Below are 58,692 nucleotides of genomic sequence, written 5' to 3'. Positions count from 1 at the left end.
GAAAGCTGTCGGTGCGAAGGGTACCGCGTTTGCTCACTCCGGACAACGAGCGCAACCGTGAGACCACTTCAGAGCAGTGTTTGACGCTGTTTAAGCGCAATCCGAAGACATTTCTGCGTCGTTTTGTGCCCGTCGACAAAACATGGATCCACTGGTACACACCAGAGACCAAGAAACAGTCGAAACAGTGGACTTCACCCGGCGAACGTGCTCCGAAGAAGGCGAAGACTGTCCTATCGGCCGGAAAGGCGATGGCAACCATTTTCTGGGACTCGCAAGGTGTGATCTACATCGACTACCTGGAGAAGAGCAAAACGGTCGCAGGGCTGTACTATGCCGAATTATTGGGCCGATTCGCACCGAATTGCAGAAAAGACGGTCAAATTTGGTGAAGAAAAAAATGCTCTTCCATCATGACAACGCACCGGCTCACACCTCCGCCCTCGCCACGGCCAACCTGGTCGAATTGGGCTACGAACTGCTGCCCCATCCACCGCATTCTCTAGATTTGGCCCCGTGCGACTTCTTTTTGTTTCCAAACTTGAAAAAGTCACTCGCCGGGCAGAAATTTGAGTCGAACGAGGAGGCCATCGCCGCCACAGAAGCCTACTTTGCAGACCTCGAGAAAAAGTATTTTTCAGATGGGTTAAAGAAGTAGGACCGTCGCTGGGTAGTGTATCGAACTAAAAGGGGACTATATTGAAAAATAAATCGCCACTTCAACAAAATTTTCGTTTTTCTTTTGTAGGCTAAGTACTTATCGGACCACCCTCGCATATGTCATTTTGAAAATGGATGTTAAGTAGCTTTTGCGAAATGTTCAATAAATTTATTTAAGCTGAATCTTATCTTTTATGTGGTTTGATCGTGTCGCTATCGACCAAATCAAAATGTCTGATTGGGGGTTTTTCTATCAGCCCCTGCCCTGTCTATTCTCTTTCCCTTGTCTTTATTTCGCTATTTTATCTTGTACCTATTCTGGAACGCTTAGTCCTCAACCTCTAATCCTGCACTTTACAGATTCCCTCTTTAACCACATCCTGCTCAGTGAAGAGAAGGCGCAGTTTGTCCAACCTATTTGATAAACCAGCCTCAAACAGAAGCGTCATAGCTGGTACGGGAACAAATGTCACCCTCCGAACGAACCCACAAATGCACGGCGATCCGACAATGCCGCCGAAAAAGTTTCAAATATAAAATACAGGAAACTGAATGGGCCTACCTAATAAGACATGAGGGCCCAACAGGTTAGCAACCCTATATTTTTCTGGCCATCTCAAGAAGGCTCGCTTCGGGCGGGCTCGAAGCAGTTCGTGTACCGAGAATTCCGTTGCACCAATTAGGGCTATTGCTCCTACGGGCGGCGAAAAGGGAGAGAAGGTTATCTAACTGCGTTGCTTTAGCTTGGCCAGGGTGAAAGTCCTATCTGCCCCCCTCCTCGTGCTTGACGTATTTCGGCTTCACGACCGCGGGTTCAAGGACGAAACTCGTGGAACTGCTTCCAGATGCACTAAAACATCCAGCACTTGGAAGTTTTTTTGTTTTGTTTACGAGTTTTGAAAGCATACAATGTGTCTTTGGTACGTAGCCCGGGCATGGATGCAGATCAGTAGAAAAACAAGAGCGGCAGATCGTAATCGCTCATACTTGCGGCCGGATCCCGAATCGCATGCACAAGACAGAGAGCCATCACCCTTCTCCAAGATGTATGTGGCGTCGTGGAAAGAAAAGACAGCGGTGACCAAGGTTCAGTTGTGCGCGTTTTCCCCTCTCCCCCCACGTAACGCATGTAGACCTTGGCGTGCTTTTAAAGGCCACATGATAGAGTAGTTAAGGTAGGATAACCAGTTTATTTTAGGATTCGTTTTGATGAAGTGCTCGCTCCTTGCCTATATAAACCGTTTCAAGACTATGGCCAGGTTTGATTTCGACCGCGTCATTCGGTTTCTGATGGCCCTCGACGGGAGTCTCGAACATCATTTGTGGATGTGGTTTGTTTTCAAGACTGTAACATTTTTGACATTCGTTATCAGTGCATTGATCACTATTGGGGCTGTTGTTTTGTACTTGCGCTGGAAACGGATACATAGGCACTTCGGAAATGTCCCTGGGACCGAAGATGACTGGCCTTTCGTGCGGACCGTGTTGACCCATATTCACCTCAAAAGGAGATCGAAAAATGACTCTATTGACTACAACGTCTGTGAGTACATACATTTTTGTTCTATAATAGTACTAGCCTCTGTTCGTTTTCCCGGGCAAAAATATAGCCGTTTACAAAACTCTCAAAAACTCTTCCTTGTCATCAACAAAACATTGTGCTAACTGAATTAAAAAAAAAAAAAAAAAAAAAAAAACACTGAAACCTTTGAAGATTTCCGTTATTTGTCTGTTGCAGCCGTAACTTTTAAATAGTGAAGTATAACTTTTGCGCTCCTCAATGGACTTGCCAGTCATATGTTCTGTTATGAATTTTCGACTCCAGCAGCGCGAATGTTTTATGGCAGATGTCCATTTTAAGATGCGTAGCGATTCTCGGAACGCAATTGAAGGAACGGATACGAGCTTTGCGAATACACTGGGTGCGTGAAGTAAACTATTCAAACTTATTTGGTCCACTATTTCAATGAGTAACAATTGAGCTCGCAGTGATCTGTTATCCGAAAGCTCAATATTGTGTAATTTAACTCATGTGTATCCTTTCAACATATAACAAAAGCAAAAAAAAAAACAAAAACGCTTGGGCAGTTGAAAACAGTTTTTCGTAATACCAATTTTTTTTCACAAATTTCCTCCGCAGCCGTTTGCTTACACTTAGGTGACAGGGAGCAATTTTTAGCTGCCACAAAAGAATTAGCTTGCTTTGATAACGATTTTAAAGCAAGTCGGAACTTGGAATTACGAACGATACATTCGGTTAAAAGAACACGAAAATGGTTTCAAAGGTGCTCTAGAAACAACATATTTTCATGCCGAATCCCAGAAGTTCTCGTAGCTTGCCTCCATTCTGCTTTTTGGAGGGTAGGGTGATCAAGCCTACTTAGGCTTCTTACTACATATCCGAGACCTCTAGGGAGGTTCGTCTCCTGAAGCAGGCTCACTTCTTTCGACGGATTTTTTTTTCGTCAATGAGTACTTTGTTTTTGTCGACCAGCCTTATTGTGTTTCTTCATCAAAACCCACATTTTTACAAAACGTTCTGACTGTCCTTCTCAGTGTTCTTAGCCCGAAAATAATTTAAGGGACAAGAAGTTGAGACGGGTTTTGTGGAGTGCTGGTTCATTATACATGTAAAATATGATTTATAATTTAATTATAGTGGGGAAAAGCAGGCAAGTTTGTCCCTTTGAACCAAGGAGTGCTGTAGTGTGCGTTATACACTTGAATAAAACTCCAAGTTGGCATTCAGCTATTGATCTACGCAAGTTGTGTTCTTTTTTTTCAGTGCGATTAAGTGACGCCCTTAATAGAGAAATTCCCACATCTGACACACACACACACAAAATATCCTACATTTTTTTATCTATTGTTGGCAAACTTACTTAGTTTTTGGAGGCAGTGTGAATCCAGTAAAAGTCCGTTCCATATTGCAACCTGTAAGTTTTTTTTTTCGATTTGTTTCCTTAGGCACTACTCATGGACAGCTTAAGAAACATAAGACGTGGCCACGATTCCCGAGCTTCTTATTAACGTTCGACAGCCAATAGGATTGCAGCATCATCCGATAAGGATGCTGATGAACCAATCATAGACTAGCAAAGCGTGAAAATGTTAAACCACGACCGGCATTTTGCCATGCAGGTACGAAAGAGATGTTCCGTTATGTTGCCGACTTTGATCGACCAGCATGAGTGAAAGGATGATTAGGTTCATTTTACAGTGCACTTTGAGCGCTTTATTTTTCTTATTCAGCTGGCAGTAAACTTTTTGTTTAAAATGACATCTCTTTTAATTAACATCTCTTTGTTTTGTCTCTTCTAGTGTTCTTTGAGTATATCGTAGCAGGTTCATGGAGAATGAGGAGGCATCCATTCTTCAGGACGTACATGGGGGACGCTCCTTACGTCATCATTCACAAGGCTGAAGCTGCAGAGGTGAGATTATAAGACATCCTCGCGCTTTTTTTTGTTATTTATGTTGCTTTATATTTTGATTTCCAATAAGATAGCCGTTTTCGCTAATTGCTTTAGCGCTTATATGTTTGGAAAGTTTTTTTTTAATGTTGAATCATGGCTCTTCCGCAGGCTGTTCTGAACAACTCTACCATGGTTAACAAATCAGCAGAATATCGACTGCTGAATCCATGGCTTGGAACTGGCCTCTTGACGAGGTACCTATTTTGCATAATTATAACATAATTAGTTTCATTATCAGAAAAGTTGAAACAGAAAAATTCCATTGTTCACATCCGTCACCGTTAGTGGCTCTTTTTTCGCCAAAGAAGAGCGGATGAAAATTTAAAAACAAGTTTCATATATTAAACATGACGTCTTGATTGTATTCATTTAACATTTTTTTTTGTTTTATGCTGGTTTTAGAAATGAGAGCAACACGCAAACAAGAAAAATGTGCCCCTTCATATCAGTTTTGATCTTTTGTGAAGAATATTCCAAATATTACCTGTTCAAGTATCTTATTTTTGGAATTGAGCGAATATTATGAGCATTTTTTTAAAGTTTATGCAGCAATTTACAAAGTATAGTACCTTTGTGCTTTTTACTTCGCATACAACCAAGGGCAAAATAACAAATATAACACAAGCAGACACTGTTTCATAATAAGGTCGGGTCACATCTGCGCGCGACACACCTTTCTACTAAGGAAATAGTATTGTTGTTCATGTGGATAGTGCAAATTTTTCTTAGAACATTTCATGAGGACACCAGAGGGAGGAGAGCACAGCAGCCTGCCTCAGACACGAAAAAACTCATATACAGAGCAAGCTTTATTTTTCAGTTCTTGATTCCGTGAGAATTATATGCTAAGGTCAGGTTTGCATCTCGAACTGTAATTTAATTCAACTTTTCCTGTACTGCAAGGGATGAATGCATATTAGTACAAGAACTATAGTATATTGGCTGTTTTGTTTGTTCAAGCGACCTTATTTCACTCGGTTGTCGCCTCACAAACAGTTTTGCTCCGGCAGCTCAGGAAGCAAGTGGAGGGTCAGACGGAAGATGCTGACGCCGGCGTTCCACTTTAGAATCCTGGAAGACTTATTGCCAGTAATCAACGAGCACTCTGTGATTTTCCAAGATGTCCTCAGCGAAATCGCTGAAAAGGAGGAAGTCATTGACATTGCGCCTCTTGTTGCACGCTGCACACTGGACGTCATTTGTGGTATGTGATATATCATTTTCGATAGTAAGAGGTTTCGGAGTGGTTTAATTTTTTTTTATTTTAAGAGATGCCGAGACATTAGATTTGTGTAATAATCATAATCTAGGCCAAATGAAAATCAGCGCTATAATTGTGCAGGGGATATCACTGAGTCCGAAAAAAACAAAACAACAACAACATTCCAGAAATTGAAAGCGATTGCCAGAACAATCAACTTAAATAAACTTTGATGCTTTGTTCGGCGCATGACTTCTCCCTCACGACATAATGTGAGAGTAGACATTACGATAAGCTGCAATGAGATGGAAAGTAGATGCCTAACTAAAAGTGCCAACTGCGAATAGCAATTATTTATTTGCGAGATAGAGAAAAAGACTTTAGAAAATAGATGCTTCTCTTTGTAACGGGGTTTTGTTAGAAGTAACACCGGGACAAAGAAAACCCATTAAAATGTCAGTACTGATAATTCTTTACAGCTGTTGGTAATCAAATTTTATGCCATGAATAGTTCGCGGAAGGGTCTGGGGATGACTGCAAAACTCGAGGAAACGTTTTGGGATGTAAAATGAATATAAGATTCCGTTAAATTTAATCTGATCTCGCTTCACTAATAAATCCCAATGAGGCTCTTTTATCAATTTATGGTTAGCATCATGATCCACAGGCTTTCAACTTACATGAAAAAATAGCTAATCAGGTAGGAGTTGCGTTCGGCCGAAAACTTTCTACACAGAAAGAAGTGAATAAAAATTCACGACGTTTTGATTTTCAATTTATAATTAATAACATAAACTTCTTTGAATCTTGTAGAGACAGCCATGGGAACAAAAATAAACGCTCTTCGTTGCAGTGATTCCAAGTACGTTTTAGCGGTCAAAAGGTAAGGGGAGTCAACCCGTCGCATCCAGTAGATAAGGTAAGATGTAAAAGCACAAGGTCATGTCAAGATATGTAAGATAAATACATCTAAACAATGTGAGCGGTCGAAACGGTCTCTAGATGATAATTATCCGTTGAACTTAATGGGCTAGCAGAGACGTGTGTATTCTAATCTTTCCGTGGCAACGGAGAACCATTCAAAATGAGCTGTCAAGCCAGAACAGAAATGACCGAAGGAATAACTAATGCAGGCATAATTATCTCTCGGAAAACGTAAACTAAACGTTTGAAACAGCGAAAACTAGACGTAGAGATGCGCAAATATTAAATGCCTGTTCTTACTCGGGCACTATTATTTTTGGTTTAGTCCTTTATCGCGGGACTTCTGGCATGTTCAGGATTTCTATTCTAGCTCCTGACGCTTTGTAGATATCAGGAAACCGGCGAAGTTTTGTTTTAGCTTTGTTTGTAGATGTATGTGCAACAGCCTGGCACGATCCTTCATTCAAGGCTGTTGTACAGCGTATATCACGCGTTCAATGCACTGTAATGTCCCGCGTTGTCCTAATTTCTTAACTATGCTCACACATTTCATTTTTTTTTTTCATTATTGGACAATCGAGAGAACTAATTCAGCCTCCTTCATGATTTCATATTACGTATTTCTCTGCTGATTTACTTCGAAGCATGATTTCGTAACAAACTTTGTTTTTGATCGTTGAAATTTTCTCAAATAGTGCTTTGCATCCCAGTGAAGGCATGAATTATATTTTATTGATTTTATAAGGCATCTATGCATGTAGGTGGTAGATAAGTCTAGGCTAAACCTTTCACTTTCCACGACTGCTTAAGGGGCGATGATTTTACGACAGTTAAAATCACAAAAAGGAAAGTTTATTTGTGATTGTATTGCTACTTTTAGGAATTCTGATTACAAGCTGGAGCTTTCCTATGCGTTGTTATGTCTGGCGCGACAATAATTCTTCAAAATACTAGGTAACGTTGCTTGAGGTCATATGTTATGTTGGCGAAGCCAGTCTTCTGAATACGACGAGGTGGATACGACAAGGAGTGATACCTTTAACATCTTGTATTATTTGTAAACACCGTGATTGTGAGGAACTACGTCTTTCCCTGAGCACTAAGCGCTAAACTCGAAACATGGTATACTGAAAGAAAAAATTCTGTCCTCTGTTTCTATAACCATGTGAATAAAGATCAGGCTCTTCATCGAGTTATAGCTGAGTAGGAGTTACTGTGATACTTGAAGCGCGTATCCGACCAGTCTGTTTACCGAATCCCCAAAAGCGGTCCTTGAAATCCACCTTATGACGTCATGAAAGTGTCATGCTATCGCGATCCTGCTGGCGGTTGCAGCATCATAGGTGGATGCGGCGCACACCTGTTCTGCTGCAAGTCGCTCTGCAGCAAGCCAGTTGGCGGGAATCAAAGCAGAAAAGAGAGGAGATGCCACTGTGATAGCGACCGTTGCGTTCGCTCGCCTTTTTCGCCAGCCTTTTCACCACCAACTGCCAGGACCGCGACATCTGACATGGCACACCGGCTCTTGAGACGTAATTTGTTGCGAAATCTGGATTATTTTGAATACGTGGACGAGATAGGACGTTAGACACAACAGCCAAAGACGCGCTCAAGGCATCGTAGTGTCACGGTTTTATTGTCTGCAGGAGAACTTTTGAGACGCGAAAGATTATTTGGGAAGTTCAGAAACTCTTTTTTTTTTTTTTATAGACAGCGCTTCCTTGGTCGAGTTTCTTTTTTCAGAATCGTCTGACAATCCTCAAAAAACTTTGTCCTATTCTTAAAAAAAAAAAAAAAAAAAACTTTGCACCTGCCGTACGCCTTTTGCACCCTCTTCCCCAGGCATGCCCCCATGTTGGGCCGCCGACGGAAGAACAAAAGGACAAAGCGTTTTGTCTAAACGAAATGTGGCACAACGCCGGTCTTCAGGTTGAGTCAGAGGTTGAGGGTGGCATTGCTGTTCACCATAACCCTGCCCAGGCACAATCTTCCATTGCTGACTACGATTAGGCCTGCTTTCCCGCTTCGATTTAAGGGCCAATAATAATGTTTTGATTCGATGCAAACTATAACAAAATTCTACATCAGCTGAAAACACTACAAGAAAACACCTAGGAAAGTAATCATTTTATGATTGGTAGCATTACATTCCACTTCCTGTTTCAGGCTCGGCGAATTGTTTCTGTCACGGGCTGCAAAGCCTTGGTTGTGGCCGGACATCATTTACAACCTCACCTTGGAGGCGGCGGAGTTCAAAGTGTGCCTCGACATTCTCCACTCTTTCACCCGAAAGGTGCGATTTTTTTTATTCCCATGTTTGCAAAAGATTCCTGTAGAGTGCAATTTATCCTTCAAGGAATCATCCTATGAGGGGAGTGTTCAGATAAGAACGGTCATAGGGGTGGCAGGCCTATTTTTTTTTTCAACTACAGTTTTATGAGTTACAAAAACATGTCCGCAGGAAAGAACGGACGTTACCTTTGCAAAATCCTTTATTGTTTTCCTAAGAAGAAATCGCGCCTGAGATGTAAATATAGTTACTTATAAAGCACGCCAACTGGTCTACTGGAACTAAAATAATTTATTTTATATCAGCTTATATTTAAAGTAAAATGAAACAACAAACTTGACCTCTTGCGTAACTCTTTCATATTTAGGCACTTTTCGACGATTTTCACATCATAAGTTAAAGTTTTTAAGCTCAAACGTTTTGTGCAGAATGTTTATGCTTTGATCACTTGAAAAAAATATCGCTCGATTTTTAGTGATTTTTTTTGCAATGCATTTGGATCTTTTTTTTATATCAAAAAGGTCAAAATTGTGCAATATTAGTTTGGCAACATTTAAAAAAAAAATCTTAGATATCTTTTTTTTTTAATTTTTATGAACTTTCAAGAACGGGTAAATTAAAGTCTGCAAAAAACATGCCGCATTATAGTTTTAATTTAGAAAAAAAATCGTTTAGTTAGGTTTATGTTACAGTCAATAACCGGGAGTTTCTGTCTCAACCACGAACCGAGCAGCGCGTCCACAGTGGCCATACTTTGCTGCATTATTTCCCAGGCACCATTAAAAAAAAAAAGAAAAAAAAAGTGGGCTTTTTTTTTTTTATTGATGTGGCTGATATTACATATCGAATCTGAACTTTGCGGCACGTTCGGTCCTTCGGGGGTTGTACTTCGTTGATAGCACTGCCCTGTGGTACCATCCAAGGGTACTTCTCTAATGTGGGTAGTCTGCTGACAATAGTTCGATTAAATTCTGTCAACATCAGCATCCTCCGTTTCGAATTATTATGTACGGTAGTGGACGTTACTGGCTATCTCAATCAAATCAGCGTATCGATGGACGACGCGTCACTGCGCCAATCTCGAAAATCACGTGAGGGTCACACGGCATTGGATTGCCAGCTTGTATGGCTCGTAGCGCCCTCTATGGTCTAGAGTAAGCTAAAACAAAATAAAGGAACGGACGACGCTAGGGAATCTTACGCCTCGACCGATGGCAAAACAAAAACAAGATTTGTTAAAAAAAAAGCAAATAATTGGGAAAGCTAGCTAGGTAGCGTCATTGGACTGATGTCGCACTGCTGCTCGAGGAATGCTTCTGGCGTTTGTAACACCACTGCTCATCGAGAAATGTTTACATTACGCTAAAATGCTTCGTGTAGACTAAAAAAAAAAAATTGGCTCCGCGCAGAAGGGTTGTATATTTCTTTCATCAATCATATTAGCGGCATGGGAATAGATACCGATAGAATAAAACATTAGTGGAAGTTCGCGGACAATCGCTGAATGTGCCATGTTGACCACACCGTCGGTGCCCGTAAATTCGAGTAACCCTGTTCATGGTTTACGGCTTTTTGTGTCCAAAGATGTTTTTTTATGCGAAAAAATTTTGGAATTTTTTATACCGTAAATTGGGCGGTGACACCTACAAATATAAAGGGATTTAAAAATGTCTCCCGTTTACCAGCCCTTTAATCTTCCCTGAAATCACCCAACACCATGATGCTGGGTTATTTCAGTCTTGCGCTGCTTAGCGTAAACATCAGCAGGTGTGCAGTGGCGTTACAAACACCGGAGGCATCACTCGCACGTCTGCGCAACACTGGTCTAATGGCGCTACCCATCTACCCAGCTTCCCACTTCCTTTTTTTTTGAGACAATTTGTTTTCGTTTTACCTTCGCTTGAGGCATAAGATTTCTTAACGTCGCCTGTTCCTATACTCGCACTTCCTACACTGCGCTTTCAAGTAGGCAGTGGCTACTTGTCCAACGTCGCTCTCGTTGTCAGATGTCTTGACCTGTTGCGTGTTATCAGAGACAATTAAAAACCGAATGGTGTGCCCCTTTTCTTCGACATTTTTATCCTCACTTTGGAGTCATTCCCTGTAAGGGGAATTAGGAAAAAATTAAGATGCGCTCGCCTTCCAAATGTCTAATGTCCTGGGAGCGGGACACTGAACTCCCAAAAACAATTTGCATGCCCTGAGAGGACACGCTACATCCCCGAGTAAACTTTTCAAGAAACAAAACTCGTGTGTAATATCCACGTCGTCAGGCTGATTCCTGGGATTCCGCAGCATGATTCTACATCTGGAGTGGACGTCTCAAAATAGAGGCATGTTCTCAAAATGGCTTCTACTCAAAACGAGTTTTGTGATGTAAATATTGCAATAAAAGAATTCTTTTGTTTACGCGATAGCGTTAAGGAGTCTGTGCCTCAAAAATGCCGGCGTCGGCGTCGGTGGCGTTGTGACGAGAAAAAACTTGATTGGTCGATCGCGTATGACGTCACAGCCAAGTGATCTCGCGCAGGAATTTCAAACAGCCCTCAACGCTCACATGGAACGTGACGCCGCGCGTAAAATGAAAGTGATTAAAACATGGCATGTAATGCGGATCAAAGGTCGCCACATGTTTCAAGTCATTTCGCTTTGTAAAGTAATTAATTTGCCTTAAAGATATTAAAAAAAATTTAGGCTCGATTCGAATTTACGATTTTTCGGTTGCGAGCCTGGCATGCTACTGACTTGGCCATGCAGAGACGCTTCCTTCAACTTTTTTTATTATTATTTTTTTTTGGGGGGGGGGGGGGGAGGGGGTTGTTTTGTGGCATATACGTCTTCTACTTATGCACTTAAAACATGTTTTCGATTCGAGCAAAACTCCACGTGTATCCCCTGAAGTAAACTGATAGACGTGTTGCGCTGCGAAGTTCTGCAGAACAAACGCGTGACCAAGAATTGAAAGGAAAAGGATGAATTGCATTGAGATGAGGAGAAACACAACGAACACGAATGGGCGCAGACTAACAACTGTTTATTCTTTTCTTTTTTCACCTTTTCAATGCATGAATTTGCCCATGCGTGAGTTAGGAAAAGAACGAAAGCTATGAAATAATGATGAATGTCTTCATGAAGATGTGTAAACTTTCGATTTTTGCGATGTTTTTTTGTTTTTTTTCTTTTTCTCAGAAACGTTTGGTTTTTGTGGTGTGAGAGGGGACTTTGAAGCTGGTGCTGGTGTCCGCCTCGTTATGCTGTGTAGTGTCTCAGGAGTTCAATTTTCTTTTCCTCCTGTGCAATGGATGGGTCACTGACTCACGTGCCGTGCTTCCCTGATGCCATGTGGAAGGCTTCAATGATTTCGCGCTTATTTCTATTCTTCGATCTCTCCATGAGTGATGTATTTCCACATAGCGGTTCGCAGCTGCATCTTGCGCAATGCGCTGCTAAGTGGCCAAGTGCTTGCAATTTGCCGCATGCATATTTATGTTCTCTGAGTCTCTAATTTAGGCATGGACGAATCGAAAAATAGCAACAAGCGCGAAATCACTGAAGCCTTCCACATGGCATCAGGGAAGCACGGCACGTGTGTCAGTGATCCATCCATTGCACTGAACGAAAAGGAAATTGAACTGCTGAGACACTACACAGCATAACGAGGTGAAAACCAGCACCAGCTTCAAGGTCCCCTCTCACACCACGAAAACCGAACGTTTATGAGAAAAGGAAAAAACACCACAAGAATCGAAAGTGCACACATCATCATGAAGACATTTATCATTATTTCACAGCTTTCGTTCTTTTCCAAACTCACGCATGGGGAAATCCATGCACTGAAAAGGTGAAAAAAGAAAAGAATAAACAGTTGTTAGTCGGCGCCCATTCGTGTTTGTTGTGTTTCTCCTGATCTCAATGCAATTCACCCCTTTCCTTTAAATTTTTGGTCACGCGTTTGTACTGTAGAACTTCGCAGCGCAGCACGTCTATCAATGTACAACCAACCAGCCAAAACCGAAATCCAAGCTTTATTAACCACTGAAGTAAGTATTCCGATGACTACTGCTTCTTTTTTTTTTTTATGGAAACTTCATTTTGTGAGATTGTGTCTAGGCGCTTAAAAATATTTTTTTTTTCTGGAAGTTTAGCGGGTTTTTTTTTGTAGCCATCTTAGATATTGTGTTTTACAAAATTCAGTTGCTCCCACCTTGCGTGATTATATGTTTGTTTTGTTTAAATAACGCCAGTTCTTTTTTATAAGAATGTTAAGTTGACGATTCGTAGTAGAAAGATTTCTTCGTGTAAGATTGTGCCAGAAAATAATGATAAAAAAATACTTTATCTTATGCTCGTATCGAAGTCACGCGAAAAGAGGCGATTTGACCTAGTTCCGTTGTGCATCACATTAGGTCATAAAGGAAAGGAAGGCAACGTTATTAAAACAACACGAAATGATGACGGAGCATCAAGAGAATGGTACGGTCGGCACTGGACACAATCTATCTGGACAAAGTCGGACTGCCTTCTTGGATCTCCTGCTCTCCCAACACTTCAAAGACCCTTCTTTCACGGAGGAGGACATCAGAGAAGAAGTCGACACATTCACCTTCGAGGTGAGTCTTGTTTTCATCTTCATTAAGCAGTGTACTACCCCTGAAAATTGTGCTGTATGTTTATTTAGACAGCTTGAAGTTAGTCAGCCTTACCGTGGACATCAAAGATGACGATGATAGTGATGCCGATGTAGAGGAGGAATTTTACCACTGTAGTGCTACCGCCTCCCTGGGGTCTTCTAGATCCCGCAGTGGTGATACAGGACCGTAGGCTGGTACAGTGCTCATCCAGACAGAAACCAGTAGGGGTGCAGCGCGAGCTTTGGCTCCACGTGCTCCAAGCTACTGTTTATTACCACACTCGGCCACCGATTCCCCTACAGCACTCGTGTCAATCAACATATATTACGTGAAACAGAAGTTTCTCAGTTATTACTCGCTCCATTCGGGGTAGCTTGTTGGGGCTGGTCTTTACTCAAGGTCAAATTTAAATTATAGGCTACGGTCCCTGCGGAGGGTTTTCCGTGATCCTAAGTATCTTCGTTCTGACGTTGCACGAGGAATCTGTACACGTCTAGGTTCAGGTGGGAGGGGAGAAGTGGGAAAGGGAATTACTCTCGTCATGCTTTACATCGGGTCATAATGCAGTGTCACAAAAGCCGGGCATAGTCTAAAAAAATAATATAGGCCAAATTAAAAAAAAAAGAAGAACGTCGTTATTGAGTTGAATTACCATATTTATTCATCTACTGAAACGAGACACACCCTTTACGATAGAAGACGCTTGCGAAAAGTAATGTATATAAATAAATGTGTTTACCGTTTTAGCACCGTGAATTGCCATCAAAAGTCACGCAAGCACCACGATATATCTGGCTGAGACGTGTGGTCTTCAGTCGTATTGTCATGTTTCATTGAGAGCAATATTCTATTTCTACTCCACGAGGGCTGCGTTAAAATAATCGTGAATTGTTCAAATAACAATCCTTTTTGTTTACTGCGGGTTTCACAGCCTTTCTGATTTCCTTAGTGCCACCTTATCATTTGTTATGTTTTCTTGCTGCGAAGCACGTTTTGAGCGTAGAAACATAAAAGGTGACCCCTCTCTGAAATTGGTTTCAGAAGGAGGTTACGTTTTATGCCTCTACGCTCAAAAAGTGCTTCGTACCACGAAAAAACTAAGGAAATCAGAAAGGCTGTGAAACCCACAGTACACAAAGAGAAAATCATTTGAACAATTCACGACAACTTAACAGCTTTCGCGGAGTATATCTACATGTATGCATCGGGGCGTTTTTGCTTAGTCGCACAACCCCAGAATTTTCATAAACCTTCATCGTGACCGCATTTTTTATTCTCTCTCTCTCTCTCTCTCTCTATACATATATATATAAACACCTGCCTAGACAACAATTATTGAGCGTACATCGTAATTTCAGTGCAATGAGGGTCTCCTTTGACGGGGCTTTCAAATGTTTGGATAGGCCAAAATTCATGTGCGTTCCGGGCCTCCAGTGATAAGCTCATTGGTGGTGCACAGGTGTGGGGTGCGGATGTGCGCACAGCCTTTCGGCTGTGCGCACATCCGACTCGCGTAATCAAAGGGGCGCGCACGGTCCCTTTAGGCAGATGTCACGACAGGAACGTTACAGTCAGTGGAAATTTACGCAACGCGGGGCGTGGCCAGTCCAAAGCACCTTATTACCGCAGCCAGTGACAGGGTGCCATTTGCCGAACGCCGAAGAACGAATCTTGGAGCACTGAGCAATAACGTAATAAGCCACGTTCTCCGTTTCTTAATCCATCCATGACTATACACTAAAGACAGAGCCGTTTATACTGGAAGGGTATGGCAGTCTCTCCAAAATGCTTGCAGTATAGACCTTTGCGAAAATCGCCTTCTGCGCAGTGTTGCCGACTCGTGTGAAATTTCCAACCTTGTGTGGAAAGCCTGATGCCAAGGGGTAAAAATAAATTTAATTTGAACGCATGTAAAATATGCATTTTTAAAACCAAACATATCTCTTATTTTACATACGTTCGAGTTTAGTTCCCCGTTGTCCCCTGGAGTTATGTTTGTGAGAAATTTCCTACTATTCTGCAACACTGCTTCTGCGTGCTGTTGGGCTGTGGAACGCCTTCTAAGCATGCGCTGTTGCTCTGCTGTGGGGTATATCAGACGCCGCATGCATTTACAACCCAGTGACTCAGCACGTTTGCTTGTGCGATAAGCGCTGGAAACGTCTATAGTAACCGCGGCTGGGAGTCTGGCAACCTGAAAATGTTTTTTTTTTTTTTTTTACAGCGGAGGGCTAAGTTCCACAGGATCGTGCCCCCGCAAAAAAATGTCGACAAAAAAAAAAAAAAAAAAAAAAAAAACTGGTTGCGGCCGTTGTTTATAGATGGCGGCAGCTGTCCAAAGTGTTGTGTTTGCCGGTTGTCCGCTTGCCGCCATCGCTCATAGATGGCGGCAACCTTTCGAGCCTTTCCCCTCTGGCTTGCCGACTTGCGGCCGGCCATTACTTCATTCCCACCATAGTACAGCTTCGCTGGTCTTCCTTCTTCACCAAAATGGAAAGGCTAAAAATATTTTTTTCCCCTGTTCTTTCGTTGGTATTCGCTTCTTCATTTTCTCCTTAACATAAATTCAATGCGTTTTCTTGTTGCATTTGAGGTACCTGTGCTACACCGTATGCTGGTTTATACTTGTTACTTTGTGATCTTTCTGTGTACGGTCATCTTTTGTAAACAAAGGCACACCAGTGTGCGCTTTGCTTACATGGATGTGAAGCGGCATTTCTCACGCTCTCACCGCCGCTTAATGTTTTATTTATATTATACTTTGTTTATGACAAATTCATTTTTCAATCGTACGTTAAAAGATCAACCGGAAATGAGTACTATTCATCGAAGCAAGTGTTAAAGACTTAAATTGGTTTGGATACTCTCCCTCCAGTGTCATCTGCAGTGTTGTGTTTTGGTGAATATCCTCAGAATTAGCGTTTGTCTTTTTGTTTTCAGGGACACGATACAACGGCTGTAGGGATTAGCTGGGCTCTTTACATGATTGGCTTGCATCATCACGTTCAAGAGCGGATCCAGACTGAGCTTGAGAACATCTTCGGGACAGACACAGAACGAAACGCAACGATGAACGACATCCGAAGCATGAAATACTTGGAATGCGTGCTAAAGGTGCGCTTGTTTTTGCTTGACCGACAGTCGAAAATATGCAAATGTTGCATTGGATGTACTCTCATGCACAACCACGCAGAAATATGTAGTATTATTTTAATGAAAATTGATTAACTATGAAGAGCCCTTGGATATATTGCTTTAACGTAGATTTGTTTAGATTCCCTTCAGTTGTTTATGGTTAAGAAACTGTTATGATCACCTACCTTACCAAAGGCAGGGCATGATTTGTAAGAAGCATCAACTTAAAGTCACATTTTGTTGTCGCGTTAAGCAAACGGGTGGGCAAAAGGTCGATCCTCTTTCGATCACGCTTTAGCCTATTTTCGAGTTTCTAGGTATTTTTCCCGCTATCACACTGATATTTCCTGTTTCTTATTGTACGTAACCCCTGGAATTCAGGAAGCCAACAATATCGTTTCATGAGCTTTGACGGGAGACTCCGTCGCTTTGTTTGTTATCATCTGATACTAAAATATGATATCAATTTATGAGACGGCGTAGATGCCTGCATCTCCTGAAGTATTCGTAATTTGTGCCTTCAAAAAATATTTTATAATATCTATGAGATTGTCGAGCACGAAATGAACTAGGTGCCGGTCAGTTGTCATTCATTGCGACCTGTCCTGTACTGTCCACATTCTTCGCACTTTAGTATACATAGGAAACAGACTCATACAAAGCAGTTCGAGCGTCTCAATTGATGTTAGTATTAACTTGTCAACATGCGCATCGTCTTCTCTCCAAGGAATCTCAAAGACTGTTTCCGTCCGTGCCGTTGATTGCACGCCTACTGCAACAAGACTGGAAATATGGTATGTCAACGAGACTGCTTCGGTAGTTTAAGGAATATATATGTCGTTTCAGTGTCGCAATATGTCGTTCTGCTGACTGTAGCTCATGGTTTGCAAGAGGGCAACAATAATCAAGTTTATCCTACAAAACACATTTCTAGCTGACATTGCCGCCGTTACTATACGCATAACTAAGATGGCCATAATCCTGAAACTATAAATATATAACATTATATTGGCTCGCTTACACAAATCAACATACCGTAGGTGCTTTGCAAGTATCTCTTTAGCTAGAGTGTGAAGCTCAACAAATTGGGTTAACGGGTTCGATTCTCTTTGGGGGACGTTCTAAATTTCGTCGTTTCTTCAAAATGTATGGATATTTTTGCTTAGTTACGCGGTATTGTTTACCGAGCTATGACTCCGAAATTTATGTCGCACATTTTGGTGACGTAATTGTACACCGTCTTTGGTACTCCAACACTTAAATGCATTTTGTGTTGAAATTCGCTTATTTCCGTCATCGTCATAGGAAAATCAGTAGTAACACAGAACGTATGGTTTCTCGCTACGCTGTACTGTTGAAAAGATGGGCTCGGTACGTATTTTGAAACATAGTTTTGGCATTACCTGTCATCAAGTTGTTTGAAAGAATGCCCTCCAAATGCTAACGCTCAAGCGAGCGGGGAACGCGAATTGCACGTCTCTTGCGATCACACACCCCTGTTTTTCGCCGACTATTTTGCGTCTCCTCCTTTTACTCACAGCACGCGGTTTTTTTTTTTCTCGCCTCCTACACATTCTCCCACTTTATGTGCGAGTGCGCTCGCTGCCTAATAGACCTATTGCTGAATTACTCAAGCTTCAAGGAAAACGCTGGAACCTAAGTCAACGCGCCGCACGCGCTCGCCTCCTCCGTATAAAATATTCGAATGACCAAAATAAGGCGTTGACGAGCGCGCGTGCCGGATCAAATTTGTTTTAGTCTTTTGCTTTAGAACAGTTACTACTGCAGACGCCATACCGTGTACCGCGTGTAACTACACCCGCAGCATGCTTCTTGGTGCTTGGGTGATTTAACAAAAGGTCTATGGTGACGACATTTCCATCTAGCTTTTCCCACGTGGACCGTTGGGGCCGCTGGTTCGACATAGGATTCACCCATGATTCACCACCGAAGAAATACAGGTTCGATATCGAGCAGTTCAACACTTTCCCAAATGCTTTTTAATACTCGTGGATTTCCGTGCGATGCTCCTGCGTTACAAAAGTCTGCCTTTCCAAACTCTATCTGCTAGGAAGCAGCCGTATAACAAAATCTGCCGTTATAAAAACCGGCGTTTGTTTGTCAGTGTTGCGCTAGGTGCAAAATCATGATTTTCCAGTAGACCGGACTCGCCAGCACGTTTTAGCTAAGCCGTGCCGCTGCCGCGGTTCTTCTCGATAACTTTCAGTTTTTCTGCACGGTGAGGGAACCTGTTCGCGTCTCTTCGCGTGCGGATTCTCTGATGCCTGATTTCTACGGCCCATTGTCAAGCCGCGGTGTCACGCCTACGCCGACCATTTGGCAAAACCTGTTCATTATTGTGGGCACTAACTTGCGAGCGTTACAAATGGCCTGCCTGGTCCTTTTGTGTCCACAGACAAGTACATAATGCCGAAGGGAACGGTTTGCTTGGTGTCCATCTACTCCTTGCATCGAGACCCGGACGCCTTCCCGAACCCGGAGGAATTTATTCCTGAAAGATTTTTACCAGAGAACTGCACAGGCCGACACCCGTTTGCTTACGTTCCTTTCTCGGCTGGCCCAAGAAACTGCATCGGTCAGTGATGGCACTCTACTTTCACTAGAGCTATGCCGAGAGCAAGTCGGCTGCTTTTTGCGCACGGGTTGCGGACACATCAAAACGACGCCGGGTTCTGATTGGCTTTGATTGAAAGGATAGCGGGTATACCTCAATGCTACATGCCTTGAGGTCTACCCACTATTTGTTTTTCAGTCAGCCAGTAAGCGCTCGGTGTTCTGACATCATCGCAACCCGTGTTCAAGAAGCAGACGACCTTGCGCTCCGCTAATCAGAGACACCCTAAGAAGTGAAGGGTATGGCAAGTTCTGTGCATCTTAATATTGCCCCACTGTCAATAAGATGCGATACTATTACAAATAATTCAAGAAGTAATTAAATTACTATTCGAGCATGTTACGTGGAATGTACTACTGTTGCGTTTCCTTCTGAACTGTAAAATATTACATATTTCAGGTCAAAGGTTCGCGATGATGGAGATGAAGACTTTGGTGTCCCGTATTCTCCGCAATTTTACTCTCCACTCTATGGATCAACGGGACAAAGTCCAACTGGCGGCGGAGCTGGTGCTTCGACCACGCGACGGGCTTCGCATCAAGCTGAAGTGTCGAAAAAAGACATGAATGGAAGATTTATCATTCACTACGTCGCTTTATCTTTTCTGTTTACAGTTTGTCTCACCCTACGATGGACTAAAGGCAAAAGCTGCGAACCTCCAGATCCAAGCGCGAGCCACTTAGAAATTGCGTGGTATTTCGCTTCGATGTAGCTATCGGTGCCCGCTTCTCCGATCAGTGATGAGGATGGGCGGACAATGGTTCAAATCGAACAGCACTCAGTGACTCATCAATTGTGGATTGCAAAGAAAGTCGCGACATACAGGGTCTTTGCAGTGCCAAAGCTATAGAAATGATACAGCAATTTTTGATTCGGAGCATTATTTGTCCACCCGCTAATCAATGTTACGCATGTCATAGTTTAGCGTGTAACGTGATTCGACCTGGTGGCCCGTGAGTTTGGCCTTTAGTCCATCTTAGGATGACACGAAGTATAGCTTCTCGAAACAGCATTTCATTGCCTCATTAGCGTGCCAGTACCAAATACTTTACTTGGGGGAACATGTCAAACTCCGTGGAAGTACAATAGCATTGGCATAGACAGGTTTTGCGTAGTTCAACAGCTGGATGCGCCGCAGCGTTGGGTTTTCCCCTTTGATTTCGGAGTGGTGGCGAGCACCCTCTATTGTCGTGAACGTGCGGCTCAAAGCTCTTGACTAGTCGTTCTCTGGTGTCCACTGGACGCACCACATAAGGTTCGGTCGATGCATCGCAGCTTGTTTCACATGAAAAGCTAAAACGAAATATATTTTTAATTATATAAGATAAATCTTTGCTTTACATGCTCTATGTAGAAATAATGTGGTCAAAACTCATTGGATCTCATTAAATTGAAATATATGTTGATAGATAAGCTCCTATGAGTAATATAACCAATAACTGCCAACGAGTTATAACTTAAAAGTTTTGTTGCAGTAATATTTCGATGATACATTTCCACAGAAAAACTGGATAATTTTGGGAAATCATTAAATGTGCTTTACGTCTCGTACAACTCTTTGTTTGGCATTCAACAAATATTTTATGGTTAAAAAAAACAATACTATACAGGTTACAGAATCCGTCTTGTAAAATTTATCGGAGCACACACGCTTTTTATGCAAAGGCTCCGGTTCATGCTCCTTGGAAACAGATATGGCAGTAATGACATTACTGTAATGAAATTACAGCTATTAAATTACGTTTTGTGGTGATGAGTAATGTAATTAATTATTTTTTAGGCTGGTAATTTAGTAACGTAATGAATCACGTTCAGGTAGTCATTTCGATGAAATTACTCATTGCTTTTGAAATCACTTTTGTCTCAAATGAAAAAAAAAGAAGAAAGACGTTTACAAATTGTGTAATGCGAAATTAGAGCACAGCTCTTGAGTAAGAAAAGGGGAGGGTGTATCCCACCTCCTCCTCTGTACCCTCTTCTCCTCGCTTCCCCCTCTCCTCGTCCTCCCCCATCACGCCCTCTCCCCTCCTTCTCCAATTCAGTTTCCCTGCTAAATTTAGCAAGGAAAATGACATCATATGACTTGGTTTCAAGTCATCGATGAAGAAATTCAGTCTCTGCGCTAGATTTAGCGGGAAAATTGACGTCACGTGACCTCCAGACCAATTTGATTCCCCCCTAAATTTAGCGGGGAATTGAATTGGTGTAGAGTTCACGTGTCGTTGATTTTCCCGCTAAATTTAGCGTAGTTGCGGACAGATCTGTTCCCAGCAAACCACGATTCTTGTAGTCGGTAACGTAGCGCACAGTTTTTCCCATTGCCATATTATCGTGTCGTCTGCTTCCACATCTTCTACAACCGTTGCGTGAACACCACACGGCGCCTGGCGAAAAGATAATAGATGACATTTAGCCAACAGTTACCGTGTTCCGCGTACCGCACTACAGGAGACTTTGAATCATTCTTTTAAGCGCTCGCCCCGCGGTCATAGAATCACCCGGGCGTGCGCTTAAAAGCATGCTTCAATGGTTTCGGTAGTGCGCTAGGCCGAACGGCTTGCTAAAAGTCCCTAATGCCTTCAAGCTTAATTTCAAACCAAGGGCGTGTGTGCGGGCCTGTCGAGGCGATGGAGGGAAGCCGACTGCGGCAACGCTTTGGCGCAGACTGCGCATGCGTAGTCAGACCATACCGCAAGGGGAGGATATGGTGCTGTAGCCGCGCTGTTTTGGCTGTGTAACGCAAATGAGCAGAGTGGAATGTATTTGCAACTTCCACGGCCTATGGGGGGCGCGCTAGTTTCGAAGAAAATAGCTGTTAAACGGATGATTGTCGTAAAACAGCGCACGAGCTTGGGTCTTCGACGCGTAAGTAATTATAGTTTTGCAAAATACGAGCGATAGAAGGGCCGTACCTCATACTTCCACGTCAGGAATGTATAAGCAAGCACGTTCATTCTGAAGCCGTTCATCCAGGAGCCAGGGAGCGCGATTCTAACATTACGGGGCCACCATCGCTGAAAGTTAAGAATTCTCCCTAATAAAGTATTTACCAGTACCTTCATCTGTGAATATCACTCTAATCTAAACTAAGGGCTCAAGGAATAAAAATTAATTAATGTGCCACGTGCAGTGTAAAACTGAATGTGTACCTAATTTTGGGTAGTGCATTAACATGAAAAAATAAAATCGCGTATAGCTGAATTGGAAACTCAAAAACGAGTGCTAAGCCCCCCTCCCCCCTTCCCCCCTTTTTACACAATGACGTAGATTAGCTGAGAAAGTCAACAACACAGACTTCTGACACGGATGACCAATCTCTTAATAGACCTTATTTAGAGTGTCTTCACAACTTCACAAACATGCTCTCTTGCTTGAGTGGTGGCATCTCAACCGCTTTTCCACCCATACGTTTTATTTATTTTTTTCTTAACGGCGTTTGAAGTACGCGCAAAACGGTGTGAGTCAGCTCGAGCGCGTATTCTTGGCCTAATGCTTAGACTCCATTTTACCCCACAAGTCACACACTGAGCGCGCGAGGGCGTCACGCGCTGGCCGGTACAGTCTGTGCAACAAAGGATGTCTTCCACCCGTGACAGACAAACATGTAGGTGTCCTAACAAAGGTCTATCGGCTAACAACATAAACTATACAAAAAAAAAGTGAAAGCCGTTTACAACTCCCTGTAACGCCGAATTAGAGCGCAGCTCTTGGGGAGGAGGGGGAAGGGTACTGGGGGGGGGGGGTCAACTGACTGAGGGAAGGTCACGTGACCTTGGGGGGTCACGTGACCTGGTCACGTGACGATAACAATGCCGATGATGTCATCAGTGACGTCACTGATGACGTCATCAGGGATGATGACGATGCGGATGCCGGTGACGTCATCAGTGACGTCAATGATGACGTCATCAGTGATGATGACGATGACGACGTGGATGCCGGTGACGTCATCAGTGACATCAGTGATGATGATGATGACGATGCGGATGCCGGTGACGTCATGAGTGACGATGACGTAATTCGGGGGTCACGTGACCTCGGGGAGGGGGTCACGTGACCTCAGGGGAGTCACGTGACCTCAGGGGAGTCACGTGGCCTCAGGAAAGTCACGTGACCTCGGGGGAGTCACGTGACCTCGGGGAGGGGGGGGGGGCTCGCGCGGTGCATGATGGGACATTTCCCATCATGCACCGCCCGGTTACGCCGACGCCGCTCAAGCCGGAAACGGGCGCCTAAGAGCTGCGCTGTAATACCTAGCGTAAAAAAAAAAGTACGAGAGGTACTAAAGAGAAGCGTCGAGGACTAACGCATCTCCGTGACCAATGCACTACCCCCTAACGATTCAGGTCCACCGCGGTGGTCATTTTATGTGAAGCTCCTTTGGAGGTAGAACCAGAAATCATCCTACTTCCCGGTATGAGGGTACCGCATAACATCATTAGACCGACCTTACCAGCCAGTCTGAGTACACCACAGCAGCTGCAATGCATCAAGGGAACTTTAGTCTTTCTGCGCATGCCACAACAACGCTGGGGTTCTTTGGGTCCAGAGCACAAAACGTCTCGCGGGCACTTCCGCCTATCCCCTCTGAACTAAAGTTATGGCTGCTTCACGCATGCACCGAACGTTCGGTAAGATCTGTCTATTATCTACATGCCTAAAGGCTGAACCCCAATAGGGTATACTAGAACGGAGAGGTGTGCCGTCCGGCTGCCGTGAGTGTGTCGCGAAGTGCAAGCACTTCGGGGATATAGCGCGGTTACCCGACGGCTGACAGAGGCCGACCGGTCGCAGCGGATAGGCTCTTTTTGGCGTGATAATAGTTGCATTCTTCATTTGTTTTTGCCTACTCGGTTGTGAGAAAGAATAAGTTCCATCCTATGTCACAACCCTATGAAAAAGCGCCACTTGCGCGAGCGGCAGAAGCTTATATTCAACACGCTAATGCCGTTTGGGAGCGGTCAGTTACTTAGATAGTCTCGCTTCTTTCACTTTAGAGCACAGCTCTTAGGTGCCCGTTTCCGCCTTGAGCGGTGTCGTTTGCCGTCGGCGTAACCGCGCGGTGCATTATGTGAAATGTCCCATAATGCACCGCGCGGGGAGGAGGGGGAGGGGGAAGAGGAGGAGGAGGGTATTGAGAGAGTATCGCCGAATTAGAGCTGCGCTCCAATTCGGCGTTACAGGGTGTTATAAACGTCTTTCATTTTCTCGTTTTGTGGTTGCAGAAGAATAATTGTCTATCTCATCTTACATAGCGTAATTAAGAAAGCGAAGTTTGAGTAAATATGACATGCCGTGCTTTCCTTTCCCCTTTAGTGTCAAACCTCTTATAAATATTTTTTCGGCGGCTGTACATTTTGCAGACCTTTATATACCTAGGTTTTGTTTTCGTGTTAAGACATCTTTTTTGTGTAACGGATTAATGAAAGCGAGCCTTTTCTTAACTTCTGCATTCTCAGTCAAAGCTTATATACAAGGAAATGTCTGAATTGATTTCATCTAGTGAGCATGAATCGTATGAAAATAAACACCAAGACTAGCAAAATAAATGGGGCAACTACAACTGCTGTTTTTAATGAAGAGAAATCCCATTTGCAGAAATTTGTTTTCTCTGACATGTCACACATTCCTCTTAGCCTCTTTCTTTTTTTGAATCAGTTTTTTTTTTTTCCCCTTGGAATCAGACGATCCAGTCCGGCGAACACAGGCATCGCTCGGCGTCCGAAACAAGGAATGTTTCTCTTTGCATGTGTTGTAACCCACGTTGCAACCCGGCACGAAACACCACCGCTCCGTCTTTTTCTTCGCCATATTTGTCATCGTTGCGAGTCGCTTGTCTCTTCGGCAAAACTAGCAGTCACGCAATATTGTACCGCTTCTCACGAAACGCAATACAAGATTCAATAGTCACACCAATGCACCCCAAGCCAGCCTCGCTAAACGCTGCCTGAATGGCCTCCTGACCCCGCTGTGATTGGCAGCGCCACTCCAGGCCCCTGCGCCGGAATTGGGCCACACGACACCCAGCTACTATGGAGAGGCCGACGCCGTCGATACACCTCCCAGTTCAAGTATAGCCTAACCCCATGGAGCGAGTGCTCGGCGAACGACCGCGACCGAGTAACGATTCGCTCGAGGCACGTTCGGTTTTTTTCTCGGTCCAGTAGCTACCCTTCTTAGTGGTGTTGCCAACTTATCTGTTTTCCGATAAATTTAGCGTTTTTAGGAGTTTTCTAAAGATAAAAGAATTCCGTTTTGTTGATAGCAAGATTTTTCTAGCAGTTTTCCAGTCATGTTAGCTTTTTCTTGTTTTTTTCTTTCTGGAGGTTTGTTTTTGGTTTACATTTATGAATATAATATAGCCTATAGTGGCGTCGTCATCTTTGCTTACTCTCAACACACTTGCTGTCAGTGAGAATAGTGCTTACGCCACCATTGGGACATTACGGTGGCAAACATTAAGGGATACGCGCTTTGAACTGATTTGTGTACGTATGATATGAACACGTTCTACTAGACTGCCAAATGAAATGACCCCAGTAAACATTATCATTAAGTCATCTTAAAAAAAATTTGACGACGTTCATCATCCATACTTTTTATTGGCAGCTCTGATTCGCATATTTCTCGGATAGGAATCGTATGCTGTGCTAAACGCTCTAAGGGAAAATTTGCATCAATGTCATAAGATTGGTATAAATCGGAATGTTTCCGACAAGGATGCATACATATCGGTGAAAATAATGCAGATATCACTACACAACGACTCTAGGCGCGGCCGTCAGATTTATACTTAGACGAGATGCGGGTGAACTCGAGGGTTCACAAGAAATCCTCTGCGCGAACGTACAAGGTCACCAATGTACGCGTTAATCCTTATGAAGACGGCTAGATGGCGTGACGGGTTCAGGAATATAAAGAGTAGGAAGCTTTGATCTCATCGAAGCTCATTACTCTTTCAACAGACACCGTTCATGCCACCGGGCTTGTTTTCATTCTAGGACTTTGCGAAACGAAAAGGCATTTCCCCCTCTATTAAGTTTTGTATAGACAGCGCGTGCGTACAGAGAATTCCGCAACTGTTTTGAGGATGTATTAGTAAACCATTTCCAGCGCACGTGTTGCTTATAGGTACGGCATATCTTGTAAGAAATAAAACGGTTAAAAGTCTCACTGGCCCGGATGTCACGTTCAAGTAATGATAGATGAGGCGTCCCAGCTATGTCGGTGATCATTCAGACATGTGAGTGCGACTGCCCTAACCGCGGTCACCACAGTCGCAACTGTTGAACGACATGATCAGCTACCACCAGGTCGCCCCCACACTGACAGTCTTCTCACTAAAAGAATAGTTTGATAAATACTACTTCGTTTTACTTTAAGTGTAGACGCAGCCAACGCTACGAGCTAATGGTACAACTGAGACATTGTCAAAAGCGCACTATCATGTTGTTCGTCATTTTTCTGTACGTGCTCTATCATCGCTGAAGCAATCATAAACGGGAAGGGCCTAGTGACTTGCACTTTTGACGCTGCTCGATTGGTCCCATTACCTTGTAGTGTCGGCCGCGTGTGGACTTAACCTGAAACGAATTTCAGAATAGCTTTTATTAGGACAGATTATAATCAGGAAAATGATGTCGACGACACGTTAATAGATCAAGATAAGGAAAGGGTAGTCGGAGTTCTGAGAAATCGTTTTTAGGGATTTTATATCGCTTGAGTGAGATTGATTCTTTTGAGATTCCATCGCCTATTTCGTCGCATGTGCCACACTACATCCGTGTGTCTAGTAGCGCATTTTATCCCCCTGCGGCAAATGTGTTAACCCTGTCACCCTCATGCAACTCAAGTACAATGACGTCGCCGATAAACTAGACATATTCAACGACAGCATTTCATGTCTTCGCGCGTCATTAAGGCTATAGTGACGCAGTTGATGGTGCTCTTGATTCTTGATATTTTTGTTTTTTGCTTTTGTTTGCCACGGTTGTTTCTGTGGCAGTTTTTTTTAATGTACTTCTGTAGTCCGATTGGATGTGTATTTATCTGCATCAATGTTTGTCTTCCCTTATTGTGCGTTATTCTCTTCGTGTCGCTTTTTATGCATTTTTACGCCTTATTGCCCACTCTTGTTTAAATTTTTTGTCTCAATGCTATCCTCGGGTTTCAACAGAAAGGGCACTGGCTGTTCTGGAACACACAATAAACATTATTATTTTATTATTATTATTTTTTAATAATTTTTCTTTTATATATATATATATATATATATAGTTTTTTTTTCTTAGCATCGGTTACACCTATGCAGCCTTGGGGTTGCGACACTTCACATTTGGACTCGATGTTGAGTATTTGTGTTGAGTATAGTCGCCTTTTCCTTTTATGCTTAATGCATAATTTTGCTTTGTCAACAAGGCTTTCATTGCTTGCTTTTCTTTTTTTTACTGTGGTTTTTTTATGTTTGACGATGCATTTGTTAACGGATTCGTATATCTGTGTATGTGTGTGTGTTCGTGTGTCTAACTGTAGCGTAAGATACCCGAGACATTCTAATGACATGTGTATATAGTTGAGCTTCAGTTCACATGCGGGTTCCAAGTTGCTAAGTTGCTACGTTAAACTGTTGGGTAGCATCGCACAAACCTAAAGGCTAGCCCACATGGCGCGTGTTTCCAGGCGTCTAGACGCGCGTCTCGGCTTGGCTCGCGCGCTAAGCCAGACGCGCGCGCCCGGTCGAACCCAAGGAGGTTATATTAAGACTTCTGGAGTGGCGGTCTTCTGCACTCTCCCATGCGACCGGGCGAAGCCAGTTTTGCCATCTCACTAAAGGTGAAACGAAACGGCGCTCGAAGCGGCAGTGGCAGTGCACCCTTGCTTTTGGGGCGGCCTACTAAAAGAAAAACCAAACTGATTTTTTTTTTAATTTGTTTCAGAGGACTCAAAAGCCGCTTAAGACTCGTTTTCTACCTTTAGAAAAAATCTAATTTCTACCTTTAGTAAGATGGCCGCGGTCGACGTTTTTGGCGTCAGCTCCGCAGCGCCACCGCCACTCCTGAAGTCTTAAAATATAACCTCCTTGGTCGAACCACACGCAGCGCTACCGGGCAGCGCTTCGCGTCTGCGTTTCCGAAGCGTCTGCCCAACGTAGTCAGACGCGCTTCAGAAGCAAAAGCAAATTTTAAATAGAAATCGCGCGTTAATGATGGCTACGTGCCGTAATATTTAGGTTTGTTAATAGTAAGCACGCATTTTCTTTACAGCGATTGCAATGAAGCTCAGTTTCACTCATTTTCATCATGTTTAGTGCGTTTAGTGCGTACGCCTCATCCACCTTTCGGTATGCCATCGGCATCACCATCGGCCGCGCCGAAACATTTTTACAGCTGGCCGCTGTATATGGTGCGTCGTTGTCGATAGTATTAATTTTGTACCTTTGTCTCATTTTTGTCTTATCAAGGGCTTAAATGTGGATACTCTTAAACCCAATAGATCTACTGTCTACGACCATTGAAATATTGTGTCTGATTATGATATTGAGAATATTATGAGCCTCCCGACGTGAGAGGAGCTTTTATCTAGAAAGTTGATATAGTGTCCTGCATAGACCATATATAAATATTCGGGCTCCAGATGCAGCCATAAAATACCCACATAAAATTGTCAGCCTCACAGAAACTGATATTTTGATTTTATGACCAGAAACGGGTAATGATTTTCGTTGATAGAAATGTCGGTAAAGATAGCATTTTATTGGTTAGATCAGGCTTGCACAGGAATTTGCGCGAACATTTCCTCCGCGTACAATGTCTTTTTATTTAGTATTTATAAAATAAAGTTTTTTTTTAAATATATATTCGCCGAAAGCATACGAACGTAGGGTGTGGCGAATCTTGAGCATGTTATGATGTCTCCGCAACTAATAACAATTTTGTATTAGCGGATAAAAGCTCTGAAGAACAAATCATGAAACAAGGAGGAAGAACGCAAAAAGTCGCGCCTCCTTTTTTTTTTTTTTTTTTTTTTTTGTAAGCTGCCAGATCAAGCAGAATAGTTGACGGGGAACGCTAAGCTTAGGTGAGTCTCGCAACGAAAACAGGCATCCGCACAGAACTTCCGAAGGCGCGTACTTGCGACAGTTGTTTGCTGAAAACTAGGTTGGTTGAAGGGTAAGCTTCCTCTAAACAACTCGGTGAACGCAGAACCGACTCGCACTCATAAAAACAAACGAGCCGGCAGCCATGTCTGTTATCATTTGAAACCGAAGCGGTAAAGGCAGTCTCCGAGTATTTCTGAAAGCAATATTGAGTTCATCTTGAACTCATTACTCATGTTTTGAAAAAATAAAAATATTGTTGATACAAATACTGTTGCGACACGGATAAACAATTTTACATCGAAGAATTCGCACGTCAATCATGTCTTCATCAAGCGCGGGCCGAGAAACGGTGCTAAGCTCGATAAACACTTTTCGGGATGGGCGAGGCTTAGAGCAGGGCTACTCCCACCTAAATTACGTCTAACGGTGTGAATATTCGTCGATTTTTCGATTTGTCGTCGAAAGATCTACAAAAAAATGTGTCCCATCTAAGCCCTTTAAATATCAGTTCTTTTTTATTTTCAGTGTTTCTTTGAGGAAAATGATCCGGGTTTTAGTGTATAATTAGGTCAATAAATACTTTTTCGTAAATATCTTATTTCTGATAAATTTTAAAGGTACAGTTTTAATTAGAAACTTGAGGCGAAGCATTGAAAGCAACAAAATCCACCCGCATTACAATAATATAAGGTACGTGCTACCCAAAAACGCGATCCAAAAAAGAAAAAAAACGAAAAAACTTGCAACGCGTTTTTGCGCCAGCAATCCCGCTACCCGTCATTAAAATGCGCAACATGCGTGTGAAACCACATAACACACGTAGACTTGCGTGTTGGCCACCGTTGCCTTCACACTGGCACCGACGTCAAAAAAGCAAACGTCATGTTGCAGTGCAGATGCTGTTTTATCTAGCCTCTTCTGCGGGCGATCCGTGGCGGCCAATGATTGGTGGCGGCTCACGCATGTTGCGCGTTTTTGCCACGGGAAGCAGGATTGCTGGCTCGGAGATGCGCTCCGATAAGAACCCGAAATCTGCAAGCGCGGCCCCCCAAATGGAGCATTCCTTCGGAACGCCGGAGTATGGCGTGCGTGTCTCGTACCCTTGTAATTTGGGTGGATTCATTAATTATCGATTATACGCATTAGTTTCTAATTGAAACACTACTTTAAGATTAATAATTTATTTCATAACCTAATTATACTGAACGCTAAAGTATTTTTCTCAATGCCCTTTGGTAGATATCATGACGGCATCAACCTTTTTCTTTTGTTATGTGCGACGCCTATTTCTCTCAGGAACGATTTGGCTGACGTTTCAAGAAACACCATGTAAATTACACAGGATGGAAACGGGCGACTACTAAAGAAAACAAAGTATTGAAAAACTTACTTTTTTTTTTTTCCTTATTGCATGCGATCTTCATTGGCGATGTAAGGATGTCTCTATTTCGAGTCATGAGCCTACTGCCTAGGTGACCAGTGACCAGATGTCCCGTTTTAGCCAGGAAAGTCCCGTTTTTGAGGTCCGTTTCGGCCGTCCCGTCTTTTTGTCCCAATAAGGAATCATGTCACGTTTTCGCAGGAGTGCAGCATTTCGAAAGTGGCACAAAGCGAGTTGAAGCAAGCGGAAATAATGCCAACTTGTTACAAGTATATTTTACAAAAAAAAAAATAAATAAAAAAAATGTAGGTACTTTAAAATATTTACCCAGTAAAATTGAGAGAACTGTTTCTCCCACAAACACGTTTTTTTTTTTGTTAAGACTAGTGAATGGAAATATTTTTTTTTAGTTATTGAATACCGCACGATGTGGTACGCTAACGCTTTGAAATAGCAGTTCTTGCATTAAATTGTTTTCTCCCAATCTCAACCTTTAATACGTCCCCCCCCCTCCCCTCCCTTCCTCTCCCTCCCCCTCCCCCCCCCCCCCCCCCCCCCGCCCCCCCTCTGGGCTGGGATGTCCCGTTTTCTACCTTGAGGAATATGGTCACCCTACAGTACTGCCCTTACCGAGAAGTTTCGTGAGCGATTGAAACGTTGTGTTTTTCTTCGGAAGCTGACGTGTACTTTTCCGTGTCGAGTCATAGGTTTACCAATATACTGCACGGACACTTCCTTTAAGAGCGCGTAGAAGCCCATTTTCAACGATGTGTATGCGTTGACCCGCTGGGTGTTCAAGACGCCCAGCCCAAAGCACGATTATGAAGCCTTTTTTTTATTACACTTTGTTTTTATTGTGCGACCAAGGGTAAAGGCTAACTTAAAATAGAACCAGACGCAGTTAAGATGAAAACACGCTTTGCGATCTAGGTGCTGTCATTAAAGGTGCCCCGGGAAGATTTTTGAGATGGCCTAAATCTGGTAAAACCTCATTCTGCTGGCCTCTAAGCGTCCTAGAAATCTATAAATCACGACGAAGCGCGCTTGATTTCCCTATTAAAAAAAACAATCACGGATCGCAACACACCGAGGTAATCTACGGCGATGGGACGAGCTTGCTCCGAAACCAGGACCATTCTCAGCCAATAGCAAGCGAAGGATCCTCGCGCCCCCAACCAGTGGAACCGAGATGTGATATCTCGAATGCTCGCGGCTCGTTGCCCATTTAGTCCGAACTACGATTAAACCCAGCGAGCACGCGCTCGAAAGCTGCCGACCGGACACAACTCCAGCAAAAACAACAAAAACAACAATTAACTGCGCTGTTTTTGAAACGATTATTGCAGAATTATGTACCCTCTCCACGAAAAAAACAACTAACATCACTCTAATTTGCTTTTATCATCTGCAAAAGTATGCACATTTTGGTAATAAATAGCGTTTGCAATCTCAACAAAATGTCGCGTTTTCATTAGTCACATGTCGTCCTGGGTCCTGGCTGCCGGAACAATGCCGGAGATGACCTCGGTGTGTTCGGTCCTTCGCTGATATTTTAATAAAAAAATCGGCCGTGCATCGTTATCATTTATGGATTGATAGAATGCTTAAAGGTCGCAGAATAAGTTATCGACACAAGTTAGGCGATCTTAGGAACCTCCTCAGGGCACGTCTAACTTCTGAGCCCTCCAAACCGAGCGCTTCGTTCTTCCGTGGTTCGGGAATACTCAAAATGGGGTCGGTTCCGAGTTGGCCTGTATAATTGTGTAGCAACTCACTCCTCCGTTCTCTCGCCCACTCCTTTGTGTTTTCTTGAGAATGTTTTTACGGCCTTTACATCAGGCGCAATGCGTTACATTCGAGGTTAGTGAAAACCGTCACACGCAGGCAAAGTTATTATGACGCATACATATAGCCGATAGCAGAAGTTATATGCATCAACATAGGAATCGCATTAAAAGGCAGATTTAGTTCGAATTATTCGTATTTAATTGAGATCGTAATTAGCGACATTTACCGAGTGGCGCAGCAGGGATGATATCCGGGAAGAGTGTAATCCTGACGTACCGTACTTCCTCAGTGCCTCGAAGAGAAGGTGAGCGAGACAGCAAGCGGCTTGAATATATGCCTTCGTGGCATATATTATACGTAAGGTGGAAACTATACGTAAGGTGGAAACCTTACGTATAGACTATGCGACAATCGCCTTCTGCGCTCTGCCATCTTTGTCTGCTAGGCTGTGGAATGCCTTCTGAGCATGCGCTGTTGCTCTGCTGTGCGATATATCAGACGCTGCGCATGTATCCAAGCTCAGTGACTCAGCGTTTTTCGCCCGGGTGATATAAGAGATGCAAAGGCCTATACACCAGCGCATTATTTCCAAACAAGCTTGCGCTTTTCCCACACCAGGTGTAGGCACTCCGCGTGCGCAGAAACCAAATTCGGGAGGAGTGAAGCGTCTAAGCATGCGCAGTACCGACAGCAGCGCCACCGGAGTGGTGTGACATCAGTGAGTTCAGTTGGTCTATACGAGCGCAACCAACGTTACGATTGGATGGAACCAATCAAGCGGCTCTCAAGGTGCATCGTCATGACGCTCATTGTATTCGCTCCTTTGCCATCATCACCGACTAAACCAATCCCACACCAGGAATGCACTGCGACCCTTTTTTAATGAATTAGTGGTATAACCGATAATAGGGAACCCCCCAAAAGGAACAAGGAGCGCGCGCCGTGACGAGGCACTTTTGGTGCTTCTCGATTGGCTTCATCTGACTGTAGCGTTGGCTGTGGTCAGAAGTAACCCTTTGAAACGCCATGTGTGTGTACCAATCTGTACACATCTAAAACCCTCGCTTTTTGTTTTTTCGGGAATATATTGCATATTGAGTCATTTTTAACAATATTAGCGGAATTCTGTACTCCATATCTGGCAAACAAAGTTGGTGAAGAAGATTTTAGTGGGGATTTTCTTTACAAACAAATTTTGTGAAGAAAGTTTGATCCCACGCTAAATGGCGAGTGGCGTTTGAAAGGGACAATGAAGGGGAGTGTAGACCTTTCCAGCGCTTATCCCCCGGGCGACAAAAATACTGGGTCACTGGGCTATTCACACCTGCGCGACGTGTCACATTTCGAGCAAGAAAGCTACACTCTAAAAAAAAAAAAAAAAAAAAGCCCGTCCGTCTACTTTCTCTCAAAACACCTCGGAGAGCCAATCACCGCAACTTACGGAGGCGCAGCAGTCATTAGCAACGAGCATTTAGCGGCGTTCGATTGGACCTTAATGCTTTCGCATTCACAACTCATAAGAAGTGCTAGGTGTGCTCGGAATTTTTACATTTATTCTTACTAAAATAGGGGTCAATGATATTTTCAAAAAAAGAAAACAAAAAAAGAAACTTTCAATGTGGAAGTGTTGCCCCATGTTATTTTTATCGGAATGTTTAGTAAATATAAAGAGATATTAACTTACATCGGTAAATTTTCTGAAATGTCTATTCTAGCATAACTACAGCGTGTTATCGATGGGTCCCTTTGAATTTTGAAAATGCAAAAAAAACAACAACAAAAAAAACAACACGCATACAACATCTTTTTTCCTGATACGTTTCGATTGGCTGATCAACTTCCAAAATAAGCCATGTTTTCCGCGTACCTACATTTTATCCCGTTAATCGCGACTGAATAAAAGGAAACAATATTCACCAGTTTCTAACTATAAAAAACAAGGTAACTTTCCTCGTCACTGACCTTTACTAAGGCGAAAGTTTCCCCCTTTCTTAGTTAGAAATAAAGACAAAATAAACACGCTGTGCTTTTTTTGCGTTCTGGCACGCGTCCGCAGCTCGATCTCTTCGGTTTTCTGACGCCACAAACAGCCTTGACAGAAGAAAACGGCAGAAGAAAACGGCAACAAATGTGGCTGCCTCCGAAAGTGATATATGCATACCCTCTCATGTCGACCTTTTAACGACCAGAATGGGGCAACAATCAGGTAATACTCGGTTAGCTCCACGTTCAGAGTCTTGACAACAAAAGGAGAAAGGATGCATGAAGGCGCAACTTGTGTTAAGCCACTTACACATTATCCGGAGGCGGCATGAACATGGAGGAAACGACGGGAATAAACACCCAACCAGATTCCTTCTCACTAACTATCGGCGGCGCGTGCGACTAATGATAGAGGCCCCCGAAGTAAACCAACAAAATACGTGACTTTTTGTTCAGAGACGACGAAACCAGACGCAGGCTCCGCCGTTCACATCTCTTGGAAACGACTGCTGTTTCCCTCTCTCAGGGTGGGCTTTTACCAGGTGGTTATCAGGCATCGCGGAGCGTCAGTAAAGTTCTTAACCGGTTCGAAGCAGGTCTCATTTAACTTGTCCCCTCAGAACGCCGATGATATGACTAGGAGCTGTAGGACATACACAGTTGGCATTTAAGTGAATGCGAGCAGCATCTCGCTTACTACATTCAATCAAATCGTGTCTAGATTTTCTTGCTGTCATTGCCCATACCCCCCTCCCCCCTTTCCTAGTGCGATGCATCCGTTGGGAGCTTACAAATTCGGCGAACTGCGGAGCATGGCAACATCTGTGATTTTGTGGACGGGGTGCCTGGCATTATTGATCCACCTACTGCCGAAACTGTTTAATTGGTTCCGAATCTACTGGCACCTTCGGAAGCTTCCGTCACCAAGTGAACGGTTTCCTTTTTCGTTGGTGTTAGACATGAGGAATGAAATGGCAGCGATGGAGCCCGGGCTGAGGATACCTACAAGTAGGTGACTTTTTGGTGTTGACTGCATTTGTATGAGTATAGCGATAGGGTGTTGTTGTTTTGCTGCATTGTGTCACTTCGGATCCCTAAAACGTTCGCCAATTTTCCTACTAAGCTAAGAATCATTTTTTTAATGTGCATTACATTGAAAATTGTTTTTTTTTTGGCGCGTAAAATGTGACAATATTGTAGCTTAATTTGCGGTTAAATTTCATCCCTGTACTAGGAAATGTAAACAAACATTCGCTCAGACCACGTTCTAGACATCTTGCATCTCGTGATTTACTTGAACGATAGCCTTTGTCTTCATTCATGCACATTTTTAGTAAGTATTGTCGTTTACTAGTATGATTCTGCAAAAATGTATGATATATTGGTTTCTGGAACACACAAAAAAGTTGTTTCAAATAAAATTATAAAAAATAAAGCTAGGACAGCCAATTAAAAAAAAAAGAGCCGAATGACTTTCCTTTAGTAGCAAATATTTTTCTTATTAATGTTAGGTTAAATTCTGAAGTCATGATAGGTCCACGTTGGCTTCTATTACTTTATTTTAATTTTTACTCTAAGTTACTACACGTAATTTTAGTGCTATTCTCACACATGTTCATATATTTGGAAATGTGTTCGAAGGCTCACACCGATAGAGCCAGCACTCTCCCATGGCTGTTTGGCATTGCATTATTGCGTTTTCATGGATGTCGGTGTGTACGTTTCTGGAGCTTCGTGAATTATGCGGCGGACCAAAGTTTTGGCTTCTATCTTTTGCGAACAAAGTAAAACAGAACTAAATATATTTTTTTTAGATTTCCTGAATAGGATACTGTTCTGTGTGACGCAAACGGGCGCGGGGATTGAGCGCGCACGGGCACGAACAGAGCTTTCGGGATTTCTTGACTGACATCGAACGACGAGCAAACTGCCGCACAGGCTCCGTTTCGATCTTTTAAATAAAGTATTTCATAACTGGCGACGAGTGAGACGACGGACCTGCTGCCTCCGGCAACATGGCTACCCACGGCTCCATGGAGTAACTTTCCGGGAAGGGGTGGTCGTCGTGGTTTATGGCTGCGGTTGTATTTTGAAGCCAACGTCACCGGAGGCAACGCCAAGAAGCGTTCCGTTTTGCTAAGGTTGTGTGGTCAAACCGGCTCATTGATTTTAATTGATGAAGTTCACCAACAACCTCACTACTTTTTTATTTTAAATTATTTTAAAAGTTCAAAAGGAAAGAAGTAACATGTAACATGCTTCCCCGTATTCTGGGATTTTTAAGATCAATTTCGGGAAAGAAGCTCTCGTGCCAAGTGTCATACGCCAACCATTCATACTGTCACAAAAGACGAGTGTACTAAACGCTTTATCTGGGAACTTAGGCCGACAGTGAAAACGAAATATACGTTGATATGTCAGCGTAGAAGAAGGACAGAGCGCTGGGCTAAGACCGACAGCATCCGGTGCGGCAGGCACAGTAGTCTCTGCAGCGTTCATGAACATACTGAATCAAAGCACTTTCGTTCGGCGCTAAAAGATTGGACTACTTTCTAAGAACGAAGGTGGAGGAGCTACCGTTCTGTAGAATGCAAAGAGCGAACAAAGCGATACACAAGTCTTTTTTCTTTGTAGACTCTTTTCTGAGACATGCAGAACGGGCATTGCCTTAAAGGGACCATGAAATGACCTTTTTACTTTTTCCAGATAACTTTTACATTAAACCGTCAATGTTCACTGAATGCCGAACAGGCATCCGTTTTCGTCTCGGTTTATTAACTTTTACACAAAAAATTATTGAAATATCGACTTTTTCATTCTCTCCAACTGACCGCAAAAGAAGCCGTGACGTAGACCGTTTCCGGAACCGGAAGTTCTCTCGGCAGTAGGAGAATGGGAGTGTTAGCGGCAACGAGTTGGGGTGCGCCGGTAGGTTTTACTGCGCTGATGTCACCGACGTATTTCCTGAATCGGCGCCTCTCATCGCCGCATCGCAGCTGAGCGAAATTCAATGAGATATGTTGCGCTACAGCGACAGCATGGGACTAGTCCCATACGCCGGTATGCCTGTTGGGAAGTGCAGCGAGTCTTGTCACCACCCCGTCATTGTTGGCAGAAGGGCCGGCCCGTGTCAGTCGTTTGCAAAGCGACGTAGATGGCGTTTTTCGCGGCCTCGGAGATGCAGGAGCGAGCCGACGTTAAAAAAGATACGTTTGAACTACGAGTGTCAGCAAGAGCCACGTAAATACCTGCTTACACTCGGAGCGGACGCGCGCGCTTGATGGAAGTCTTGTATTCGCGCTGTTGGTAAGCGCTTCGGGACCGTTCTTTTACGATTGCAACTCGATACTGACGCGACACTCGGCAAAGAAAGGTTGGACCGGGGTCGACAGTGACGTGCAGTCTGTCAGAATAAAAATGGCATACCAATAACAAAGTGTACATACCGTGTTACGAAGGCAATCCATACGGCGTTTATTTCAGCTCTATATCACACAAAACAAGAAGATAGAATCGACGAGAGTCCCTTTTCGACGAGTGTTCGTCAACACTTGCCTCGGAAAACAAGGGGAAGAGATTGACCTCCTCACCTCTTAATCTAGAATTGAGGTCAGTGATCAAACTATAATACGGGAAGGGTCCACAAGGGTCGCGCGGGCATATTCCATTTAGCACGCCAGCCGGTCGTAGGCAGACGGTCTTGCGACGAAGCAACGCAGCGCCGAGTCGGAATGCCTGCTAGGCCTATACGCTTCGTCGGAGTCGGTGAATCCAGCGTTCTTGTTCGTCGTGGTCTGTTTTAAGTACTGTTTTCTTGCTGCTTGAAGTCGGCACGCGCGGGAAGAACACGTAGAAAAATAAACGTTCAGTCAGTCAGAGTTTTGAGAGGAAGGAAAACAAAAAAAAAAATAAATGTTCGTCGGTCGCCGTCACCCAAGTAACTGGCGGCCCTGCCCTACTGCGCACGCGCAGTAGTTGCTTCGTTTACCACACGATAGATGGCGCTTGGCTCTCAGCATTATCAAATTTGGCAATTTTCGCCACACATCTCTAATTATGCTACAAAATGTGGATCTGAATATTATTTAACAAAACTTTTAGGAAACATTCGCCGGCTATTTATTGTTTACGATCGCGGTGCTGGTGAGGTAGGCTCTTACCCAATAGGCGATGTGGATTCGGCTGACGTGCACCGATTCTGCGTATGCATCGTAGTGAACAGGCGAAGGAAGGAAGGCGCAAAAGAGTCCAGTTTTCTTTTAAAAGTTCTATAGCAAATAATTTTTTTGGGCTCCCTATTTTTGTGTTTTTGTGTTTCTTTTCACACCTTTTACGACGTGCGGTGGATGAAACTCGATTTTAAAATCATTTCATGGTCCCTTTAAGGTTGTGTTCTATCAACAACAGAAGCTGACGTCATCACCATACGCGACGCGTCAACGAATTAAGATTTTGAAAAAAAAAAATCTCAAATATATTTCACAGATTTGCAGGGGAGGTTTTCCTGTATACGTCAAAAGGCTGGAAAGCTCTGCATCCGATAAAATTGCGCTGTGCTTTCCTTCAATTACTTTTTTACTGATAGCTTTTTAGCGCTTTCTTCATTACGGTCATCAACGTGACAACACTATTTAAAATTATGTAAGGGACATCTAAATAGACTCCAAATAGATCAGAGCCCAAATGCCTGTCAAGAATAGACCAAATATATCAAAAAGTTAACTATTTATAGTATATCCGAGAGGCGCACCGCAGCACCGCGAAGAAATCTTAGACTGGCTGCTCCACCCAACTGCAGACATTCCCGGTACCTATATGCCCCACCCCACTTCCCCGCCAGCTTTTCTCTCCGATGTCAGTAAACTCTTGGTTAGAAAGAGTCGTACCCGTTTTGTTCTTATATTTCATTAAAGGCATATTCAATCAATCAAAACATCACCAATGCTCCGGTCCGATGAGTCGCACAATTTTGTTCTGTACGCCTGTGGAGCCGCGCGTAGATCACACATTTTGCATGTTCGCTCAACTGAGGTGCGCCCTCGAGACATGCGCTCTTGTGTCAAGCGCGCTACTATCGCAGCGCCCCCAAGTGGGCGCTCTAACGTCGGCGCTCTAGTATCGCGCGCTCTAAAGGCGTTCTCCCGGTCAAACCACGTTTGAAACACTGAAAGGTGGCACGAAGCCCAGTGAGTTTTCTTTCGAGGAGCTCGGTCACGATGCTCCAAGTCCACTTCGATCCGCGTTCGTCGGAACTGTACAGCCGATGCAAATTTCAACGTATAGATCTATCTTCGGGCGAGACCGTGGCGGACTATGTTGCAGCCCAAAACAAGCTTCCAGAAAATTGCAACTTTTGAATGGTAACGCCTGCTGCGGCAAGCACCCCTACCACTGTTCTGCGCAGGGATCTGCTGTAACCACTGGTGGTTGTTCAATTCCCACCTCAATCAACGCGACGATGCTCCTTATGGACGTCATGCTTCGCGATCGTTTTGTCTGCGGTGGCAGCAGAGAACGCCGATGACCATCAGCGGAGAATGAAGGAAGACTTCCAGCAAATACAGTGCAGATAATTTATGTCCGGCACATCGAGGGCAGGAGGAGGCCACAGCAATATCAGCAACTCCCTGCTGCCTGCTGCTGCCACTGTGAAGAGTTCTGCAGCCTGAGTTCATGCGCTTTCCTCACGTTGCGGTGCAGGTACTCAGTGTTGTAAGTGTTACCGAAAAAAGCAACTAAGTCAGTTACTTGTTACTTGTAAAATAAAAAAAAAAAAACGCGTTACCAAACTACGTTACACCAAAACGAAAGTAATGCGTTACCGTTACAGTTAACGCTAAAAAGTAACGCATGTTACTTTTGCGTTACCTTTTATTTATAAATTAACGTTAACAGCGTTTTTTGTACACTAAAACAAAAGGCGTGGGCATTTGTTTTTAAGAAGGACGTTTTGCGCGGAAAAAAGACACGCAAAATTCTGAAGGCATGCGGAATGAGGGCAATAACTAAAGACTTGGCGCATCAAATATAATTAAAAACGAGACAGTGCAGTGCAGCGAGGGTGACCCGGACAAATGGCGCATAATACATGGTTTCAGCTGAAGTCCAGAAGTAGCCGACACTACGAGCTAATGGGATCAATCAAGCAGGGTCAAAAGCGCAAGTCACTGGAACTTTTATGTTCATGATTGATTCTGCGATGATGGAACACGTACAAAATCATGACGAGCTATATGATGGTTCCCTTTTGACGCTATTTCATTGGTCCCCTCAACTCGTAGCATCGGCTGTGTCTGAACATAACGTTAAACGAAGTATAGAAACACGAAAAAAATGTACTTCTTTCGAGTCTTGGCAAAAAAAGATGCAACGAGTAACTTAACTACGTTACCCGTCATTTGAAATAATTAACGCCAGTAAGTTAGCCTTTACTATTTTGAAGATGTAACGAATATATTACTATTCGTCCCGGAGCAGACGTAACACCCAGAGCGGGCAATACCTGTAGTGTTAGTTTGAAAAAGGGCGACACCATTCGACTACGTGGTGAGTAGCACAGTTCAATGAACGATGTCACACGCGAGGCGGTGTACGCTCTACTAACCGTGTCAGAAATACTGGCAAAGCTTCGTGGAGGCGAGATATTGAGAACCTTGATTCTTGCACAAGCTTATCAACAACTCAAGGACACCGAAGCACAGCTGACATTCTCACGATAAACGCCATAAAAATTCCTCTATCGGATAAAGCGACTACCTTTTGGAGTGTCAGAAGCACCAGCGATTTTCAGCGGTGAATAGGCACAACCACTGCAGGATTACCAGGAGGCAGACTCTACCTGGGCGATATCATCGTCAGTGACACCACACCGAGGGAGCACGCCTAGCGTCTCGACTCCGTCCTGTCTCCGCTCCAAGAACTTGGTCTGCGAGTGAAAAAGGCCAAGTATTTCGGTGTCGCAGAAGTAACCTACACTTGGGACAAAGAACCGATTTAACGGAGATTCAAATTACAAATGATAAGCTATAAAGGCCATCTATAAATTGCTCGAATAAACCTCTAAAGCCCCCAGTAGTCATTCCTTGGAATGGTGGCTTTTTACGATCGATTCGTCGAAAACAGACCAACGGTGACTTGTAATCTATACAAGCTACTGGAGAAGAGCGTGTCCTGGAAATGGGAGAAACAGCGCGCTGCTACCTAAACACTTAAATGAGTTGGTGCTGGGCAAGACATCTTTGGCCGACTACGATGAGTCGAAGACACTCCAATGAACCTTTTCCAAATACCGACGGCACCAGGCGGTGGCTGCACGAACTAAAAATCGAGGAAGTGACCTACCTGCGCTACCAATCGATAATGGGAGCTACGCTACCAGTTGCTTCGCTCTCTGAGCTGCGTCACGTGCCCAACGCGACTTTAAAAAGGGAAATCCGTAGCGTCCACCCAAACGTCGTGTTTTTCTTTCTGTCCACTTTCTTTTTTTGTGTAACACAATTATATATATGCTGCAATTACGTGTTCTACTCGTCGATCTACAGCCTCATTCCGAATTTCCTCGATTTTTCGTTCCGACTTCCACCGCTTGGCATCGGGCGCTCACGCGTGCGCAGAACGCTTCTCGGAAAAAGTCGATTGTCATGCGATGATTCATTGTACGGCGTTAGATCAGTCCGTGTCCAGGTTGAATAAAAAATGGGGAAGCTCTCATCGCGTTTGCACTGAGGATACTGGATGAGGCTGAGTGGAACCACTTCCAGTGGGCTGAGAAGGGCTAGCGGCGTTTTTTTTGGAGCCATTTATTTCTACCAATACATCACTGGAAGTAAAGTGGTTATTGTTACCGACCATCAACCCTTGCTTGGTATCCAAAGTTCTCTGAAGCCTGTACCACAGGTTCTCTCTCCAAGAATGCGATACTGCAGAGTTCAGCTCTGTTCATAAATACTAGCTAGTCTGCAGACCAAGAAAGGAACACCAGAACAGGGATACGTCGGCTCATTTATGCTTGTCCGACAACGAGGATGTACCTTGTCCTTTTAGAGGCGTCCTGACGATGGAGGCGCCAATGGGCTCACCGCCCACCACCAGTAGGGGGATCCAGTACTTTCACGTGTCTTCCAAGCGGCCCAATCAGGAGTGAGGGACTCACCACAAGCCAAAAGAAGCGCGGTTTATGACTTTTACGAAGAAAAGCATCGATCTGTCAACAAAGCGAGCACGCTTGCTCTGGGGATTGAGAGTTGTAATTCCAGTGTTCCAGCGACTGCACGTCCTGGCGCAATAAAGCTTGCACGCAGGACAGAAGTAAATTCTGTCCATGAAGTTGACAGCCCGCAGTCACTTGTGGCGACGGCCAACGACAAGGAGATTGAGATGGCGCTGCCAATTTTGCTGCCTGTTAGGAATCCCAACCGCTTACGCAAAAGGTTCCCTTCCTACGTAGAATCATCCCTTTCAGCCCTCGGACACAAAAATATCTGAACGTCGCGGGTTCTTGGGGGGTCCGTTGATTCTCGTCGTCGTAGACGCATGCACAAAGTGGCTATAAGTGCGCAACATGACATCTGCCACCTCCGCTGCACTCAGTGGAAAGCTTCGGAGACTCTTTGCCACATTTGGGCAACCACGATAGGTTGTGTCCGACAACGGCATAGTCTTCGAGTCCAACGAAATTATGGACTTCTTTGAGAGAAAATGGAATTTGGGTAGTAACCTGCGCTCCGTACCATCCCGCTACAAGTGCCCAAGCCGAGCACGTGGTGTACGATTTAAAAGAAGGATTGGTGAAAAACAGGAAAAGACTCCTGCCCTTGAGAGTTGCAAGATTTGTTTCTAAACACACAATGGTATTTACCTAGACAGGAAGGACACCTGCCTCTATGATGCTTGGCCGCGAAGTTGCTATAAACATAAGCAGGTTGATTCCTTCACTTGAGAGGGAACAGGAACAACCTCTAGAAAAGCTATCTGTCTTCAAAAGCTTGAAAAAAAGACAGCCGGGGGCTGTCGTCAATTTCAGGGTAACTCCGAAGTAGATCCCCGGCACACACGTCGGAAGAATGGATCAGTGCTCTTGAGAAATAGAAACAACTTGGGGAAGAATTCGGCGGCATCTAAACCATATTAGAATATGTTCGTCTCTAATTTTCTTCGCCTGCAGCTTTGAAAAATCGATGGTTCTGAGGCCCTTACGTCTTTCCTCGCCAAAAAGACATTCCTACGTAAGGCGGCACAGCAGCTGAAGATCTAGGAAATGTAGCGTTGGGACCACACAGGATCCATCTACCAAAAACTAAATGCCCGCCTGACCGCTATGGCTACTACGTACGAGGTTGGAGGGACGTTGTGCATGATGCAACGGGCACGTGGACTGTGCGTGCACAGGCACGAACAGAGCGTTCGGGGACTGCATTCTTGACTGCCATCGAACGAGCATCCCGCCACACGAGCTCCGTCTTGACCTAATAAATGTAGTATTCACCAGATACGTATGTAATAAACTCAACTTACAAAAAAAAAAATGGCGCAGCATGTACCTTGTGAGACTCATTTTTAGTTAGGACCGATTCTAAAACATATGCTTCTGTACCGTAATCTCGGGTTAATTCAATATGATGAGTACTGTGGTAATGTTTTTAGGAACGTTTATTTTGTGACATCCTAATCAGTTACTGTAAATACGTTTGATTGGTTAGAAATCTTTCTAAGCAGAATACAATTTTATTGTACAGCACATATTGTTGAAAAGTAAGAGAGCATCAGAAAATCAGGATTCAATATTTTGTAAAACCAACATGGTGACCTGGCCATGTTTTTTAATGACGCTAATCACAAAATCTTGTATTTTTTTATTTACTCACATTATTAGGAAATCGAGAGCATACAAAACCTGATTAGATGGCTAGCAGGCGCAGGCAAACGCCAATCGATCTAAGTAGCAATATAGATCTTATCTAATATAAAACAGCAACTACCCGAAATTTGGTGGAGGAACATATGATGATACCGTAGCGTGGCTACCGCCATTTTTGTGTCGAACAAATGCACTCGCAAAATGTAAGCGTAATTGCTCGTGTAACATATCTTTACATGCAGGCGTCTCAAAGAATCGTTATCCCTAAAAGCGGTAACATTAGGCACTTGATTGGCCATATTTTTTTTTTTTTTTAACATCAAGCGTGACTTTTCTGCGAAGATAATCTCCAAACCAATGCGTTATAGCCAAAACGAAGGCGCTACTTTTAGTCTTGAGGAAACGGTTTTATAAACTTCCATTTCCACCCCTGGGAAGCGAAAGGCTAACATCATGGTAAACCTTTCTTTTCTATTTTTTTGTTCTGCTTGTTTGAAGGTAAGCGAGTGTTTTCTTCTCAGAAACGCGCCGAAGGGCTTCAGCGCGGACGTAGCTCAGTAAACGCGTTTGAGGAAGCATCTGGATCCAAGAAGACCTCGCTTTCTTCATTATTTTTTCTTACGTTATCCAGGCCTCCATGTCAGGTCCACTATTTAAACTAACAAGCTTGTTCGTCGAGGGCTTGCTTCTCAAGATGTCGTATCGACCGACCGCTAAAATTACTCCAACTGACGCAAATAATTACAGTGTAGCAGGAGTGACATATCAGGGGGAAAGGGGGGGGGGGCGATAAGACATTGCAGACATTTCTGGTAAACAATTAGGGAAAACGAGTGAGAAATTTTGTCGTGCGTATACCTGTAATTGTATGCAGCTAAACACAGGGCATCTCGTCACAGTTCATGATAAAGGCCTATAAATTAATAAACGAGCAAACGAACGTCTAAAACAGAGATGCGTATTTAAGTAGTACGAAGGTTTTAATATTCGCATGATGCAGACTTCCGACAAAAGAACTGCAGACTGAAAACGAATGCGTCATTGAATGGAATCCAAATATTTCGCAAATTGTAAAACCAGAATTACAAAACACACGGATTCAGAAAGCTTTTGAAGTGTCTTTTAATTAGCCCGCTGCTGCTTTCGAGACTGGTAACCAATGCCAGCTCCTTTGCCTTATTACTCCTATTTTAAGGTCGCATAGCGCGGCGTCATAAGCTACGATATACTGTTTAAAAGGGCATCACCCCGGGAAGCTGCGAGCCTTGGTCATTGAGTGAATCGAACGCTAACAAGCGTTTAATAGAAACTGTGACCCATTTTTGCTCAAATGACTTGTTACTCTAGCTTTACTTTTTCATCTCCTGTCACTCAGCTTACTGATATAACCTTGAAACAGTTAGATGTGAGTGATTTAGATAATTTGTTTATATTTTCGAGACGGAATGACCGCTAGGTAATTGTGTTCGCGGCTTATGAATTCCTTTCCTCTCGTTGAACGCCTAATTAAAACGTTTTCAAACGAAAGTGTTGATTTATCACAAGTATAAACGCATCGTTATGCTGGCAACGATATAAATATCATTTGTTGCCTTAGCATACATCAGCATAATACGTTTATCTATTCTTTTCAGAGATGTACCAGTACTTCAAGAAGAAATTCTACGATTATAATGAATTAGACATAATGGTTTGTTTCTTTGGACCACAGCCATTTGTGATCCCATGCTCTCCTGACGCAATAGAGGTAAGATCACGTTAGTCGATTTCAACGATTAAGTTCTAAATAATGCTTGCTAATTAAAGTCCATTAATAAAGGAAAATAGTGGTGGAATCTAGAACAGTCACTACATTTAGCCATTCATTGACCTTGATGATGTAACATCCCGAATTTAGGAGACAACTGTTTCCATAATACATTTGGCGAAAAATGATTTCTTTAATGATGCATTCTTGTTTGCAGCCATTCTTGTCGCACAAAGAAAACTTAAACAAGTCTTTTCTCTACGACATGATGAGACCGTGGATAGGGAATGGGCTCTTGACGAGGTTAGTTTATACCCTTATTACTGGTTTAAGTGAACTTCGATAATCTAATATTGTGCTCTATATTCAACGTAATATTATACATTCGAAAACAAGAAAACAAGCAAGTTAACTATAGAATCTAATTTAACGTGTTCCTGAAAAAATATTTATTATAAACGCTATCTTTTTTGAATTCACACTTTGGAGATGCTTTGATGAAACTACGCATATTTAACTGGATGGTCAGTAAAAGACAAGGGCATCGCAGATTCGTTAAGATGGAACGCTTTTCACGGAACTCCATATTTCAGAAGTTTGTCCGTCCGTTCGTTTGTCCATTTTCTCGCTAAATTTAGCGGAGAAATCGTAGTCACATGACGTCATGGTACCACGTAACACCAGGACGACACCGTGACGTCACGTCACACCCTGTGGGGCGAGATCACATGACGTGAATTTTCACGCTGTATTTAATGGACGAATGAACTGACCACGCCACGTGACGCCATGCCACGTGACGCAAAGTTTCCCGCTACATTTAGCGTAAACATTTGCGTGACGTGACCAGACGTCACGTCACATTAGGACACCGTGACGCTACATCACGTGACCCGAATTTAATTTCTCAAGTCTTGGTTTTCGCGTGACCTCAGGTCAAGTGACGTTAATTTTGTCGCTAAATGTAGCGAGAAATGTGGTAAACAACTATATGTATTTCACTTACCGAAATGACTGTTTAATGTCTTTCAAACATAGTTATACAATCGCATTCCGTGCGCTATGGTACTCTGGAGATAATGGTGGATGGAAATGTCTTTTTTTTTTATTTGCCTTTTAAAAAATTAAAACAGCGAGAAAAGTACATGGAAAGTGAGGAGGAAGCTGCTTAACCCAGCATTTCATTCTCGAGTGGTCGTCGACTACACGCCGACCATGAACAGACGCGCTGCAGAAATGGTCGCAAAGCTGGAGTCGCTCGAAGACAAGAACGTGGACATATTGCCCGTCATGCGACGCACTGCGTTCGTCATACTTTTTGGTAAGTGAAGCCAATGGCAGTTGTCTCGATTAATGTGTAACCAAATTATTATATTATTCATACTGGAAAACTGGCTATTACGCGGTTGGCGAGATTTCGCAGTAAATTTCGTGTGTGTTTCGTGTAAATGATCCGCTAAATCTAGCGATAAACTTTGTCCGCCATATGTAGCGGGGAACCCCGGTGTCGTAACATTGCGCCGCCAGAGTGTCGCGTTGCGTCACGTAACATGGTGTCAGAAATTTTCCACTATTTAAGCGGGATTATTTCTCCGCTCAATTCGGTGGGAAATTTCTTGGCTAAATTTAGCTGAAATTCATTGTCACGTGATGTCACAGTGTCAGGCGTTATAAAAAATATACTTCGTCATTTTGTAGAAGATATAGTCGCAATATTGTTAACCTAAGATGGTTAAATAATAAGAAAGTCCCTATTCATTATTTTGACGGAGCAATTTATCGGCACTGAACATTAAGGACAATGTGATAAATGCCTACGGCACGTCTTAAAAGGTACGTAATAACAGTATGGGTTAGGGATTCTAAACACTATGAGTGCACATCCACGGTGTTAATAAATGACGCGTGGATGTTGAACGCAGTAAATGTAATCGTCGATATCTCAGCTTTCTTGAAAAAATTAAAAATGTCTGTGGCAATTACTTGACGCAGAAACAGCAATGGGAATTTACCTGAACGAAGAGGAAATAGCAAAGCACGGATTTTTGGAGGTCAATGACAAGTAAGTGTTTTTCAATTTATGCTTTTGGAATGAAAAACTAGGACGTAGTTACAATCCGCCGGCTCACCCTTTTGGCAACATTTTGATTACTTCACTCCCACAACAATTTACTCTTTAGTTAGTAATTTGTTTTATCAGCTTATTTATGATCGGGTGTTTCAGAGAATATAGAGCTTTTCTAACCGGAAAAACAACATACTCACTATACTTCGCGACAACTTTTCTCGGCAATGCAGTGGAAGGTGCAGGCCCGCGTCCCCTCTCACATTTTGAGTGTGCGCGGGCTCTCCTCCTCTCCCCGCAAATGGGGGAGGAGGAGAGCCTGCGTACACTCAAAATGGGAGAGGGGACGCGGGCCTGCACCTTCCACTGCATTGCCGAGAAAAGTTGTCGCGGAGTGTAGCATGCGCTTTGTCTCCGCCAAATGCAGCACTAGGGATTTGAGCCAGACGCCAAAGGTTCGGAACTTATCGGTATTTTATTAAATTATATAACAGATTTTCAAAGATTGTTAATGAGGAAATGGCGACCAACGGAGTCCGCGAATGCATGGAAATGGATGGCGAACGCTGCCAAAAATTATTATATGATTGATTTTTTTCTAGATCGCTGGTCACTCTTGTCATTGAATTAAAAGGGTTAGTTCTGAAGCTTTGGTACCTGAACCGGACCACTAGCCCTTCATTTGGACAGACTAAGCGTTCGACGATGCGTAGATTATTTTTTCGATAAAAAATAACTATACTCTTTCCAACGACCACCCAGTACGTTGGAAACAGTTGGGGAGGGGGTGACTAATAAGTTTTTGTTATAAGCGTAAACGAATGGCATGTGATCCAGTTATTGCTATAACCGTCAACCCTCGTGAAATTTTAACTCCACTCACGAAACAAGTAAAACTGGAGCTTGTTAAGTAGATAAAATACTGGATAGCAGCCCATGATAGCAGCTCGTGTCGATGGAGTGAACACAATGGATATTGCACTCCCATGTCATGTGAGAGAGTCGGGTGCCATATCAAATCACCACCTCAATCAGGTTTCTTGTGTAATAGCAGAATTATTTAATTAAAAGCTAAATTGTAAGCACAGACCGAAAAAAATAAATACTTAAATACTATGGAATGGTTGAGAACACCCTTGTCCCTCGCGTAATTATAAATATTATAGTACTATAGAGCGCAGACTCTGACGGTCCATAAAATGCAAATGTAGGAGTATGTTCATGCATAACCCCGATTGTCTTTTTGCAACTGCATGTCTTTTGATCACAAGGTATTAGTTTTTTTCTTTCGGCGGAGAACTAAAGCTGTACAATAAAAGATAAGCCCTGGCAGTAAACCAATTTTTGTTTTATTTGAAGCATAGGAGCATAAAATTTGTCTCATTCGTTTCTAATTTTATGGGCTTCTCCACTATACTTTTCGCAGAAATAACAAAACAGAGAGAGGTGTACTTATACGTTGGTTACAAACATTTTCTAACTGCTGTATTTCCACATTATCAAGCTCTTTGCACTAGCAGTTAACTTCTGAGGAACTTGTATGTTTTTTTTTAAGTCCTGCAGAAGTAGTCGTATGCTAACTCTTTTTTTACAAATCCTACAGAATGAACTGAACACAAAAAGTAATAATTGTGATAAAAATAACCCGATTGAATGTTTAAGCGATGTTGATAACAAAATGATTTCTTATTTCCCTTATATTTTGTATCGCAGAATGGCTGGCAGCATTGTTACAAGAATGCTCAACCCCCTTCAGTGGCCATCTTTGATTTATTATTTTAGTGCAGAAGGAAAGGCGTTTTATAAGAACGTGGACTTTGTGAAGCAATACACAAGAAACGCAAGTAGTTTCATCCCCTTCATATTCAGTATTGTTTAAGTTGTTTCCATTATTAAAACCTAATCATAAAATGCGATGCATGAATACTAAGACTCATTCACTCACACGCTATAATGTGCCAGACAGTCATCTAAGCCTGTCTTGTCGAGCTAAAGATCAAGTCAATATTTAATTACAGCCACGTTATTTTGTAATGCGTACCGTAACCGAGACACCGTTTAACGTGATTGCTTATCTGGCGGATATTTCATGCAAACAGTGCGTGAAACGAGGAGCAGTATATCGACTCGATAATACTATTTTCCGGTATCCTTTAACCATCCTTGTTTCTTCGGTACATCCTTCTCGGGAGTAATCTCCATTAGTGTACCTATTTGATGAATATGTGATGTATGTTCTTGTGATTTTTCAGGTCATAAAGATTAGAAAACAAACTTACAAGGCTGGCTTGGAGGATAATTTCAAAAGGAGCAGCTTCATGGACATTATCCTGAGGATGCATATTGAGGAAGGAATGTTTACAGAAGACGAAATCAGAGAAGAGGTCAACACATTTATGATTGGGGTAAGGCACCGTTTCGATAAAGAGGTCTCCTATTTCAAACGAAACACCTAATAAATATTTCGATCTCAACCGATCTTTTTTTTTATCCTCATTTGTAGTGATTATAACACTAATAAACGGTTCTGATATTTCAATAATTTTGAAAAATCTTTCATTTCTCCTGATAGTTTGCTTTCCAATCAGCTATTCAGAGATCTTACGGTACCGCAAATCGTTTCAACATAACTTCTCACTGTGCGAACGTATCCAGCCCCTCTCCTGTTCATTTGTACTCTTAAATCAATGATTTTGGCACAGTGTATTTGTCATACATGTGGCAAACGATGAGTGTTTTGCACCCACCGTTTTGTTCTAGGCTTAACGATCATCTCAGAGTGTAATTGAGGCTTTTTGTTTTTTTAAAAGTGGTGAATTATCGTGCGATTCAGTATCACAGGTTCTAGACATGTCCGGACATGAAGTATTTATTTGCTTCTTGACTCGAAGATTTAAATATATTTTGGAACACCTGCAGGGCTTCGACACCACTGCTACAACTGCAGCATTCGCCGTTCACCTGCTCGGGAACCATCCGGAAGTGCAGGCCAAGGTCCACGAAGAGCTGGACATTGTTTTTGGGAGCGACAGGGAAAGGCCGGTCACGGACGAGGACATGAAGCAGCTTACGTATTTGGAGTGTGTCATAAAGGTATCCAAAGTTTGCATATAAAAATGAAGTTTCAAAGAAATCCCAGATTGGAAATTGGTCGGTCATAAATAAGTTCAGACGCTAAACATCGAGACATGAAATGGAAGTCCGACTGCGAACGTTATGATCTTGAAGACATAGTAATGTCTTTTTTTGTGGCCACCTGTTACTTTTTACACAAGTATTGTTGAACCAACAGTTGGTTCAAAAGTGCCTACTGCATTTTTAGCAGTTTCTTCTTTGCACGGAATACTATGCTTACAAGGTTGAAGATGTGAACTGTGATCTGTGACTTGGAAATGTTTTGTTCAGGATTACCCGATAAATACTCCATCTTTGCGGCTAAACCTTTAAATCCTTTGAGACAGTTTCGTTATTCTTCCAGGAAGCACTGCGCCTTTATCCTCCTACGCCAATCATTGCCAGGAATATTGACCAAGACATAAAAGCAGGTGAGCGAGAAAACCCTACAACGCAACGCTTCAGTTAAAAAAACCTCACACAGAAAAAAAAGTAATCAAGATAAAATGACATACGGAGCTCCTTTATTGCTCTAAGAAAATTAGAGGAGTAGCCGTAAGTCTTTCGCAATGTGCTAGCGCCCTGACGCTTTGATCGATTCTCGTTTTCGTAGCCTTGTCAAATGCACATGTCTAAAGGTTTTGTCATGTGTCTTATTTGCGATAATATCTGCCATCGGGGTTGGAATGTTAGGTTACTTTGAAGATTTGCAAAGAGTCAGGAAAGGTACTGACCAATCAGCTGACTCGAGGGAAATTATTTTAAACCTGACGGACGCTAACTACTTCCTGACTCGTGCAGGTCACCAAGAATTAACGTGCACAAGGGTATATATTTAAGTTGGCATTGCATTTTGCATAACGCGATTAAACTTCCACTTGTCCAGCGCTGCACATATTTTTCATAAGAGTTGCTAATCAACTATTTGTTTTATTTGCAGCTGGTTACTTGATTCCTAGGGGATCCGTTGCGGTTATTCCCTTGATCTTCCTTCAGAGACATCCGAAGTATTTCGATAGGCCAGAAGACTTTGTTCCTGAAAGGTTCATGGAGGCGCAAGAACGTCATCCTTTTGTCTATGTTCCTTTCTCTGCTGGCCCACGGAACTGTATAGGTCAGTAAAACATTCTGAGCATTACATACATTAGAAATTTGAAGTCTGTATAAATCATGCAAGACTTGTTTTGATGGATTTTGTTTTGTAAAGAAAACCAAGTAAACGTGAACATTTTTAAAAGATTTGAAGAACGCACCGAAGTTGGTGAAGACCAGTCACATTGAGAATCATAGAGTGCTTGCTTGCATCTCTCGTGCCGCAATCTCGCCATGCTTATTTTCAGTGTCTTACGCCTATCAAGTACAAAATACACGATTTTATTTTTAAACGAAATAATTACAAAAACTTAATAAAACGTTACATTAACGCCTATTGACACGTGAGCTGATAATTTAGCTGAAGTATTTGCCCGTATTGAAAATGTGGCTACTGTGAATAAGTTAGCAACGGTGAAAAAAGGTTACGATTTGGAATTACTTAAAGATCGCAATCCTTCATGTACGGTCAATATATTTGAAAAAATTATAATTCCTAGCGCGTAGCCGACACTACGAGTCGATGAAGTCAACTAAGGTAGCGCAACGTCATGGAAATGGACGCCCTTCTGGAGGTGTGCTTTCATAGGCTAAATCAATCAAGTGCCGAGATTGCGCGGTGCCCCTATGTTTTTAGTGTGTGCGTCTGTGTTTATATGTCTTACAAACCTTCGGTGGGCTCTTATTATCAAACTTAGTTATCTATTATTCTTAAAAGCCTTCAAAATCTACAAACATTTCGGTCTTGAAGGAACTAACATAAATTGACAGAGTTGACCCTATCGGAAGAGGAATATTGTCAACTAGATCTTCTGATTTGAAGTAATTACTCCTTTCAGGGGCTTACCCTTGCCAAAAAATATGGTTTGAAAAAAAAACAAAAAAAAAAAAAACTTAATTTTACAGCAGGGACAACTTGTCAAAATTGCTTGAAGTGCCGACAACTGTAATATACTGTGTTTGTAAAGAACTGCCACGAGCTTATCTCACATTATGCTTCGGTGCTGGAATACATACACTTAGGTCTTTGACATACTTAAGGTCATACTCCCAAATTCTAAGAAAAAAGGTTTTTATTTTGCCTTTTTAGGAATCAAGTTTGCACAGCTTGAAGACAAAATCTTGCTGGCTCATCTCATGCGAAACTTCACGGTGGTGTCTAAGATTCCAATGAAGGACGTCAAACTGTCGCTGGAGTTAACTTTAAGGCCAGCGAATGGTCTTGAGGTGACACTCATTCCCAGAGCCGTCCAATAAAGTCACCCCAGGACGAAGCGAAGACCAACCACGTCAGACGCTGAGACATCAATGAACGACTAGCTTTAGTCATATGGTGCCAGGAACTGCATGACCGTGTTGGTTTAAAGCATATAAGATCGTGTTTCATTTTGCAGCCTGCAGGATGTGTGTTATACTCCAGCATTTTTTCTACAATGAGAAGTGAGTGACTGTAGCAATCAGCGCGGAATGCACACGTATCCAGACTGTTTCAACGAGAGGTTGAGCACGGGCCGGGCATCAAAGTTCCTCCTCGCGTTGCCGTGTATGGAGCATGGAACAACACGAAGCTTTCTTTCAGAAAGAACCACGATGATCGACTGTAGATAAACAGATGAAATTGAATAAAATTGTGTATATTCTAGGCCATATATTCGAACTTAGTATATTAAGGTAATTAAACTGTAGATTCCTGAACAGTTCCCTACCCCAAAACCCAGTATATTTGACGTTTCGCTATCTGGATTATGCAACTGTAAATCTAACTCGAATTGTTTCTGGAAACCTAATATAAGTATTGCTAAAAATAAATAATTTAGGAAATCCTGAAATTCATATAGAATCCAATAAGATTACCAGATCCATAATCCGGATGGCAAAAACTTATATTGGGTTTGGGTGTAGAGTTGAGTATTCATTTTTAAGGCTAAACTTGGTGGAGTGAATACTCCCGGGACTCCCAACGACCTTCGTACCCGGCAGAAAGTTCGCTTCGCGAAACATTAAAGGGATGCTGAAGAGATTTAAAAACAAAATTCAGTTAATTGTTGATTTTGAGGAATTTGTGCCCGGTGAATCCAAACATCACATCCGTGCAACTCAAAATAATCACTTAACAAAAAAAAAAAAAAAAAAAAAAGCGAAGAAAACGGAATCGTTCGCCTCTGCGGCACGCCATAAAAGCCTGTTCACACTCTTGCGACCGAGTAAGACCGAGAAAGACCAGACCAGTTTTTAAGCCTCTTCCGATTTCTTAGGACGAGGTCCGTTGCAGCGCATCCGGTCCTAAGACGTCGCAAGAGGCTTAAACACCGGTCTGGTCTCTCTCGGTCTAACTCGGTCCCATATATGTGAACGGCGCTTTAGTTGGCTGCCTGTGACGCGCCACTAGGTCACGAAAAGTCCATCTTGATTCTTGGCTGGTCCGTCGCTTGCAGAAGTAGTCGGACGCCGAGGCTTTTAGCTCCGCTAATTCGGGTTCCGGCTCTAATTGTTTTAGATCTTCCGGTGCATCCTGAAGGAGTATATGTCCAGAAAACCCCCGATGTAACAAGTACGCGTTCCAGCCGTTGGCAGAGCACAGAAATATCCCCGCCGTGACACGGGGAGTCTGAAGTCGCGAGGAGCCCGATTGCGCGGGAGGGTAGCGACGCCGCCGACGCGGCATAGCCAGCTTCGTACGTGCGAGAACGTTGACTGCTGCGTATTGTAATGTAAAAAGTGCGGACAATAAACGGAATGCTGTTGGCGGAACGCGACAGTGCGGATTAGCGTGGCACACCCGAACAAGGTCGTCAGAGGAGAGAAATTCGGCCAACTTTGGCCTTCGTGCTGTGCAGCTGATGCACATGTGACCGTGCAGGTTGCATTGTTCTTCGAGGTTGGGGTGGTCAGAACAGACGGCTTTGGGAGTAGGTGCACTAAAAAGCCCTTCCTCGGCGACAGGAGAGTTCCCCTTAAGATGAGGCTGAGTCACTACCCTGCCAGCTTGATGTCATTCTGTATCAATAAAGTTGTCCCTCCAGCAACGTCACGACATTTGTTAGCTGCATTAAACCTCCGCCGCGTGTTATCGTCCGTCCGATCACATATTAGGGAGTTTTAGCGAGTCGTTCTTCAAGCACACGGTTCCGAAATCACGAACGGTACAGCTGGTCCGTTCCGTGAAACCGTACGTCAAATTTCACATACTTTAGCGAATCGTGAAAGTGGCGCGACCGTGTAAACAATGATGGTGATTGTGCTTAACGGTGGCGCCATCTTCTAGTAAACATGTGAAACATTCTGCAACGTGTAAATCCGTGGCGACGGTGGCGGACACCGTGGTGGCGGCTCGTGTATCCGGCGTACGACTGATGTAAACAAGACGGCCGACGTAACATTTGACGGTCGGAATTTCAAGAACTGCGAAGCTAGATAGAGTAAAAGGTGTCTGAACGACCGTAAAGGTATGTGGTGTGTCTCAGTCATCTTGAACTTGAATGATTGTTCACGTTGTGTGCCGTCGAACCAAATCATTTCGTCTGCTCGCGGTCGCCACGGCAGCTGGTCTGCCCGCAGATCGCAAAAATTTACTAGCATGCGCAGTTTACAGCATTCACGATCGCTTACCACTGTGAGCAGTCCTCGAAATGATTTGGTTCAACCTCTCAAATGAAGCAGACTACCAGGACGGCAACTCGCCTCCCGCTGTCCTAAGCCTAACGCTCGACTGGGTCAGCGAAGGCGGTCGCCGAACCGACCGGCATCTTTTTTTTTTACCCGAGTCGTGAGCGGTGCTGGCTGCGTTGCGGTGACGACTCCAGCGGCCGGAATGGGAGAAACGAACGAGAAGAGCCTCCCGACTCCCCGAACGACTCGCGCGCGCATGCGCAGTAGCGTCGCGTATGCGTTCAAAGGCGAACCGTTTGTGTTGAAACGACCTGCTAAAACTCCCTATTGACCGCAGAGTGAACCGTTTCATGACACACAAGGTTATCCCAAAGCTAGAACGTCTGCAGAAAATTGCGGGACGTGAATAATTTTAAAGTTCTCAACTTTGTACGACTCTGGATAAACTTTATAAAAAAACAGCGTAACTTGTAAAAAAAAAAAAAAAAAAAAAAAAGTAAATTCACAACATAATGTAACATACTCTTAATTTTCAAAAGCGCTCTTGAGGTGAATGTGTACCATTTGGAAGAAAAATATTGTCATAAAATATGTGTTTACATTTGAAAAGAACTTCTAGACTGCATCATGAACCAACTAGGCCAACAACAAGTTTTAATTAAAGAGAAGATCTCCCGATCACTCGAAAAGTAGGAACTGTATCGAAAGTCCATATAAAACAAGTTGTGGTGTGAAAGTTGCGCTGTGAAAAACTTGGGAGTAGCAGAGTTAAAAAAAAGAAAGAAGAAATCTTGGGTAGTGGAATTGGTCCCGGAAGTATGATCACTACAGCACTGTGAAACTTCATGCTCAGTTTCATAGCGCTATTATTTTTTCTAAACATTTCCGAACGACCTCCGTATATTTTGGCCATTGGATCACCCAAATGCTTTGCGGGAGTGGAGACGCTCCAGATTTTTTTGAGTGCCGAGTCGTGCCTGGCTGAACTCTCTGCAAGGAATATACAACGAGTACGCTGCGAATTTCACCCGGCGGCGTCCACTGTGCGGCTGTGTTCAAAACGGTAGAGCTAATATAAAAAAAGAGAAAAAACTCCAGAATATACATTTTTTTTTGTGAATAGTATTATTAGCCGCGACGTGCGCTAAGCCTATGAAGAGCTACCTTCACTGAAGTCGACTTGGTCTGACTTTACTCGCGAACGATTTGTCGTGAACATACGGGGCCCAGAAGTCTGATTGAATCGTGGGTGAGGGCACCTCTTTACGCTATAATTACGGAAATAATGAACTAAACGAACTACTTATCATAGAACACGTCCAAAACACACAAAACCGGATTTATACTCCACCATTGTTAGTTTTTAGAAGAAACAAAAATCAGCTTCGCAATAATCACTTGAGTGTTTAAGTCTGTTCAATTCACCCAGAAAGCCCTAATCTACTTCAGTACGAGTTCAGATGAGTACAGGAGTCTCGCAGTGACGGTCCAGGGCCAGTGCAGCCACCGCTTTAAAACTGGTGCTGTCATCGACTTCCGGAAGGGCAGCGCAGGTTGTCATCTCTGCCTGTTAGCTCTTGCGTGTCTTCACCCCATGCCGTATGCTGCGTTTTTTGTGGTTTGATGGGATCATATGCCATAATTCTTTTAAGTATATAAAGATAATATTTTCTTTGAATTTTTATTCGAATGGACTAAAAACGTTTTCAAAACAAAATTTGATCGTGTCTGTATTTTCAAGGTTATCGTCAGCCTTCTTTCGTTTCCTCGCGAACTCGTTTACTTTGACGTCATTCGCCGCGATAGCATTTACATTCATTACATTCATTTAAACAAAGTAGATTTATTCAAGAATCCCCCGAGCTTCGCATTTCGACGATGGTTTCCCCGCACCACAATGAATTCGCATCGGGATAGACCGTTGGCACTGCAAGGCATGACGATAGCGTCGCCCTGGCCAAAACAGTTACTAACTGTCGATTTGACATTAGGTTCAAACGTTTCTTCCGACTCTTAAGAAAAATAAGCGTGGAACTGTAAGACTAATATCCCTTCTCACCGCTTTTTTCCCAGGCTGCGTTAGTGAGCGGTCTCAAATACCAGCGGACAAGGCGTGCCGTATATTCTGCCCAGATTCTTCGGCACGCGAGTGTCAACTTTTGGACTTCGTAGTGTCACCACTTATTCACTCTAGACTGTGCGGTCGCACACGTTTGTGGGCCGCCTCGGCAAAAATGTAGATCTGTACCCGCGGATATCTGCATCCGATCTGCATCCGGGGCACTTGGCATCCGCATCCGATCCACAATCCGTCGAATCTGATTCATTTTTTATCCGTATCCGCCAGTTTACTGCGGATTTCCGCGCTTAATTCGCGGATATGCAGGGCTTAGTGATAAGCAAAAAGTCCTATGCCCTTCCCGAAATTTGCCTTATTTACACCAATGTATCTGGCAGATAGGGCAGTGCACGATTCAAATAGGGATGTATACGCTTTATATAAGCAACAACAACAAAATTAGCACGAGCATAAAAACAAGTGCGGATCTACCCGACGTAAAGCGAACCCGGCGATGGCGCGGCCAGCGACGAGACACGGCGAAATCTGCTGGATCCTTCCTGGTGGCCAAAGGGGTGGAGCGCTAGGGAAGGTCACGTGTCATACACCGGCCTACCGCTGAGCTCGATGACGTGATGAAAGGTTGTCGCTACTTTTCCAATATAGAGGGACTTTATCGTCGCCACCTCGCGGGCAACCTCCTGCGACGGAGCTGCTAGGATGCGACCAGACGACGCGCTATGTCAATGCACGGAGTGACTATGTCAGTTCGCCTTTATGCCGATTAGAAACGGCTTATTTATTAAAGATACGTGAGTCACGTTTTTGTGAGCGACCTTTTTTAATGAATAACATCGGCTCAAAGTTACTTTTTACATTAAAACTTTAAAAATTTCAGAAACAAGACCAGAGCTTCAAATTACAGCTTGCGCGGCGTGCGTCAGGGC

General features: G+C 43.3%; 2 protein-coding genes across 2 annotated transcripts; both read left to right on the top strand.

Annotated features, from left to right (window-relative positions):
* The first annotated feature begins 1,911 nt into the window (after window positions 1–1,911).
* Window positions 1,912–19,518, top strand: LOC120841229 (cytochrome P450 4c3). Its single transcript, XM_040212083.2, has 12 exons — window positions 1,912–1,919; window positions 2,034–2,203; window positions 3,982–4,094; window positions 4,245–4,330; window positions 5,147–5,340; window positions 6,151–6,220; window positions 8,428–8,554; window positions 12,958–13,161; window positions 16,123–16,296; window positions 17,045–17,111; window positions 18,734–18,913; window positions 19,352–19,518. The coding sequence occupies exons 1-12, from the start codon at window positions 1,912–1,914 to the stop codon at window positions 19,516–19,518; spliced, it is 1,560 nt and encodes a 519-aa protein (XP_040068017.2).
* A 15,455-nt stretch (window positions 19,519–34,973) lies between these two features.
* LOC8038900 (cytochrome P450 4V2) lies at window positions 34,974–53,334 on the top strand. The gene is made up of 11 exons (XM_029994677.4): window positions 34,974–35,211; window positions 45,694–45,806; window positions 46,024–46,109; window positions 46,940–47,127; window positions 47,799–47,868; window positions 49,585–49,711; window positions 50,124–50,276; window positions 50,791–50,964; window positions 51,350–51,416; window positions 51,926–52,099; window positions 53,168–53,334. Exons 1-11 carry the CDS (start codon window positions 34,974–34,976, stop codon window positions 53,332–53,334), a joined length of 1,557 nt encoding a protein of 518 aa, XP_029850537.2.
* The last annotated feature ends 5,358 nt before the right edge of the window (window positions 53,335–58,692 follow it).

This window comes from Ixodes scapularis, unplaced genomic scaffold (genome assembly GCF_016920785.2).
Source record: "Ixodes scapularis isolate PalLabHiFi unplaced genomic scaffold, ASM1692078v2 PGA_scaffold3__209_contigs__length_174095766, whole genome shotgun sequence".
Lineage (NCBI taxonomy): Eukaryota > Metazoa > Arthropoda > Arachnida > Ixodida > Ixodidae > Ixodes > Ixodes scapularis.
This window is presented reverse-complemented; position numbering and strand designations above follow the sequence as displayed.

Excerpts from the sequence above, each read along its gene's own strand:
- LOC120841229 (XM_040212083.2), top strand. Across the intron at positions 6,221-8,427 it reads TACGTTTTAGCGGTCAAAAG|GCTCGGCGAATTGTTTCTGT; the intron begins GTAAGGGGAGTC and ends TTCCTGTTTCAG. Across the intron at positions 13,162-16,122 it reads TCGACACATTCACCTTCGAG|GGACACGATACAACGGCTGT; the intron begins GTGAGTCTTGTT and ends TTTTGTTTTCAG.
- LOC8038900 (XM_029994677.4), top strand. The coding sequence starts at position 34,974 with ATGCATCCGTTGGGAGCTTACAAATTCGGCGAACTGCGGAGCATGGCA. Across the intron at positions 45,807-46,023 it reads GCTCTCCTGACGCAATAGAG|CCATTCTTGTCGCACAAAGA; the intron begins GTAAGATCACGT and ends TCTTGTTTGCAG. Across the intron at positions 49,712-50,123 it reads TGAAGCAATACACAAGAAAC|GTCATAAAGATTAGAAAACA; the intron begins GCAAGTAGTTTC and ends GTGATTTTTCAG.